General features: G+C 41.5%; 2 long non-coding RNA genes across 2 annotated transcripts; one reads left to right on the forward strand and one right to left on the reverse strand.

Moving 5' to 3' along the window:
- Positions 1 to 21,704: 21,704 nt before the first annotated feature.
- On the reverse strand, positions 21,705 to 23,263 carry LOC120930547. The gene is made up of 3 exons (XR_005747724.1): positions 23,157 to 23,263; positions 22,119 to 22,315; positions 21,705 to 21,888 (listed from the first exon to the last, which is right to left on the reverse strand). It is a non-coding gene; the product is annotated as an uncharacterized LOC120930547 (long non-coding RNA).
- A 525-nt stretch (positions 23,264 to 23,788) lies between these two features.
- On the forward strand, positions 23,789 to 24,764 carry LOC120930548. The gene is made up of 3 exons (XR_005747725.1): positions 23,789 to 23,898; positions 24,114 to 24,187; positions 24,740 to 24,764. It is a non-coding gene; the product is annotated as an uncharacterized LOC120930548 (long non-coding RNA).
- Positions 24,765 to 72,089: the final 47,325 nt, after the last annotated feature.

The following is a 72,089-nucleotide window of genomic DNA, read 5'->3' on the forward strand; positions in this document are numbered from 1 at the left end:
AATCTGGCCCTTTCTTACTGAAGACATCCAGAAATCCATGGTAGGGTTTGGGGATGGATTGAATCAAACTTGGGTCAGTGTTTAAGCACAGCAGGGCAGAAGATGGTTTAGGACGTTCGGGAAAACAGTGTTCCTGACAGTAATGAGATGGGAACGAAAGATTTTTAGATGTCCAGTCAATTTGAGGATTGTGTACCTGAAGCCAGGGTATACCCAGGATTACTGGAAACAAAGGAGATGAAATGACGTCCAAAATTAAAAGTTCCTTATGATTGGATGAAGTAATAGCAGGTAAAGGAAGGGTCTCATGGGTCACTTGCCCAGACTTGATGTGTGAGCCATCAGCCAAAAAAACGGAAAGTCTAAAGTCCTTTGTGCGGACGGGAATGTTATGCAGATCGGCAAATGAGGAATCGATGAAACAACTGCATGCCCCTGAATCAACGATAGCGTTGACCGACACCGTCTTTCCCGGAAGCTGTAAGGAAAGGAAGAGAGCAAGATGGTTGGGGTTGGTAGTAATAGCAGAGATGTTACCAGGAACTGAAGAACGGAACTTACGTATTTTGACGGGACAATTGTGTACGTAGTGACCCGCCTCACCGCAATATAGACACAGGTTTAGCCGACGGCGGCGTGTGCGTTCTTCAGGTGGCAAGGTGGGTCGCATCACGCCTATTTGCATGGGTTCTGAAGTATCCATGGGTGGACCAGCAGAATTGGAAGAAACAGGTGGTGGAAAACGAGAAGGAGGCAAGGGAGCCCGGGTGGTGACCCAGACTGGGCGACTCTGTTGAGAGGATCGTTCCGCTCGGCGTTCCCTTAGTCGTCGGTCGATCTGAACGGCTTTGTCAATCAGATCATCCAGGGTGTCAGGTACCCCAATGCGGGCCAAATTATCCTTTAAGGCTTCAGACAGACCTAAGCGAAATTGGTGGCGCAAGGCTGCGCTATTCCACTGGGTGTCCGCACTCCAGCGGCGGAAATCAGTAACATAGTCCTCCACTGCTCTACGCCCCTGTTGGAGAGCGAGTAAAGCAGCTTCAGCAGTAGCAGTCCTCTGCGGGTCGTCGTAGAGCTGTGCCATAGTCTGGAAGAAGTTTAGCAAAGTCTCTGTCTGGACACCGTTCTCCTCTAACAAGCAATGTGCCCAATTTTGGGGTTCCCCTTGGAGTAGGGAAACGACAAATCCCACTTTAGTGGCTTCCAAAGAAAAGGTTCGGGGTTGCAAAGCAAAGTATAACTGACATGCGTTTCGGAAGACCCGGAACTTGGTTCGATCCCCGGAGAATCGTTCGGGCATGGGAACCCTGGGTTCAGGTGGCAACATCAAAACTGACGGACCCGCAGATGACGATGATCTAGCGGTGGATGCTGAAGTTGCGTCCCCAGAAGCTGATAAGTTCTGAACCTGCCCCTCCAATCTCAGGTAGCCATCTTGTAGGTTTTTAACGGCCTGGGTAAGTGATGCTAAGTGTTTACACACCTCTTCCATAGCCGGAACTACGCCTGCAGACTCTGTCATGGCTGCCTGATACTGTTGCGTACCTGGTTTCCAGAGTCTGATGCAGGGTAGCCTCTCTTACGACTCTGGTTCGCGAGCCACTGAATATGGGACAGCGGGCTCGGAGCACAGAGGGGTAGGAGTGCCGGGTGGTGATGTGTAGAAGCAGGTGGACGAATACCTCTGGCAAGTAGATGCTGAACGTACAGCGGAGGATGGGTCAGCGACCCGCACAGAAGCTGCGACTACAGCGGCACAAGTTAGTAATAGTTCAGGTATACTGGGAAAGCAGGGTCAAACAAGCCGGGTCATAACAGGTGATCGTGCAGAAAGATGACTGAAGAATGAAGCAGGTGGATCTGGCAGCAGTGAAGTCAAGCAGGCGGATGGTCAAACGGAGCCGGGTCAGGATAGGAGAGATGAGAGGAGTCAGACAAGCCGGGTTCGGTGTTCAAATCAGGTTTCTGGTAGAGTAGTCAAAACAAGCCAAGTTCAGTGTTCAAATCAGGTTTCAGATAGCAAACAGGTCTCAGATAGGATCCACGTCAGAACTGCAGATCAGGCAGCAAAGACACTGTGCTGCTGAGGTGTTTAAATAGGGCAGCCTGCTGTTAATCACTGAAATCAGTCTGCACCATTAACCCTTAAGTGGCAGATCCATGACAGGAAGACTAGTCATAAACATCCCTGGGCTTCATAAGACCGCTGCAAATCCGGTCTTTCCTTTTGGTAAGGAGAATATATTCTCACTTATCCGGTGTTCTTTTTGGTGGAGGATTTCATACTTTTTTGTTACATATGACATTCACTTATGAAGAATCACTTCTGAACTGTTTCACACACTTGGATGTGTCTTTATTTTTGTGTTTTGGACTATATATATACAATTTTCTACTCAACAACTTTTCAAGTTTTTTTGTTGCCACCTAGTATTTCATCTCATTAGTTTGCAATTGAACTTTTTTTGGTGGTCATTTATTTTATAGCGCTGTACTATCTTGTGTTTTTAGATTTTTATTTACTGTGGTATTTAGTAATTAGTACTGGCTGCTTATTCACACTTTCATGTGTTCACTCAAATCTTTACATTCACGCTAGCGCAGTGTTTTTTCGGTCTAGGCGGAAGATTTTTTTCACAGTTAAACCTTTGATTGCCCCTTATGTTAACACCTTCCCTGCCAGTGTCATTAGTACAGTGACAGTGCATATTTTAGAACTGATCAGTGCATCGGTTTCACTGGTCCCCAATAATGTGTCAGATTTTTACACCTCAATGTCATAGTCTGACTAAAAATTGCTGATTGCCGCCATTACTAGTAAAAATAAATAAATAAAAAGTCCATAAATCTATCCCATAGTTTGTAGATGCTATAACTTTTGCCCAAACACATCAATACATACTTATTGGGATTTATTTTACAATACCATGTAGCAGAATACATATTGGTTAAATTGATGAAGAAACTATATTTTTTTTATTTTTTTTATTGGATGTGTTTTACAGCAGAAAGTAAAAAATATAGGGCCAGATTCTCAAAGAAGTTACGCTGGCGTATATGGAGATGCGCGGCGTAAGTGTAAAAATGCGCCGTCGTATCTATGCGCCGTAGTCACAGAACTAGATACGCCAGAAACCAAGCTTCTCCCGTCCGTCTTAACTTTTATACGCTTACGCAGCGCAGGCGCATATTTACACTGATGGCATCCTGCGCTCCCATTGAATTAGTATTCAAATATGCAAATTATGTAGATGCGCTGATTCCCGAACCTACGCGCGATCGGCGCGGTGCGCGTAAGACGAATGGCTGGCCTAAAGTTACCCCTCATAAAGCAGGGGTAACTTTGCACCAAACGTGTGCAAGTCAGTTTGAGAGCAAATACAGCAGCACCATTCCGGACGAGCAGAGTAAACACACTTATAGGACAACACATTCGTATGCCAACATGCCAGGGGCAGGCATGGTCTTAGCACTAATAGTGTGTGCAGAGGCAGAGGCGCGTAGAAGGAGGAGGAGGGCACGTGAGAGGGCACGGGAGAGGATATACCCACTGTGCATTAGCCTCTTTGCCATGGGTGATTTGGAGGTGTATCGCCGCTTCAGATTCAGCCCTGCTGCTATCCTGGAAATTACCAGAGCCCTGCAGGATGACATCACCAGCCAGACACACCGCTCACATGCAGTGCAGCCACTGGAGAAGGTCCTGGCAACACTGCATTTCCTTTCCACTGGTTCTTTTCAGCGCACAAGTGGAGCCGTGGCTGGGATGTCACAAACCAGCATGAGCAGATGTGTGCACCAGGTTGTCCCCGCAATCCTGAGACGCATGTCCAATCAAATCATCAGACCCACCCAGGAGGACCTGCGGCAGAAGGCAATGCGTGATTTCTGCCTAATTGACGGATTCCCACGCACCGTGGGGGCCATTGATTGCATCCATGTGGCACTACAGCCCCCCCCGTGACACAGAGCACATTTATCGCAATCGGAAGCATTGGCATTCTATAAACGTACAGGTGATAGCCGATGCCAAACACCTCATATGGCACGTCAGTGTCAAACACCCAGGGTCCAGCCATGACAGCTACATATACCGTCAGAGCCCCATCCCAAGAGAATTTGAACAGAACGTGTATGGGGACAGCTGGCTGGTTGGTGAGTGACATGGGTGTCAGGCATGACTGTCCCCCCCATGATGCAGACATCACGAGGGGCACATGCATGACTAACATTCTTCTGTCTTTTCCCTTCCAGGTGACGCGGCATATGCACTTGGACCCCATCTCATGACTCCATTCCGGAATCCCCAAACCAGAGGAGAGAGAAGATACAATGAAGCACACGCACGTACCCGTGGAGTGGTGGAACGCACCTTTGGCCTCCTGAAGTCCCGTTTCCGATGCCTGGATAAGTCTGGGGGGTTCCCTGTTTTATTCCCTAAACTTTGTGTGCCAGATCATGGCTGCATGTTGCATGCTGCACAACTTCACAGTGAGAAAGGGCCTGGGGGTACCCTGTTTTATTCCCTAAACTTTGTGTGCCAGATCATGGCTGCATGTTGCATGCTGCACAACTTCACAGTGAGAAAGGGCCTGGAGATTGACCTACGTGATGACCTGACCAGCCAACCACCCAGTCCTTTCACCAAACCCCGCAGGTCATTCATTTTTTTTTAGATGTCCTGGGGGGTCCTGACCTCATGATCTACGGCATTTACTTGGGCAGCTATCCTCATGAGGATCTCATCCTTCTTAGATTTACTGGTGCTGCCACTATCTGCACCATGGAGGCGAGCATCATACCTCTCCATGGCAGATACGATGATTGCCCTCTCATCTGGGGAGAAGTTTTTCTTCTGTCTCTCCTTCCTGGGACCAGGCATAGCAAGGCAGCAATGTCAATAGCACATACAACACCAAACCAAAAACTGGAGTAACTTTGCGCTCGATGGGCGCATGTGGCGACGCTCTTATGCACTGGGCCGGCCCATCTCAGGGGGAGTTACACCCAATGTTGCTTTGCACATGCGCAGAGGGGCGGGCCACATCCGGCGCATGCTCCGTTCGGTCCGGACTTCATTTGCATGGGGTCACGCTTCATTAGAATGGATCACGCCCACTTCCCTCCTACCTTCACTTGCGCCGGCTTACGCCGACACATTTAAGTTGCACTAGCGCATCGTAGGACGCATGTGTTCCGGGAAAATGGGACTTCTCTCTCCAAGTTAGCTTATCGTAACGCTTCTCAGATGCGCTACGCCTGACTAAATATGCGCCTATCAACGAGAATCTGGCCCATAGTTTTTTTTTTCAAAATTGACAGCTTTTTTTGTTTATAGCTCAAAAAATAAAAACCACAGAAGTGATCAAATACCTCCAAAAGAAAGCTCTATTTGTGGGAAAAAAGGTCATAAATTGTATTTGGGTACAGAGTTGCACAACCATGCAATTGTTAGTTAAAATGACTCGCATGTTGACGTTCAGATGGTGCTGACTGTGTCTCTTCATGTGACTTCTGACACATCAGCATTTTTGCTGAATGTTACTTTACTGGTGTCTGGATGCAGACTTCTATAAAAAATGTGAAGAAAGCAATCCTTCCAAATCACCTCCTTTAGTATACCCAACATGGTTACGTATACCCAGAAAAGTTTGTTTTTTCCCACGTAAAAAGCTTGGCACGTGCCATGTAATTAAAAAGACACATCCCATGGTCTAAGAAACTCGGAAGCGACAAGTATTTTGTCACTTAAGGTTTCAGTGAGCGATCCACTTATCGGCCACTAAAGTAGACTGATCTGTGACTGATCGCCTGCTTTGGAGGCCACGGGAGAGATCTGGGGTTTAATATTTTGTTTTTAGACATTAAAACGCATTACAATGTATTTTTTCCCCCCAAAAATAGCATTTGAAAAACTGCTGAGCAAATATTGTGTGAAATAAAGATATGCAATATCCACTATTTTATTCTCTAGGGCCTCTCATTAAAAAAAATATATATAATGTTTGTCAGGTTCTTAATAGTTTTCTAGCAAAAAAAAGAGAAGATTTTTTACAAGAGAAGTGTCAGAATAGGCTTGAGAAGCAAGTGGTTAAAGCGAAACATTAAAAATGCTAAATTCCTGTCCCCTCAAAATAATTCAACACACAGCTATTAATGTCAAAGATGCTGGCAACAAAAGTGAGTACACCTCTAAGTGAAAATGTCCAAATTTGGCACAATTAGCCAGTTTCTCTCCCCAGTCACGAGACTCGTTAGTGTTACAAGGTCTCAGGTGAGAATGGGAAGCAGGTATGTTAAATTTGGTGTTATCGCTGTCTCACTCTCTCATACTAGACACTGTAAGTTCAACATGGCACCTCGTGGCAAAGAACACTCTGAGGATCTAAAAAATAATTGTTGCTCTATATAAAGGTGGCTTAGGCTATAAGTAGATTGCGAAGACCCTGAATCTGAGCTGCAGAACAGTGGCCAAGACCATACAGCGTTTTAACAGGAAAGGTTCCACTCAGAACATGCCTCGTTAGGATCGACCAAAGTGGTTGAGTGCACTTGCTCAGCATCATATCCAGAGGTTGTCTTTGGGAAATAGATGTATGAGTGCTGTCAGCATTGCTGCAGAGGTTAAAGGGGTGGGGGGGTCAGCCTGTCAGTGCTCAGACTATGCTCCGCACACTGCATAAAATTGGTCTGCATGGCTGTCATCCCAGAAAGCCTCTTCTGAAGTTGATGCACAAGAAAGCCTGCAAACAGTTTTCTGAAGACAAGCAGACTAAGGACATGGGTTACTGGAACCATGTCCTGGGGTCTATTGAGACCAAGATAAACTTATTTGGTTTAGATGGTGTCAAGCATGTGTAGCGGCAACCAGGTGAGGAGTACAAAGACAAGTGTCTTGCCTACAGTCAAGCATGGTGGTGGAAGTGTCATGGTCTGGGGCTGCATGAGTGTTTCAAGCACTGGGGAGCTACAGTTCATTGAGGGAACCATGAATGCCAACATGTACTGTGACATACTGAAGCAGAGCATGATTCCCTCCCCTCAGAGACTGGGCCGCAGGGCAGTATTCTAACATAACGACCCCAAACACACCTCCAAGATGACCACTGCATTGCTAAAGAAGCATGTCTCTAGACCTAAACCCTATTGAGCATCTGTGGAGCATCCTCAAACAGAAGGTGGAGGAACGTAAGGTCTCTAACATCCACCAGCTCTGTGATGTCATCATGGAGGAGTGGAAGAGGCTTTGGCAAACTCCATGCCCAAAAGGGTTAAGGCAATGTTGGAAAATAATGGTGGCCACACAAAATTTTCACACTTTGGGCCCAATTTGGACATTTTAACTTAGGGGTGTTCTCACTTTTTTGCCAGCGGTTTAGACATTAATGGCTGTGTGTTGGTGTTATTTTGAGGGAACAGCAAATTTACACTGTTATACAAGCTGTGCACTCACTACTTTACATTCTAGCAAAGTGTAATTTCTTCAGTATTGTCACATGAAAAGATATAATAAAATATTTACAAAAATGTGATGGGGTGTACACACTTTTGTTAATTTTGTCTGTGGCACCTAGTACAGTATCTATCTACCTTTGTTGGATTGTTTGTAAGGAACTAGCTGATGCTGTTGTATCTGAGGCAAGAAATAATGTAAAAGTAAAAACATCTATTACACATGCAAAAAAAATGTGATGCCAGAATACTTGTTCCATAACATCAAATACTATGTGTTTGCGAAATTAAAGTATGTATGAACCCTCAGTTTAAAATAGAACTAAAATGATGAAAACAGCTTGACACCACCTCCAAACTTCAGTTGGTATGGTATTTTTGGGGTGATGTGCAGTGCCATTTGACTTCCAAATATGGTGTATATTATGGCATCCAAAGTGTTCAATTTTGGTCTCATCGGACCAGACTATATTCTCCTAGTATTTCATAGGCTTGTCTAAATGTTGTGCAGAAAACTTTAAACAAGCTTCAACATGTTTTTTCTACAGCAATAGAGTCTTGAATGGTAAGCAGGCATACAGGCAATGAGGGTTGAGTGCATTATTTCTTATTTTCTTTGAAACAATTGTACTTGCTAATTCAAAGTCTTTCTGAAGCTCACCACAAGTAGTCCTTGGCTCTTGGACAACTCTTCTGATAATTATTTTCACTCCTCTGTAAGAAATTTTGCGAGGAGTCTGGTCACGGCCGATTTATGGTGAAATGATGTTCTTTCCAATTCCGGATTATGGCTCTGGCAGTTCTCACTGTAACATTCAGAAGTTTCGAAATACTTCTGTAACCAATCCCATCATTATGTTTTGCAAACAATAAGGTTGCAAAGGACTTGAGAGAGCTGTTTGCTTCTACCCATTGTGAGATGTTTCTTGTGTCACACCTTGGTAATGAGACACCTTTTATAGGTCATCAGTTGAGATTGAACCAGCTGGTTTTTAATTTGCACTGATAATCGGCTGGATTGCTTTCTAATTACTGATAGATGTCAGTTGGTGTCTTGGCTTTCCATGCCTTTTTGTACCTCCCTTTCTTCATGCATTTAATATTTTTTCCCTGTGTCATTAATTTCTGAACTTATTTATTTTGGTTTCTTTGTATGTATGGATTACATTGGTTGTTAATCAAATTTTTAGTCAATAGCACCTTTAGAAATATATATACCTAGAAAAATTATGCCATGTTCAATACTTATTTTACCCATTGCATATATATATATATTAATATATATTAAATTATCACATAATCTCTGTTCTCAGCCTCATAAGGGGTTTGATGAGTTGGGGGTGGAGAAACAGCAATACACTGTTCTTTCCAGGGAATACCTGTCCGGGGGGGCGGAGTCTTGGCTTGGACAAGCAGGCTGTTCTTCCAGCATAGCCAGAAAACTGACCATGCTGGGAAGGGCATGCCCTCATGACTAGCGTGGTCAGTATCTGCCAGATTACCAGGTATTTCATACCGGTGAAGCAATGTAAAAAAGAAAACCTTTTACCATAAGTGCATGGTACAACATTCACAAATTTTGGAAATATTAAATATTTGGGTAATATATTCTTTAAAGGTATCGCCCAAACATGCAAGTTAAAACCTCTAATGCCGCGTACACACGATCGGTCCATCCGATGAGAACGGTCTGATGGATTTTTCCATCGGTTAACCGATGAAGCTGACTGATGGTCAGTTGTGCCTACACACCATCGGTTAAAAAACCGATCATGTCAGAACGCGGTGACGTAAAACACAATGACGTGCTGACGTCGACTTGATTCTGAGCATGCGTGGATTTTTAACCAATGGTCGTGCCTACTAACGATCGTTTTTTTTTCTATCGGTTAGGTATCCATCGGTTAAATTTAAATCAAGATTGTTTTTTTTTTTAACCTATGGATAAATAACTGATGGGGCCCACACACGATCGGTTTGGTCCGATGAAAACGGTCCATCAGACCGTACTCATCGGTTTGACCGATCGTGTGTACGCGGCATAAGTTGCATTATGAGAAGAACCCTCCCCCCCACTGACTTTAAGTTCAGATTTAGGCTCAACGTTTTTGGAGTTTACCATGATTTAATGTACATCTCCTGAACCAAATCCAGACACATTTGCTTATCCTGACAACAACATCCGACTGGGAGAAAGATTGAAGTGAATATGAATATGTGTTAGCCAATTCCCTTAAAAAATGAGAAATAGGTCCTTTATCATCAGGAGGTCAACTTTGTTTATTATGGTCAAAGATATGTTTTTATCAATCTCAGCACTCAGTACTTCAAATTTTAAAATTTCTGAGAGTATTTTTAGAGTAAGTATGTCAGCATGATTTATTGAAATGAAATGGAATTTTAAACTACACATGGTTTGTGATCATGACAAAAGTGTCCTTATTTTTACTGAAAGTATAACTATATATATATAGTAAAAAAAGACCCATAATGAAAGCTATATATCACAGTGACATAAGCTGATATAGAAATAACCCATGGGACAATGTCTCCTGCTCCTGAAATATATAGACCAAAAAAGGTTAATCTGGCAAGGTGAAGAATTACAATTTTAAACATAGTAATGTTAAAGTTGTTCAAAATAATTCCTCTTTTAACAGAAGAGGTGTTTAGATCTCTAATATAATCTATTAATGTTGTTCAGTATGTGAACAAGAGTCGTTAAATTGAAAGCGTAGCTAAAGAGAAAAAAAGCTAATCGCAAGCAGATTTTTGCACAACTTATATCAAAGTTTATTTCCAAAATTCTCAGAAATAAAAATTCTTAAAAACCAGCCCATTTAAAAATCATAATGAAATACACACAGTAGAATAATAAACTGTCTACGAAGGACCTTCGTACTTAGCACAGGACAATATTACAAATAATAATAATAAGCCACATGCTCGCTCCATGACCTAATAATGTATAATATATACACAGAGGAAGTCAAAAGATGACAATTTTAGACTACGTGAGAATTTATGGAAGTAATGCTAAAGATAAATGTGAATTTAAACCCTGGGGGGAGAAAAAATTACAGAACCCGGAAACTAGATATACTTTTAGATCCTGAATAGACAAGGTGACTTTTTAAATATATTCAGAGTTAAAAGGACAGTGTGTAATGTGGATGACATCTTTAGAGGTCCAGTTCAATGCAGAGAAATGTGCACTAGGAGAAAGCAGCATCAAATATTCAAAGTATTAAATATTAACTGGAAACTATTCTACAAATTGTCAATTACCTTACAACATTCACTCTATCTCTTATTGATGTTATATCACTTCTAAAGATACTTTTTTAAAGAAAACTTTTGACATTCTGTAGAAATCTTTAACAAGTAATACATTTCACAAAATATAATAGCCATTGCTAAAGATGGACCATTAGCATACCTCGACAAAAAAAAAGACAACTCAGGTGAATGCCTCACTATATGGACTTATGATGTATTGCTGAAAGATGGAAAAACAGTCCATTATGCTTCTTAGTTGTTGAAAAAAATAAAGATCAGCTATGCCCAAATAAAACATTGATGTGTATAATTGGGTTTGGTTGTGAATGTTTCCATTAATAGATACAGTATATGAGTAGGAGGAATCAGATCACAAACCCCTGAAGAAAAATAATACATTTGAATTCTAGACACCTAACTAATCTTAAAAATGCTCCCTTCCCCTTCTAACCTATTTGGCACCAAATTACCCAAGCTCCCGCCCCACTTCTTCTTGGATAGGACAACAGCCTATTGCTGGTAGTTAGTAGCCTTTGCCAACTTTGCCAAACTCTTTGCCAGAGACCTACCCATGACATCCCTGGCCATTAGCTCTTATATTAATAAGAAAGACACATCCACACAAGACATATATTTTCCACACTTTACTGATGTTCTTCAAAGATGACATTGACACATCAGATAGACATACTGACATGTGTCTTTGGCAAACAATTGCCATATACAATAGTGGACAATCTGTCATTGTGAAAGCAGCACATTGCACATCATACATAATCCATCTTCCCTTAGTATCTCCTTCCCCCTCTCATTGGAAGCACCACAGTGTTGGGACCCACCTCCCCGTATGCTAAATCTGTAGCATTCTGCTCTATTCACACTGAGATTCAGAAGGTGCAGCTCTGTCAGCTGAGATTACCAAGGCGCCTTCTGTAGTATACCAGTTTTTCTTTCTATGTTTCACTCCATAGCTCTACCCAGTTTCTCACTTTTTCTCTTAGGATTATTAGTACTCACTCAGAGGGCTCTGACTTGCCCATTATGCCCTGTACACACAATCGGTTTTCCCATTGGAAAAAGTCAGATGTGAGCTTTTGGTCGGGAATCCCGACCATGTGTATGCTCCATCAGACTTTTTCCAATGGAAAAACTGCTGGAAAAAGATAGAGAGCAGGTTCTCTATTTTCCCGTAAGGAAAAAATCAGATCGGAATTTCCTATCGTCTGTACAACTTCTGACGTGCAAAATTCCGACGCATGCTCGGAAACAAATCGACGCATGCTCAGAAGCATAAAACGTAACTTTCTTGGTTCGTCATAGTCTTTTATGTCACCACGTTCTTGGCAGTAAAAAGTTCACCGAACTTTTGTGTGACCGTGTGTATGCAAGGCAGGCTTGAGCGGAATTCTGTCTGAAAACCCAACTTTTTTTCTTTAGAAATGTAATTTTGTGCAGGGTTATAAACATGGGAAACATGTTCTACTTTACAGGCATACTATAGACACCCCCCAAGTACGAAATTTAAAGGAATATTTCACTTTTATTGTTTCACTTTAAGCATTATTAAAATCACTGCTCTCGGAAAAACTGACATTTTTAAAACTTTTTTTTTTTTGCATTGATACATGTCCCCTGGGGCAGGACCCGGGTCCCCAAACACTTTTTATGACAATAACTTGAATATTAACCTTTAAAAATAAGCACTTATGATTCCACCCATAGACTTTTAAAGGGTGCTCTGTGGCTTTCAAATTTGCCGCGAACACCCCAAATTTTTCGGTCTTCTGAAAAACGGGCGAACAGCCAATGTTCGAGTCGAACTCATGTTCATTCCGAACATAAAGTTCATCCCTACTTTTCACGATAACATTGCATAAGTTACTTCTTCTGCCGTTCCACTTTAGAGAACCCTTCAACATTTGGGTCCATACTCTCTAATTGTAATAAAGCTGCATTCACTTTTGCGAACACACCAGCTAACCCCCTGACTGTGAACTTCTTTTGTACTTCTTCCATTGTTTTCTCCTTTTCTTCCTCTTTCTGTTCTAAGTGCTGCTGTGCTTCCAACTCTATTAAAATCTTCATTACTTAGCTCTCCCTCAACAAATTCCACTAATTATTTAACCACTTGCCCACCAGCTGCCACAGTTTTACTGCAGCAGATTGGAACTGCTGGGTGAAATGTTACCTTAGATTGCTTCACCTTTTGGCCACTAGGGTCGATGACCACCGGGCACCCGCAATCGCTCGTGACAGAGCGAGAACCGGGATTTGTGTGAGTAAACACACAAATACCGGTTCTCTCAGGGGAGAGAAGAGGAATTGTGTGTTCATACTAAGTATGAACACCAATCTCTCTCTTCCCCTAATCAGTCCCATCCCTCCTACAGTTAGAACACACCTAGGGAACACAGTTAACCCCTTGATCGCCCCCTAGTGTTAACCCCTTCCCTGCCAGTGACATTTATACAGTAATCAGTGCATTTTTACAGCACTGATCGCTTTATAATTGTCAATGGTCCCAAAAATGTCTCAAAAGTGTCCGATCTGTCCGCCGCAATATTGCAATCTCGATAAAAATCGCAGATCACGGCAATTACTAGTAAAAAAAAAAATAATAATAAAAATTACAGAAATCTATCCCTTATTTTGTAAACACTATGGCCCAGATTCTGAAAGGGCTTACGAGGGCGCAACGCCATGTGCGCCGTCGTAAGTCCTAATCTGGGCTGTCGTATCTTTGCGACTGATTCTTAGAATCAGTTACACATAGATAACCATTAGATCCGACAGGCGTAAGGCTCTTACGCTGTCGGATCTTAAATGCAAATTTTTTGTTCGCCGCTAGGTGTCGCCGACGTAGTTTTCCAGATTGAGTATGCAAATTAGCAAAATACGCGAATTCCCAAACGTACGCCCGACCGACGCAGTGAAGTTATGATGTTTACATAAGATTTGCAACGTGTAAAGTTGCACCTGGGTCTATGAGGCGCAGTCAATGTAAGGTGGCCATACAGTATACAGATTGATGGTACAATCTCTGTGCAATCTTCTTTGGTAAACCTAAAGAAGATTGTACAGAGATTGTACAATCTTCTCTTGGTAAACCTAAAGAAGATTGTACAATCTCTGTACAATCTTCTTTAGGTTTACCAAAACTATAATAGAAGGACACAATCAAGCAGGTTCTTGCATTACATAGTTAATGGTAGATCTAACAAGTGAAAATAGTAAGCTGGGCAAGTAGTCAAATACATCAAAATCAATATAGTGAAAACATGTGCAAACACACTAAGTGATATCAAACTAGTTCAATGCAATTTAAAACAGCTCAGCACAGTTTATTTTAAATTTAACTGATGGTAGATCTAAGGCTGTATAGTCAGAAAAAATTTTGTTCCTTGACATTGATTGTATGTGTGCACAGAGGTAGGGAGCAATCTCCTGGAGGGGAAGGGCAGGTGCAGGGTATATTTTAACCTCTTCACATCGGCTGCACACATACAGTACTCTATATGTGGCCTGTCGGCATGTGGGCCTTCACACAGAGTGGTCACATATATGCAGCCCAGTGTAAACCACTTATTGTGCTAAGAGCGCACTCCCTGCATGGTAGCTGGTGGTTACTGGAAAGCTCCTGATGCATACTAGTGTGATCATGTGATCGCTGTGACAGCCAATCACAGCGATCAAATGACTCAAATGCCCGTCTCTGCTTTTAGAACCTTAAGGGGCCAGGAGGCAGTCAGCAGGAAGGGGTTAATGATGTCAGCTTGTGAACTCCCATACAACAATCTGGAGGCTAAGGTAAAGGCTGGCCTAGGATATTATACAATATATAAAGGCACATTAATGGTATATTGGTACACAGGGAAGCTGAAGTTTAGGAAAAAAGGTAAACTTAGCTTTTAATGTAATATTCTGTTGAAATGTGCGTTTCTGGAAAAGGACACAGGAAGCATACTACTGCATTATATTTTAAATTTAGCAACTACAGATACTCCTTGTTTAATGACTTACCTGTTTAACAACTGCTTTGACTTACGACCAGCTCTCCTCGACCCATGCAGAATGACTGCTGGGGCTTACGACCAGCTCTCCCTGTTTTACAGGTATGTACTGTACTGAACTCTGTTCTCCTAAATGCTCCTTCCAGCATTCTTTATACTGTACTGTTTTATGTCTTTATGAACAGTACTGTACTGTAATGTAATGCATGCTTGTACTATACAGGTGTTGCCCACATCATGTCAGCAAAAATAAAAAGTGTGCTTGCACCTGCAGAAAGTGCTCAGAAAAAAGAAAATCTACTGATCTTGATATAAAAAATAAGATCATTAAAGACTATGAGGCTGGCAAGAATGTTAAAGAAATGAATTTGGACTTGCACATTCTACCAATTTTAACAGTCCTAAAGGATAAGGATAGAGTGAAAGAGGCAGTAAAAGCATTGACAGGATATCAAGCCATAATAACTAGGCAGAAATGGATGAAACTGGACTTTTTTGGAGCAAAATGCCCAAAAGGTCCTACATACACAAAGAAGATAAAACAATTCCAGGTTTTAAGGATTTTATAGATAGGGTCACCTTATTTTTGGAGGAAATGTTGCTGCGTTCAAGTTAAAGCCTCTCCTCATTTATAGTTCACAGAACCTATGTGTATTGAAGCAGTTTAGTGAGCAAATAGCAAATAATAAAGCATGGATGGCACAATGTTGGTTACATTACAAACCAATTTTACAGTTTTTTAATGAACGTTACTAGGGCTTATTTTTGGGGTAGGGCTTATATTGCAGCCCTCCCTGATAATCAGGCTAGGTCTTATTTATAGGGTAGGGCTTATTTTCGGGGAAACACGGTAGTAATGAGGGAGGTGTGGTCCAGAGTGGTGAACATGTCCTATCACACCCTCTTCTGTGACACAGCAAGGAAATACATGCTGGGATATGATCTACAGGAAGCAATGGAATCAATAAGAATTTTTAAAAATCCATATAGACAGATTACATTTCAAAGCTTCTATAGATGAGGTAATAGAGAGATAAGCACATTGGGATGACTTGGCCAGAAATTACATTACAAACCATTTCTATTTTTTATGAAAAGTGAAATTCTGCCCAAAAAGGTGAACTTAGCCTTTACATATACTAGGGATCTACGTAATCCTCATATCAACTGTCAAATCAAGATTTACAGTGGTTGTCATGGGCTGCATAAATAAGCAATTACTCACATAGTATAACCTTTCCCCACCAGTCCAAACATTTACCTTAGTTCACTGTACTGTAGTATGTCATCCCATGTGATTTATCTATTTCAGTACTTGCTTTCAAATTTTCAAACCTGGTTCTGCTTTTTTTTTTAAATTAATATTATTATCTATCTGTAGGGCACCAGGAACCTTATAATTTGACAGTACTGTAAAGCATACTTTTCTGTAAATACTACATAAAGAAATCACCAAGCAGTGAATTTTATGTGAAGTGTTAATTTTGGACAAGACATACAGTAAATAGACTGCAAACAGAAGTAATGAATATTTTTATACTTATAGACTGGCCCTAAGCCTTTTTTGTACTCTTAAATTGCAACGCATCAGCAAGAGAGTGGCAGACTGTCAAAGAGATTAGCATCTCTTCCTATGGCTAATCCCTATTTTTTTAATTGGAACATCTGGGGGAGAGGAAAATAGTTCAAATTGTTATTATATCAGTATTAAAAAAAGTGACAAAAACACATATTATTTAAAAAAAATTGTAATAGGGATTTTACAACTTAATAGATCATTGCTATTGTACGTATTGTAAATTATTAGTTAACTGTACTCAAAAGAGATATATTTGCTCAAAAAGTGATGTTTAAAAAATATGTAGTTGTTGATTAGCAGTTTTTCACAATTCTAACAAAAACATGCATTATATTGCATGTCAGAGGAACATGTATGTCTTGCAGTGACATAATAGTAAAACTCAGTGAGGCGTATTTACTAAAAGGGTAGATGTAAGTACATTGTGAAGATGTGTCCTCAACAACCATCCAATCATGAGCAAGAATTTATTTTTTATTTTTTCGCTTCACAGTTTCACTTCATTTACTAAGATAAGTGAGCATTCACTTTGCAAACTGAACAATATATATATATATATATATATATATATATATATATATATATATATATATATATATATATATATATATATATATATATATATATATATATTTTTTTTTGTAAAACAATTCTAGTGTTTTAGTCAGGTTCTCAAGCATTCACACATGCTATCAACTATAGTAAAGAATATTGAATTGAAACATCTTTTAATTTACCAGTGACCAAAAATCAAACATGTTGTTTATTTTTTTCCAAATGTTCTAACAATGTTCAATGCAACACGTGTTTTAATTTTTAAGCAGTGACTAAATAGTATATATATATATATTATGTCGTTTTTCCAAAATACACAATATCTCATGTGTATCAACACAGGGGCAACACGACTTCTAGCACGACTTTGGGAGGCAACTTGGACACGACTTGAGTATGAATCATCAGACAACTTACAAGGCAACTTCAAGTTGCCTCCAGGACAGCACAAGGCAACTTCAAGTCGCCTCCAGGACAGGAGGCTTTCCAGTGGCCAATCAAACAACAATCAGCTCTGGGGGAGGGAGGGGTTTGCCTGAGAAATGTATGTTATCTTCCTGTATTGTTGCTTCAGTTAAGACAGTGATCCGACTTCTGAGGCGACTTCCATTGAAATCAATGGGTACAAGTTGCCTAGAAGTCGGATTGAAGTAGTACAGGAACCTTTTCTGAAGTCGGAGCGACTGCAGTAGTGTGTGTTAAGATGGCTCCATTCACTTCCATTGATTTTCTCAACCACACAACTTGGGACGACTTGGGGCAACTTCAAGTCGGATCCCAGGTCGCCCCTGTGTGAACCGGCTCTGAGGTGCAATTATATTTAAAGGATCACTAAAGGAATTTTTTTTTAGCTAAATAGCTTCCTTTACCTTACTGCAGTACTGGTTTCATGTCCTTATTGTTAGTTTTTGCTTTAAAGTGGCTGTAATACTGCTGTGATCTCCACACTTCCTGGTTGTCTTTTTTCCTTATAATCATCGTACTGGGAGCTTTTCACTGTAGGTCATTACTGTGTGTCTAAAATTTAACAGAACCAATCAAATTCATTTTAAAAACAAAACACTGCCCTGGATTTGTTTGTTTTTGTTCTGTGTCTCTCTAGTTCACAGGAACATGAAAACAGTTTAAAAGTGAAACTAACCTACAGGCACATTATATGATTGATTTTTGTATCTATTTGTAATAATTTTTAAAAGGAATCAGTTAACTTTTATGTCTCTATACCCTGTAAACAGTCATTTCAGCAAAAAAAATCCTTTAGTGACCCTTTAATATAAGAATGTATTGTTTGTATATGTATAAGTGCTTGTTCACACCACACAGTGAGCATTTTTTGGACCATTGCTGTGCATTGCAAGCCCATTCATAATGAGTAACCTGAATTAGCATAACACGTACAATGCGTGTGGCATGAAATTTAAGGATACAGATATGGCACTGCAACAACCCACTAAAACCTTTTTTTTTTTTTTTTCTTCATCACATGCCCTCTTGCTCAGTCAAATACTATATAATAACTATCTATTTAAATAAAAAATACCAAATTTTTAAAGGGGAACTCTCAGCAGATATAAAATACACACATTAATTCAGCTCTCCATTCATTAATACATCATGTAATGTACTTTTATGTCTAAGTATTTGGTTTTGATCTAGAATCATCTTCTTTTTTTTTTGCAGTCAGCTTTACAGCTGAGCTCAGACTGTGAGAGTTAGAAGCAACAAAATACGCCAGCAGGTTGTGTTGTAGTACTCATGTACTAACAAGGAACATGATGATACAAGGAGAAAGCAGAGTAATAGAGATATGAGGTGATCAGTGTGATGCTTCTCCTTTCACTGTCCACTCACAGGCTTGGAAAATGTTAAAGCGGAGTTCCAACCACAATTAGCATTTTTTAAATGTATGTCCTTTCATCCTGCGTTTTTATAATATAAATCTGGTCACTTACTATTTTACAATCCGCCGCAGATCCGCATAGATATTCAAAAAAGATAGTTTATAAAACTATATCTACACCGTTGTCATTTTGCTTGTGGGCAATGTGAAGCCTACAGGCACTTACTTCCTGTAAGTCTTGGATGGGGAGTGATATTGGACAGCGCACTGCATCCTGGGAAATGATGACACACATTTCCCAGGAGCATTAGAGGGAGATGATGTCAGAATCCTAGGTGGTTTCAAAGGCAGATTTCGTGGGACCGCATAGCAACAGGCATTTCCAGATGAGTAAAAAAAAAAAAAATTATTGGTGTTATGACAACAATTCCACCGCTTTACTGCACTTGATTGACTCCTTTGACCATTTATCCTGGAAGACTTTGTGTCAGTATCTGGATCACCTGCTGGTTACATAGTTACATAGTAAGTGGAAAATTTCCCCAGTGGGGCTTTGGACAGCAATGTAACAAGATCAGAAATTCGAATAATAAAAGGTAGTTACATAGTTGATAAGGTTGAATAAAGACACCAGCCCATCCAGCTCAACCAGTGTGGGTGTGCATGTTTATAATCATTTTCTGTATCCCTGTATACTGTGTTTACTAAGATACACGTCCAAGAGTTTTTAAAACTATTAATACTTCTTGCTGACACCAGTGATTGTGGAAGTGAATTCCACATCCTTACTGCCCTGACATTCCTTGTAGTGTTGGAATGCTGACAATGACCCCTCAGCCTTATATTTTTTGAGACCGCGTTTTTCTCTTAAAGCGGAGGTTCACCCTAATTGACAACTTTTCCTGTTTAAAACCAGCTGCCATAGTACGGTCTGTATCTGTTTTTTTTTTTTTTAATCGGCCTCCTTACCTTTGAACGAGGGCCTTTAGTGAGCTGTCACTCACTTTTCCCTGCGGGAGTGGTTTTCAAAATCCCCCATCAGCGCTATGTCTCCTGGGAGTTAGTCCTGAGAATCCCAGGAGACGCGCTGTGTTCGAAATCCCGCGATATCTCGTGGGTCATGTGACTAGTAACTTGTCTGCTAGTCACAGCAGGGAGTGTCCTTTTCAGGACGCTGCCGGCCGTTGTCCTAGCAACTATGCAGTGTTGACGGCGCTGCTCGCTGTCACACTGCGCATGCGTGGGATAGAGCGGTGAATGCTGGGACAGCATTCACTGCATCCCGGAAGATAATACAGGAGGGCTTCAGAGTGCCCGCATTTAAGATGGCAATGTCCATCATCAATTTTTATAAAATATACTTTTGGGGGAAATCGTCCTGGTAGCGGCTGCAACTAGGAGACTGGTGAGTACAATTTCCGTTGTACCATCAGCGTTACAAAAACGTCTTTTAAAAAAAAAAATGTTTTCCCGCGGAACTCCCGCTTTAAATACTGTATGTCTTTTACATTAAAGGTTAGCTACCCAGGTTTAACCTTCGCTCTTTTATATTTATTACCCATTGGAATTCACTGGGTGATGCCTTTATTTAACATGTTTCTAAAGCACTCCAATTTTTCCTCAGTGTTCAATGTTTCCAGGATTTGGTCCCATTTAATATCTTGTAGTATTGAGAGCAGTTTAGTGCTGGTTGTTATATATTTTATATATATTTTATATATATATATATATATATATATATATCCATATATATATATACATACGGTATATATCTACCCATACAACAATTTATATGGGCTATATAATACCTATTTTGATTGGAGGTCTGTTTTTTTTCCTTATAGGTTTTGTACGCAATCTACCATTTTATTGTGTTTTTTTTCTGTTCATTTAAAGTTTTTTTACCCCCATATATTTCTTTGTGCGGTTTCAATCAGCCGTTGCGGGGAGATGTAGTTGGGCTCATTAATGGGTTAAGTAGAGGGAGATCCTTGTGCCGAGGGTCCCTCCCCTTTGCTTGTGTTTATCACTCAATGAGGACTATTTGGTTTCACCGCCATTTCCCATTGGGCGTCATGTAATGAAAACGAGGCTTGGTTTAGCCTCTCAGTGTATTTCTGAGGTGATGTCGATACGTCGCCCGTGCCCTTTGATAAAGTCATTTGTGACTAAACTGGTCAGGGCGGTGCTACGTACCGACGACACCACGTCCCCACGTGACCCCGGAAGCATGGAAATTTTTAGCAGTGCCGGCTGTTTTTATGCTGCTGTTTGTTTTGCCTGTATCGTCTTTTTCTCTGTAGTCATACAGCAATAAACAACCTGTTTTTAAAAAGAAAAAGCACTACCGCGAATCCTATCTTCTTTTAATCCTTATACTACTCACAGAGTGGTTTATTCAGGAGAGAGTGCCCCTTCTATGCTTTGTTTGACATCTGTGATGGTCCAACGGATCTGGTAAGGGTTCTCCCTCCCCCCCCTTTTTTCACCTGTGGAACACGAGGAAGAATCCATTGCAGTGGTGGCGGATGCCTGTTTGATCCCGTACACCCTTCTCTCCTTTTTCCCATTATTTTTTCCTGTGGGATTGGACTTTATACATTTATTCTGTTTGCAGACACTGTTTTCCTTGATATGCTGCGCTGCATATGCAATGATACCATAGAGGTTAAATCTTTATCCATCTCTGGTTGCATTTAGAGGATATGAGATATTTATATCACGTATAAGTGGATTGACAGAGCATAAACATTAATTACAAAAAAGAGATTGACTGTCAGCTTTCAAGTCCCTCTAAGAAAGAAGATTTATAGGGGTTTCCTTATACAGGAAAAATATGGGGACTCTTGTTAAAGCATGAACAGTAGTATGGTATGAATATATGTGGGCCTGGTCAAACCTCAATCATGAGAGCCACAACACCAATATAGATATCAAAAAGATTTATTTTATAAAAAGATTTTCTTTGTAAAAAGACATAGAAAAAAGAAAAAAGAAAAAAGATATACATTGAATACTATAGAGTGCATACTAGACAAATTCCAGACTAACAAATAAAATGATACTTCAAGTGCATAAAGATGCAGGTGATCTTCATTTCATCCCGCATGTAACGGTTCTACTAGTTTCGCCCAAGGGGGCTTCGTCAGGAACCAATGGGGGGCAGTAGTCTGAGCAAACAAAAAGTATATCAATGAACGGAAAAAGATATGTAATAATATATACAAATAGTCACATAGATTTATTGTATCAGTGCATACAAACGTGTCTGATTGACCATAGATGTTAATATAATCATAATTTATTATACGACATAAAAACAATGTATTTTGTTTAAGTAGGCGAAAGTCGAGTTAATGGAGTGTCTGTGATAGCTGTGGACTTTGACAGAAATATTTACCTGAAAAAATGGACTGAAAAACCTGAATAATTAGCCGTAACTGGCTCAGAATCCCAGATGGAAAATCCCAGATGGAAGGAAGGAGGGATGGGAAAAAGAGGAAATGATCCTCTTATGCATGCGGGTAGGATCACCATGCACCGCACAGAGCCTGGATGCAAGCCTATAGAGGAAGAGGAGCCGAAGGCAAGCAGGTACTGTGGGTACAGAATAAAGATATTAAAAAATTAACAAATAAAAAGAGAAGAAAGAGATATGATCAAGAAAAGACAAAAATTGTAATGAACAGACATCTATAGAAAAGATATGTATAAAAAAATTAATAATTATTACCTGGTTCAAATAATGATAAGAATAATGGGAAGATTGATGATGAAGTAGTCTCAAAAGAGATTAATAAGGATCATCCCAAGAAATTTCTGTCAGTACTGTACAGCACAAAATAGGAAGTCATTCACTCTGAAACTATATACAATATGTCATAAGATTGTATAATGACAGATTAGTTTGAAAGTTAATTATTAAGACCGCAAATAACAGCGGTAATAAAGATAATGTTAATATAAGTGTAAGCGCCTATATAGGCTGCAGAGTATTAAGAGAATCTAGATTACTAAAGGAATGTAGCATTTTTTGTGTACTAATTAAACATTATAATTGTTACACCTATCAGAATAGTAAAGGTAAAACAAGGAGAAAGTGAAAATAAACACTTGTCTAACTTAAACGAATAATGGTAATGGTATTACCTGATTAAAGTTGCAATAGTAACTGCCGGAAATTAGGCAGATAAATTGCCCAAGAAATCTGTTTAGTCCAAATGCTGAATAGTAAAAAATCAAAGAAAAAAGTCAATCAAGGAGAAAGTATTTCCTCAGTGTTAACAAATAAATGAATGAAATATAATATATTTTCACAAAGTCTGCAAGTGGCAACAAAGTATCACACCCAGACTATTGTGGATACTAAATTAAACTTGAAGAAAAAAAATATATATAACATGAAATAAAGATAAGAAAATGGTAGGTGAGAGCATACCTATGACCTGCTGTTGCCTCAGTATACCGAGGAATGATTCCTCTGGCAGAGCTCACGCTGATTGATCAGCTGTGCGGCTCACTAATATGCTGCCCTCAATCAGAGTAAGATGATATACAGCTGAATAGGGGGCAGCTCCTCACTCTCAAATGGGCGTGGTTGTCACGGCAGATGTCATGGGGATTACCCATGGGAGCCACAGGGACCGCGTCTGCGCAGAAGAAGGGCATCCCTCTAGGAGATGCTGAATCAGACGCGCCGGCGCGGAGAGGAGGAAACCCCTGGGGAAATACACCGGCGTCAGATATGACGCATCAGTGCCTACCCAATGGGTGCCGTGAAGAAGCGGACACGCACTGACACTCAAGCCTCCGCTTGAGTGTCAGTGCATGTCCGCTTCTTCATGGCACCCATTGGGTAGGCACTGATGCGTCATATCTGACGCCGGTGTATTTCCCCAGGGGTTTCCTCCTCTCCGCGCCGGCGCGTCTGATTCAGCATCTCCTAGAGGGATGCCCTTCTTCTGCGCAGACGCGGTCCCTGTGGCTCCCATGGGTAATCCCCATGACATCTGCCGTGACAACCACGCCCATTTGAGAGTGAGGAGCTGCCCCCTATTCAGCTGTATATCATCTTACTCTGATTGAGGGCAGCATATTAGTGAGCCGCACAGCTGATCAATCAGCGTGAGCTCTGCCAGAGGAATCATTCCTCGGTATACTGAGGCAACAGCAGGTCATAGGTATGCTCTCATCTACCATTTTCTTATCTTTATTTCATGTTATATATATTTTTTTTCTTCAAGTTTAATTTAGTATCCACAATAGTCTGGGTGTGATACTTTGTTGCCACTTGCAGACTTTGTGAAAATATATTATATTTCATTCATTTATTTGTCAACACTGAGGAAATACTTTCTCCTTGATTGACTTTTTTCTTTGATTTTTTACTATTCAGCATTTGGACTAAACAGATTTCTTGGGCAATTTATCTGCCTAATTTCCGGCAGTTACTATTGCAACTTTAATCAGGTAATACCATTACCATTATTCGTTTAAGTTAGACAAGTGTTTATTTTCACTTTCTCCTTGTTTTACCTTTACTATTCTGATAGGTGTAACAATTATAATGTTTAATTAGTACACAAAAAATGCTACATTCCTTTAGTAATTTAGATTCTCTTAATACTCTGCAGCCTATATAGGCGCTTACACTTATATTAACATTATCTTTATTACCGCTGTTATTTGCGGTCTTAATAATTAACTTTCAAACTAATCTGTCATTATACAATCTTATGACATATTGTATATAGTTTCAGAGTGAATGACTTCCTATTTTGTGCTGTACAGTACTGACAGAAATTTCTTGGGATGATCCTTATTAATCTCTTTTGAGACTACTTCATCATCAATCTTCCCATTATTCTTATCATTATTTGAACCAGGTAATAATTATTAATTTTTTTATACATATCTTTTCTATAGATGTCTGTTCATTACAATTTTTGTCTTTTCTTGATCATATCTCTTTCTTCTCTTTTTATTTGTTAATTTTTTAATATCTTTATTCTGTACCCACAGTACCTGCTTGCCTTCGGCTCCTCTTCCTCTATAGGCTTGCATCCAGGCTCTGTGCGGTGCATGGTGATCCTACCCGCATGCATAAGAGGATCATTTCCTCTTTTTCCCATCCCTCCTTCCTTCCATCTGGGACTTTCCATCTGGGATTCTGAGCCAGTTACGGCTAATTATTCAGGTTTTTCAGTCCATTTTTTCAGGTAAATATTTCTGTCAAAGTCCACAGCTATCACAGACACTCCATTAACTCGACTTTCGCCTACTTAAACAAAATACATTGTTTTTATGTCGTATAATAAATTATGATTATATTAACATCTATGGTCAATCAGACACGTTTGTATGCACTGATACAATAAATCTATGTGACTATTTGTATATATTATTACATATCTTTTTCCGTTCATTGATATACTTTTTGTTTGCTCAGACTACTGCCCCCCATTGGTTCCTGACGAAGCCCCCTTGGGCGAAACTAGTAGAACCGTTACATGCGGGATGAAATGAAGATCACCTGCATCTTTATGCACTTGAAGTATCATTTTATTTGTTAGTCTGGAATTTGTCTAGTATGCACTCTATAGTATTCAATGTATATCTTTTTTCTTTTTCTATGTCTTTTTACAAAGAAAATCTTTTTATAAAATAAATCTTTTTGATATCTATATTGGTGTTGTGGCTCTCATGATTGAGGTTTGACCAGGCCCACATATATTCATACCATACTACTGTTCATGCTTTAACAAGAGTCCCCATATTTTTCCTGTATAAGGAAACCCCTATAAATATTTATATCACTGTTTATAACACCTTACATCACTAATACTGGTGCACTTATTTTGTATATTTAGTAAGGTAAACTTTAAATTCATATTATTTAGTTCACATTTAAATTTACCATTTTAGCGCGACTATAATATTATTACCCCATCAGTCATCAACGTCACCAGGAAAATGGCCAAACAAAGGAAGGAGAGAGGAGCTCCTAGAAATATTACCAAATCCCCCCCCCCTGCCCAAAATGGTGCTGGGCATGGCCCTATGCTCAGAGGCAGCATGACAGGGGAGGAAGGAGACAGTACCAGCTCTAACAGAGGACACTACCTCAGATTAACAATTATGCCTGCTCTTCAGCGTCATCCACATCCAGCAGTCCGGTGAAATCAAAACCCAGATTGACTGAAGAAGACAAACAGCAAAACTAGGTGAGCTTGTCACAGACTCCCCCCATCAGCACACAGCTCTCAACAGCTATCTCCATAGCTACTTTCCCTACCCAAACCAGCCGATACTTGATACTATTTTAAAACATATGATTCTTTCCATGCAGAGTTCTATTCATGCTGCCTGGCGATGAGCTTTATGAGCTTTATGTTTCCCAGGAGACATGTATCAATGCAAAAAAAAAGTTTTAAAAATGGCAGTTTTTTTTGAAGCAGTGATTTTAACCAGTTCCCGACCCCCGCATGTACATATACGTCCACAATATGGCACGTACAGGCACATGGGCGTACACGTACGTCCTCGCCTATTAGCGGGTGGGGGGTCCGATCGGGACCCCCCCGCTACATGCGGAGGTCGGGTCCGCTCGGGGGGGGGGTTCCGGGACCACGGCGCGGCTATTTGTTTATAGCCGCTCCGTCGCGATCGCTCCCCGGAGCTGAAGAACGGGGAGAGCCGTATGTAAACACGGCTTCCCCGTCCTTCACTATGGCGGCGCATCGATCGCGTCATTCCCTTTATAGGGAAGACACGATCGATGACGTCATTCCTACAGCCACACCCCCCTACAGTTGTAAACACATACTAGGTGCACCCTAACTCCTACAGCGCCCCCTGTGGTTAACTCCCAAACTGCAACTGTCATTTTCACAATAAAGAATGCAATTTAAATGCATTTTTTGCTGTGAAAATGACAATGGTCCCAAAAATGTGTCAAAATTGTCCGAAGTGTCCGCCATAATGTCGCAGTCACGAAAAAAATTGCTGATCGCCGCCATTAGTAGTAAAAATTTTTTTTTTTATAAAAATGCAATAAAACTATCCCCTATTTTGTAAACACTATAAATTTTGCGCAAACCAATCGATAAACGCTTATTGCGATTTTTTTTACTAAAAATAGGTAGAAGAATACGTATCGGCCTAAACTGAGGAAAAAAAATGTTTTTATATATGTTTTTGGGGGATATTTATTACAGCAAAAAGTAAAAAATATTGAATTTTTTTCAAAATTGTCGCTCTATTTTTGTTTATAGCGCAAAAACTAAAAACCGCAGATGTGATCAAATACCACCAAAAGAAAGCTCTATTTGTGTGGAAAAAAGGACGCCAATTTTGTTTGGGAGCCACGTCGCACGACCGCGCAATTGTCTGTTAAAGCGACGCAGTCCCGAACTGTAAAAACACCTTGGGTCTTTAGGCTGCATATTGGTCCGGGGCTTAAGTGGTTAATAATGCTTAAAGTGAAACAATAAAAGTGAAATATTCCTTTAAATTTCGTACATAGGGGGTGTCTAAAGTATGCCTGTAAAGTAGCGCATGTTTCCTGTGTTTATAACATTCTCTTCACAAATTGAAATTTTTAAAGGAAAAAAAGTCACTTAACCACTTAAGACCCGGACGAATATGCAGGTTAAGGACCTTGCCCCTTTTTGGTATTCCGCACTGCGTCGCTTTAACTGACAATTGCAATTGTAACTGACAATTGTTTCGTGCGACGTGGCTCCCAAACAAAATTGACATCCTTTTTTTCCCACAAATAGAGCTTTCTTTTGGTGGTATTTGATCACCTCTGCGTTTTTTATTTTTTGCGCTATAAACAAAAATAAAGCGACAATTTGGGAAAAAATTCAATATTTTTTACTTTTTGCTATAATAAATATCCCCAAAAAACATATATATATATTAAAAAAAATGTTCCTCAGTTTAGGCCGATACGTATTCTTCTACCTATTTTTGGTAAAAAAAATCACAATAAGCGTTTATCGATTGGTTTGCGCAAAATTTATAGGCCCAGATTCTCAAAGACTTACGACCGCGTATCTCCAGATACGCCGTCGTAAGTCCGAATGGGCGCCGTCGTATCTATGCGCCTGATTCATAGAATCAGTTACACATAAATTCTACCAAGATACGAGCGGCGTATGTCTCCTACGCCGTTGTAACTTGGGTGCATATTTACGCTGGCCGCTAGGTGGCGCTTCCAGTGATTTCCGCGTCAAATATGTAAATGAGCAAGATACGCCGATTAACAAACGTATGTACGCCTGTCGCAATTAGTTACGCCGTTTACGTAAGGTGTAAAGATAAAGCTGGTCTCTAGGTGGCGCAGTCCATGCAAGGTATGGACGTCGGAACAAGCGTATCTTTTTATGTCATTTACGTAAGTCATACGTGAATGAGGCTGTGCGTAGGTTACGTTCACGTCACAGGCATTGAGCCGGCGTATCTTTGGGCGTAAATACGACATGATACTGAGCATGCGCGCGCATGCGCCGTTCGTTCTGCCATGCATCTACATGGGGTCACGCTTAATTTAAATACAACACGCCCACGACCTGCCTACTTTGAAATACGCGCGCTTACGCCGGCCCATTTACGCTACGTTGCCGTAACTTAGGACACAAGTACTTTGTGAATACAGCACTTGCCTCTCTAAGTTGCGGAGGCATAGCGTAAAAAAGATACTCTACGCCCGCACATAGTTACGCCGCCCTACGTGAATCTAGGCCATAGCGTTTACAAAATAGGGGATAGTTTTATGGCATTTTTATTAACAATTTTTTTTTACTACTAATGGCAGCGATCAGCGATTTTTTTCTTGACTGCGAGATTATGGCGGACACATCGGACACTTTTGACACATTTTTGGAACCATTGTCATTTTCACAGCAAAAAGTGCTATAAAAATGCACTGATTACTGTGAAAATGGCAATTGCAGAGAAGGGGTTAACCACTAGGGGCGCTGTAGGGGTTAAGTGTGACCTCATGTGTGTTTCTAACTGTAGGGGGCGGGGCTGTGACGTCAGTGATCGTCGTTCCTATATCAGGGAAGAGACGATCACTGACATTGCCAAACAGAAGAACGGGGAAGGTTTGTTTACACTCACCTCTCCCCGTTTTTCAGCTCCTGTGACCCGATCGCAGGACACACGCGGCGATCAGGTCCATGTGTCCCGTGGTCACGGAGCTTCGGACCGTGACGTGAGCGCACCGCCGGCGGCTGGGCTCTTAAAGGGGACATATATACAGTACGTCCATTTGCCCAGCCGTGCCATTCTGCCGACGTATATCGTTGTGCGGCGGTCCTTAAGTGGTTAAAAAAAGAAAAAAAAAGTAAGATAAATAAGAAAAAAAATGAAAAAATAAAGTGCCCCATCTCGTGCGTGGACGCTTACATAAGTCGTGACCGCATATGAAAAATGTGTTCAAACCTCATATGTGAGGTATCACCACGATTGTTTGAGCAAGAGCAATAATTCTAGAATTAGACCTCCTCTGTAACTCAAAACTGGTATCCTGTACACATTTTTAAACGTCGCCTATGAAGATTTTTAAGGGTCAATGTTTGTCGCCATTCTATGAGCTGGCACAATTTAATATAATGTTTGGGGGTTCTAAATAATTTTCTAGCAAAAAAATAAAAAATTTATCTGGATCCCTACGGGAGTTGCAAAGGCAGAAGTTTTTGTTTTTATCTTAATGCATTCTATGACTGTCTATGACTATGCATTGCTTTGCTTTGCTAAGTGCATTACCTGCACCTGAGTTGGGTTCCCACCTGGAGCGGCTATTCCCTTTCCCCAATCACCAGTGCCCGGCGGACATAGCGGCCGCAGGGCACGCGCACCGGCTCCCTATCGAAGGGCATGTGCACGCACTCCCAGATGGCCAGGAAGCCCAGGATGTCATATGACACCCGCCCACAATGGGAGATCCCTCCTGCGGACGTCATATGTATATGGGCAGGATGTGAAGTGGTTAAAAAGCTATTTTTCAGTATGGCATTCATAAGAATTTGCAAATGCTAATAACTATCACTTCTGTTTTTAATCAACTTTTCTAAGTGTTTCTTTTCCTGGCTAGCGTGTAAGTATGCTAGGGAAATTTTTGAAATTTTTTCTTTTGTGAAAAATACTTTCCATGTGCATATTTCTTTAAAAGGCTATTTTTCAATTGATGGTGGTTTCTATTTTTGTTTTACAGTTACTCTGTCTGACCTTTCAGTGTTTTACCCATTCTGTTAAAATGCCACAACACGTGAATAGCTAAGCATGTTTATTTGGAACTGATGCCTTCACAGTCTTCTACCTTCTCCTGATCCCTTAGATCCACAATGAGCTAATGGTCCCAAGCTTGCTATGGAGTGCTACTTTCTTCTCTTTAGTTATTGTGTAATGACATACATTGCACTAGCAAGATGCACTGCTGGGAAAAGAAAGCCAAGACATAAATATATCTTAGAAAGAGCTTGACAAACTTTTCAAAATGTAAGCAGCTACTTGTAATTGTAATATAGACTATTCTAGCAAGGGACAAGCAACCACATCATGTTAAACGACCTCTATTAACTATGAACCTAATTGGAAGTCACTCTGCATATACTTTATAATACCTGTATGCTTTACTGATGCTCTTGTGTTGGAATTGACAAACACAATTATTCTTTATTGTTTTTTGAGCAATGAGACTAAGTGAACTCCAATAAACCCTTTAGGTGTCATAGAAGTAATTAACATTGACCATTTACATGATTTCTGCATCTTGAAGGAAAGAGCGAGCTAGATGGTATCTGGAGCAATTATGTAAAGCAGGACAACTGGTGTGTTTTCTTGGCAGCTAATTATTTTTTTTTTTGACTAGTGTTACCAAAAATACATCCTGACAAATGAACAGTAAACATTCACCTGATACAATGTTAATAGGAAATTTACCCTGTGACTGCTAAATCTGTTTTATGTCACAACACATGTAGATCATTAAAAAAGAAAAAGTAAACCTTGTTTTAGCCTAATCTAAACTCTGAAATATAACAAGTCTTCTTAAGGCCCATACACACGATTGGATATTCCGACAACAATTGTCAGACGGACGTGTTTTGTCTGTATGCTCTATCGGACAATTGTCAGAATTTCCGACAACAAATGTTGGCTATGCATGCTCTGGAATTGTCCTACAACAAATGTGTTACGTCGTATCATCCGATCGTGTGTACAGAAATCCGTCGGACTAAAATCCAAAGTACAAACACACATTCTCCGAACCAATGCTAAACATCAGATAACAAGAGCAGAAGTTACCGAAAGGGTGACGGTAAAGAGCTGAAAAACCATGTGGTTTGGTGTATTTTGGCTGAAAATGTTTTGCCGTGTGTATGCATACCAAGTTCATGGCCAACGCCCTTCGGACAAAATTCCACGGATTTGTCAGACGGAAGTCCGATCATGTGTACGAGGCTTTAGAGGGGCGAGCCATGGCACTATGCGTCTTATGGACACGGCGATGCCCCCAGGACAATTGGCTTTCTCTGGGGGTACTGCTCAAGGGGGAGGACCCACAAATGGGAAGAAGAGGATCGGAGTTGCTCTTTGCCAAACCACTGCACAGAGCAGGTAAGTATAACATATTTGTTATTTAACCACTTCAGCCCCGAACCATATTGCTGGTCAATGACCGGGCCACTTTTTGCGATTCGGCACTGCCGTAAATAAATGTATAATAAAAATGCCATAAATATACAGTGGGGATCGAAAGTTTGGGCACCCCAGGTAAAAATTTGTATTAATGTGCGTAATGAAGCCAAGGAAAGATGGAAAAATCTCCAAAAGGCATCAAATTACAGATTATATGTCAAAAAAAGTTAGATTTTATTTCCATTATTTACACTTTCAAAATTACAGAAAACAAAAAAATGGTGTCTGCAAAAGTTTGGGCACCCTACAGAGTTAATATTTTGTACTGCCCCCTTTGGCAAGTATCACAGCTTGTAAACGCTTTTTGTAGCCAGCCAAGAGTCTTTCAATTCTTGTTTGAGGTATCTTTGCCCATTTTTCCTTACAAAAGTCTTCCAGTTCTTTGAGATCTCTGGGCTGTCTGTCACGCACTGCTCTTTTAAGGTCTATCCATAGATTTTCAATTGTGTTGAGGTCAGGAGATTGTGAAGGCCATGGCAAAACCTTCAGTTTACGCCTCTTGATGTAATCCTCCATGGATTTTGAGGTATGTTTAGGATCATTATCCATTTGTAGAAGCCATCCTCTCTTTACCTTCAGCTTTTTCACAGATGGCATCAAGTTACCATCCAAAATTTGCTGAAATTTTATTGAATCCATTTTTCCTTCTACTCGTGAAATGTTCCCTGTGCCACTGGCTGCAATACAACCCCAAAGCATGATTGATCCACCCCCATGCTTAACACTTGGACAGAGGTTATTTTCATTAAATTCTGTGCCTTTTGTTCTCCAAACGTACCTTTGCTCATTCCGGCCAAAAAGTTCTATTTTAACCTCATCGGTCCACAGAACATGTTTCCAAAATGCATCAGGCTTGTCTATATGTTCATTTGCTGATTTTTGTGGTGAGGACGTAGAAGAGGTTTTCTTCTGATGACTCTTCCATGAAGACCATATTTGTACAAGTATCTCTTTATAGTGGAATAGTGTACCACAACTCCTGTGTTTGCCAGATCTTTCTGGAGGGATCGTGCAGTCAAACGTGGGTTTTGAATTGCTTTTCTCACAATCCTGCGAGCTGTTCTGTCTGATATTTTTCTTACTCTTCCAGATCTTGCTTTAACTTCCACTGTTCTTGATGACTGCCATTTCTTTTTTTCTTTTTTTTTTCTTTTTTCCTTGTCAAAATATCTTTATTTTGTATTAGTTGTAAGAATTATACAAACATTGTAGAACAAATGTGTCATATACAAAGATAAACTCCTTCACATGTTGGAAGTCTTGTGAAATTACCAATATGGAGATCATTATAACATTACTAGATAAATTTACTGCATACAAATGAAATTAATTCAATAATTCAGAGATCTTTAAACGTATTTCCTTAGTGACTTGAGATCTTGTATCTGTAGCAAAGTGTCTCCATTCGGTAAGACTATGTATTATCATGACTCTAGTATTAAAGTCTCTGTGCTTCCTAAGCGGAGTAGAGGCTGCAATTCCAAAACAAAAATCAAGAGGGAGGGAAAGGGAGGGAGGTTAGGGTTGGGGAGTCTGCAGGACTGGGTCGGGGATCTTCTGACTTTGTACAAAAAGTTAGGCCACCAGTAAGATGGCTGGGCTACCACAGCATCATAACATCATTAACAAATGCATTAAGTATTGTATGTGTAATCCAAGGCTTCCATATTCGTTCAAATCTGATGATCGTATCCGATTCTATTGCCGACATTTTGGCATAGGTCATAGCAATGTTCGTTCTACTGACTACTTCGCTTACTAACAAATTTGGAGTTTTCCAAGCCTTCACTATGGTCTGCTTCGCAGTCGTAAGAAGCTGTCTAGTCAAGTTAAATTGTGCATGCGACAAATTGTCTGGTTTTAAATTGAGTAGAGCCATTTTGGGGTCTAGAGGGATTGTATTGTTTGTTAGTGTGTTTACCAATTGGAAGATTTCCGAACAAAATGTCTGCGCCTTTGGACACGACCACCAGATATGAAGATATGTTCCTATGTTAGAGCATCCCCTAAAGCATAGCTCTGAATAATTTTGTGAGAATTTAGCCACTCTAGCCGGCACTAAGTACCACCTAGATAGCACCTTGTAATTTGTCTCTGCTGCTAACACATTGGAGGATGCTGTTTTGGTATTATACCATATTTGGTTCCAATCTTCTGTGCTCAGTTCCATTCCAAAGTCCTCTTCCCATTTGCGAACATATGATAATTTCCCATTATTTGGTTGCGATAGTAGTTGAGAGTAGAGGGTTGATATCACATTTCTGGCGTGCGGGTTCTTATCGCAAATGTTTTCAAAGATAGATAGTTAAGTCGGCAAGGCTGTTGAGTTAGCAGGTGGTTGGAAAACGTTTTTTATTTGCAAGTATCTGAATATTTATTTTTGTGGGATTCCGTATGTTTCGCTCAGTGACGGGAAAGGGGTAAAGGTTGTTGAGTCTAAAAAATTTTATTTTTGCGTACAGTCCCTTTTCACCCATTCTTTGAAAGAGCTGGGAGAGACCCAAGCTGGGTAGAATGCAGGGTTTTTGTTAAACGATAGCAACGGAGTCTGTGGAGATTGTAAATGGCTTTTAGATTTGACTTTGTCCCATAAGGATAACGAGTGTTTAGTAATGGGGTTGCTTACATGCTTACGCAATTTTGGGGTGATCCACAATATGTTAGATATTGGAATGGGGTCGCATTCTATCGCTTCAATCAATACCCAGAGCGGCGCTTCTTGTTTAGCATGGTACTTCGTTAAAGTTGCTAATTGTGCTGCTTGGTAATAGCGTGTAAAGTTAGGATAACCGAGTCCTCCGGCAACTTTGGGGAGGTGCAAGATTTGTGGTTTAATTCTTGGTCTGGAGGAACCCCAGATAAAGGAGGAAACCCTCTTTTGGACTATTCTTAAGTAGTAGGCCGGTATTGGGATAGGGAGTACTCTAAAGAGATATAGAAGTTTAGGTAGTATTGTCATTTTTATAGCGTTGATTTTCCCGAACCAAAACAGAGGGAGTTGGGCCCATGATTTTAATAAGTTTGTTAATTGCTTTAGGAGGCTGGGGTAATTGTGCGAGAATAGGTCTGATACTTCTGCTGTTAGGTGTATTCCTAAATAAGGGATGCTTTTCACTGGCCATTCAAAGGGAAGACCCGATTTGGCTGCTTTTAATTCTGTGTCGGAGAGTGAAATATTAAGGGCCAGACATTTTTTGGGATTAATTGCTAGACCTGAAAAGGATGCGAATTGGTGCAGGATTGGGGTAAGATTAGGACCTGAAAATTGGGGAGATGAGAGGAATAATAAGATGTCGTCTGCATATAGACATAGCTTATGTTTGAAACCACCCAATTCAATGCCTAATATCGTAGGGTCGGATCTGATCTTTTGGGCCAGAGGTTCTATAAGGAGGGCAAACAATAATGGGGATAACGGACAACCTTGTCTCGTTCCTCTTTGTATAGTGAACATATCTGATTTGTAACCTGCGTATTTGACATACGCTTTCCGGTTTTTGTATAATTGCAGGACCCATTTTGTGAAATTGGGACCAAAGCCCCATTTCTGCAAGGTGTATTCCAGGTACGACCATGATACAAAATCAAAGGCCTGCTTAATATCCAAGGATATGAAACATGCTGGAATTCTTCTCTTCTTTGCGATACACGTTAATAAGCTTGCCCTCCGTATATTATCTCCTGCCTGTCTGTTGGGCATGAAACCCACTTGATCCCGATGAATCAATGATCCAATAATCTTGTTTAGACGGTTAGCCAGTATTTTACCAAGTAATTTAATATCTGTGTTCAACATAGATATTGGGCGGTAGTTTTCGCTGAGGGTAGAGTCAGAATGTGATTTAGGAATCATACAAATCGTGGCCGTTAGTGATTCTTGTCTGAATGATTTCTGATTTAATAGATCATTGAAGGCTTCTGCCATCGTGGGGGAAATTAAATCTTTGAATGTTCTGTAATATCGGGCTGAGAACCCGTCCGGACCCAGTCTTTTATTTATTTTAAGTTCCTTGATGGCTGCCATAACGTCCTCTTGTGTTATTGGCTTGTCTAATTGTGTCCTCTGGGTTTCTTTCATTTGTGGCAATTGTAACTGTGAGAAAAAGGAGTCGGCTTCCAGGTTATTAAATGTGTTTGTTTCCGAATACAGTTTTTTAAGGTGAGTGCTGAATTTCTGCACTATTTTGATAGGATTACTAGAAATGTTGTTATTCGCTATTTTTATTTTTATAGGTTTATATATCTTATTGATTGAGTTAAGTGACCTTGCTAAGTAAGGGCCAGATTCACAGAGCCGATATGACGGCGTATCTCCTGATAAGCCGTCGTATCTGTTGTTCTATCTATGCGACTGATTCGTAGAATCAGTTACGCATAGATAGCCATAAGATCCGACAGGTGTAATTGTTTTACACTGTCGGATCTTAAGATGCAATACCGTGGCAGCCACTGGGGGGAGTTTGAGTCGTAAACCAGCGTCGGGTATGTAAATTAGGAGTTACAGCAATCCACGACGGTTTTTCGCGTTCGCTACGTCGCCGCTAGTCTAGTTTCCCGTCGCAAAGTTAGTCGTTTTTTTTGATGCCTTAACTTTACACAGCAATCGTATTGCTGTATAAAGTATGGCCGTCGTTCCCGCATCGAAATTTAAAAAATAACGTCGTTTGCGTAAGCCGTCCGGGAATACGGAATTACGCTACGCGCGTCGCCATTCGAAAAAATGACGTCACTTCGCGCAAAGCACGGTGGGAGTTCGGAAACGGAGCAAGCGCGGTAGGTCCAGCGGGGGAGCGCGCCTAATTTAAATGGCACACGCCCATTTGAATTGGCCCGCCTTGCGCCAGAGGCCGCCGGCGTAGGTTTTCATCGCAAGTGCTTGGTGAATCAGGCACTTGCGATGAAAAATTGTGGCGGTGTAATGTATCTACGATACGTTACGCCGCCGCTCTTCTATGTGAATCTGGCCCCAAGTCCCTGGTTTGTTAGCGTTTTTATAGAAGGAGTGTTTGGACCTAAGTAATATTTTGTTTGCAGAGTCTGTGAGGAATAAATCATATTCTAAGCGTGCTTTATCGAGACAGGCTTTAGTTTTAGGCGAGTGGTTCTGTTGAAAGGCCAGGAAAGCTAGATTATGTTCTGTTTCTAGTTTAGTTGCTTGCGTTCCCTTTTAAGGTTCCCAAATTGTCTTTGTAATGTTCCTCTCAGCACCGGCTTGTGGGCTTCCCAGAGTGTAAGTGGGGAGATTTCTGGAGTGGTATTTAATTCCAGGTATTCTTTTAAGTTCTGTTCAATTGCTGCACAATAGGATGGGTGTTTGAGAAGTATGTCGGGTAAGTACCAGGTTGGGTCGTGGTTCTTAGGGATTGCAGATGCTATAGTGGTGTAAACTGCGTTGTGGTCTGACCAAGGAATGGGAATGATGCTAGAATCAAGCACTTCCGGCAACATTCCGATTGTTAAGAATATATGGTCTATGCGACTAGATGATTGATGGGGACTGGAGAAATATGTGTAGTTGCGCTTTGTAGGGTTAGATTCTCTCCATGAGTCCACTAGACTATATTTGGATAATAGATTAGGAAGGGACCATTTAACATGATGTTTCGGAGGGGTGTATGGGGTTTTGTCCAAGAAAGGGAGGAGGACCTGATTGGAATCCCCGCAAATGAAGAGAGATCCAATTTTGTGCATATTGACAACTTGAAAGAGATGTGACATGAACGGTAGTGGGTTAAGATTAGGCGCATAATAGGACACAACTGTCACTGCCGTGTCCATAATGTAACCTGTTAAAATAATATAACGGCCTTCTGGGTCTTTAATTTCCGACTTCAAAGTAAATGGTGCGGATCTGTGGAAGGCTATAAGGGTACCTCTTTTTTTGGTCGATGCAGATGCTGTGTACACCTGCGGGTATGATGCGCTAAAATATTTAGGGGTAGCATTGGGAGTGAAATGGGTTTCTTGTAGGCAGATTATGTGCGCTTTCTTGGCCTGGAAATATCTAAATGCCTTTGTACGCTTTTGTGGTATATTTAAGCCTTGTACATTTAATGACAATAAATTCAACGGAGCCATGGTAGCCAAACCATCATGTACCTCTTACCGTGATTCCCTGTGCAGCGATTTCCCGGTCCAATCCGTGCAGACAAGGGGGGAGGAGGAGAAGTGGAGTTTTCGAAAAAAATAACCTTAAAAAGAGAATATGAAACATTACTGAAAAAAGAACAAATAAGCATCAGAGTTCTCATTAAGTGTTCAAATCTGGCCCGTGACCGGGGAGTAGAACCCGGTCAGGGGAAAAAGGGCCCTCGTCTAACCCCCGCATTTTGCTGCGAGGGCTAGAGGGGAGCCTAATGCGGCGCATGTATTTTCCGTGCATTGGAGGCCCGCATACTGAAAAGTGCTCTATGTATCCCTTATGGATACTAAATGCACATTGTCGCTAATAACCTTTAAGATGAACAGGGTGAACTGGTTTCGCATAAAAATCTGTAACTATGAGAGGAGAGAGAACGGTGGAAAATTCCTAACAAGGGGAGGTGAGGTAGTGAAAACTTTAACTCAAAGAGCAAAGGTGATTAGTGTTAGGATGGGATTCTAAAGCTAAGGCGCTGGAGGAGAGTGGATCAGGATGAAATATCCCAGCATAGGGTTAGTATGCTTAATAACTGTCCCGATATCTGGACTAGCTGGTCCAAAGTTGGGGAGGAGAAAATATCTAATTACATGCTAAAGAAATGATGTGGTATTGAGAGAAATTGGAGGTGCATTTGTGACCTCTGTTTTGAGGACATAGAGCAAAAGTAAAAAAAAAAAAAAAGGTAGAAAAACCAAAGTATTTCTATATTAAGGTGTAAAGTCAACTCCGGTTAAATTCGTGGCTGTTGGCAGAAAGAAAGTTAGGAGAAATGTGCGCATAAGCGTCAGTCCATTGTGTCTTCTTGATCCTGCGATTGATCCACAAATCTGCCTCGTTTGTGCGTCTGTTGTAAGCCATTGTTGTGCTCCTGATGGGGTGGTTTGTTGTGAGAGGAGGTAGATGCTGATCTCCTGCAAGCGGCATTCGCTGTGGGTGGTCTTTCTATTATCTTGAAATCTAATAGAGCTTGGTGAAGCTGATCTGGTGTTCTGCAGACAATTTTAGTTCCCTGGTATGTGAACCGCAAGGAGAAGGGGAAGCCCCATTGATATTTTATTTGGCGGTGCTGCAGTTCCAGCAGGAGAGGTTTCATGGCCCTTCTCTTGTTTATTGTCAGCTGGGATATGTCAGCAAAGATCTGATAGTCATACCCTTGAAAGGATAAGTTTTTCTTATCTCTGGCAGCCTCCAATATTTGTTCTTTTGTTTTATAGAAGTGGAACTTGGCTATAATGTCCCTGGGAGGACCATCAGCTTTCCTAGGGGTTAAAGCTCTGTGGACTCTGTCCAATTCTAATCTATCTGCCGCTATGCCGGGCAACAGTTCTTGGCATAATGCCAATGTAGTGACATGCAAATCTATGACTGATTCTGGTATGCCTCGGAACCTTAGATTAGACCTCCTGGCTCTGTTTTCAAACTCTTCCAATCTATTCTGCAGTGTTAAATTTTACTCTGTAAGAGTGTCAATTTCTGTCAGACATTCTTGTGTAAATATCTCAATTTCCTCCACCTTAGTTTCAAGGGCTTCTGTGCGGCTTCCTAGCTCCCTAATCTCTTTAGTGAGATTAGCTGTAATTTGATCTGAGGTGGTTTGCAGTGCCCTGTGAAGCATTTTTTCAAATTGCTTTAGCAGACCTGAGGGGACCGCAGTGTCCTGACAAATTATTGGAGCTTCCTCAATAATATCTTCATCCTCACTGTCTGTATTAAGGTTCCTGAGAGAAGCCATCTGTTTTGCTGGCTTAGCTGAAAGTTTTTTAGCCTTCTCTGAGGGGAGTCCCTCTGAGGGGACAGGCGCCTTTTTAGCAGCACTCTTGGTCTGTTGAGTGCCGCTGCCATAGTTCATTTTATTCTTGTTTCTGGCGCCTCCCAGCACCATTTCTTATTCAAATGTGTCCCTCACCTCTCAGGGAGCTATGCCTGTGTCCCTGTTCGTTTCTGACATGGTAGTTGCTCCGTTATCGGCGGGGTTTTCTCCCTCACGGAGCGGAGCTCTAGCCCAGCATTACCGTCCCGCTAGGCTCCGCCTACACACCTCTCATGACTGCCATTTCTTAATTACATTCCGAACAGAGGATATTGACATCTGAAAATGCTTTGCTATCTTCTTATAGCCTTCTGCAGCTTTGTGAGCGTCAACTATTTTCAGTTTCAGTTTTCTAGACAACTGCTTAGAACAGGGATATGCAATTAGCGGACCTCCAGCTGTTGCAGAACTACAAGACCCATGAGGCATAGCAAGTCACAAGCATGACACCCAGAGGCAGAGGCATGATGGGACTTGTAGTTTTTCAACAGCTGGATGTCCGCTAATTGCATATCACTGGCTTAGAAGAACCCATGGTGCTGATTGTTGGGGCAAGGTCAGATGAGTCTGGGCATTTAAAACCTTTGAGATTGACATCACCTGGTCTTCCCAGACGATGATTGAGAACAATCCATGACACTGGCAGGTCTCAGCTTTGCAAAGGGGGCAGTGCATGCTATAAATTCTGCAGGGTGCCCAAACTTTTGCAGACACCATTTTTTTGTTTTCGCCAATTTTAAAAGTGTAAATGATGGAAAAAAAAAAAAAACAGAGGTAATAAAATACACAATTGTCAGTTTAATCGATGCAGTGCATTATCACAAAAAATGGCATGGTCATTAAGGAGGTACATCCATCCAGGGCTGAAGTGGTTAATATCACTTTCATTCTTAAAGAATATGTGAAATCATCAGTGTGTTTGCTAGTCCCTCTGCATTCCTATTAAAAACTGAACACACTAGGCATGAGAGCACAGCATGGTCAGTTTTATGGATGTGATGGAAACTTATCTTGAAGAAGTTCTAGCAGTGGGCAAGATGAAGGGTGTTGATATGTGCAATGCCTCTCCTGCACCCCATGGCCAACTTAACAACTTGTAAGATGGAGCTACATGTCCCGGTGTCACCACAGTACTCCTGTAAATCGCTAATACAGTGAGTAGTTAGCTGTCGACTGGATACAGTTTTCCTTTGGCATACACTTTGGCAGTAGATATTGATGTGCTGGGAACGCAGTCTGCTCTCCTCCAATATTTACTGGGAAGACAAGTGTCCTGCTGTTTCTCCTCCCCTAGTTCTGTGAGCTCCTTATGCAGATGAGAACAGAGGGTATGTGATCATTTATAAAACAGGAAAAACACATATTTATAATGTTTTACATATTTATACACACATTTTTTTCATTTAATTTCTATTTTAAACTGAATGGGTTGTTTTACAAGGTAACTGTTCCCATATATAGGGTGGGCCATTTATATGGATACACCTTAATAAAATGGGAATGGTTGGTGATATTAACTTCCTGTTTGTGGCACATTAGTATATGTGAGGGGGGAAACTTTTCAAGATGAGTGGTGACCATGGCGGCCATTTTGAAGTCGGCCATTTTGAATACAACTTTTGTTTTTTCAATAGGAAGAGGGTCATGTGACACATCAAACTCATTGGGAATTTCACAGTTATTTATTAGTTATTTACAAGTTTCTGACCACTTATAAAATGTGTTCAATTTGCTCTCCAGTGACATGCGGCGAGTGCTACGCTGTGGGCTCTTGCTGAATGAAGCTACTGATGTTTCTTCATTAGTGACAGATTTCATGCGTCCACATTTTGGCAAATCCAACACTGAACCAGTTTGATGAAACTTAACAAGCAGTTTGCTAAATGTAGCATGGGAGATGGGTGGTCTCGTAGGCTCTCTTGCATTGAAATCTGCTGCAATGACCCGGTTACTGCGTTCACCAGACATCAAAACAATTTCTATCCGCTCCGCACGTGTTAACCTCGGCGACATGTCAATGGCTGTAAACAAAGAGAAACTTGTAAATAACACATGAAAGAATAAAGTTACATTAAAACCAAGCACACCATTGTTTTTCTTGTGAAATTCCCAATAAGTTTGATGTGTCACATGACCCTCTTCCTATTGAAAAAACAAACGTTGGATTCAAAATGTCCGACTTCAAAATGGCCGCCATGGTCACCACCCATATTGAAAAGTTTCCCCCCTCATATATACTAATGTGCCACAAACAGGAAGTTAATATCACCAACCATTCCCACCCTGTACTTTAATTACACATACACATAGTTAAATGATATTTTATTTAACTTACTTTAGTTTAGTAATTGCAGTTGTGCTTGTAAAGATTGACCCATTAGTTGCTTTATTTACGACTTTGTGTTTCCATGAATGAAAAAAAATCACGCATACATGCAATGATCACAGAGGCCATTTGTATTACAATGTTGCAATAGCTCCCCATCTCCCCAGTTGGTTCAACTGTCTATTTTCAGATTATACAGAGTGAGACAGAGGGATCAAATAAAAACACCACATCCCAATAAACAAAAAAAGCAAAGAGGGGAGGGGAGGTAAAAGACCTCGGGACTTTTAAGATGTTGAGTATAGAAAATGTAATGTACAGTTACAAATGGATAAAATTACATTTTTATTACAATAATAAAAAACATGTTCCATCCGTATAAAAAATTGATTGTTCTATAGAAAGGCATATATACAGACACTACCACTCAACATGTTTTGCTTTACAGAGCTTCTTCATAAGATTTAGGTGTGATGTATTAAATGTTATAGACAACAAAAAGATAAGAATGAATGCTCATGTTGATTGTTTAACCGCTTGCCGACCGCCGCACAAGTTTTTATGTCGACAGAATGGCACGGCTGCGCAAATGGGCGTATATATAAGTCCCTTTTAATTTGTCACCGTGTGGTCGCGCGCCCAAGACAAATAAAAAAAAAATGCGTGGGAGTCCCCCCAAATTCCATACCAGGCCCTTCAGGTCTGGTATGGATATTGAGGGGAACCCTGTGCCAAAAAAATGGTGTTGGGGCCCCCCTCAAAATCCATACCAGACCCTTATCTGAGCACGCAATCTGGCAGGCTGCAGGAAAAGGGGGGAAGAGAGAGCGTCCCCCTCCTGAACCATACCAGGCCACATGCCCTCAACATGGGGAGGATGTCCCCATGTTGATGGGGTTAAAGGCCTCATCCCAACTATCCTTGCCTGGTGGTTGTGGGGGTCTGCGGGCGGGGGGTTTATCGGAATCTGGAAGCCCCCTTTAACAAAGGGGACCCCTAGATCCCATCCCCCCCTTGTGAATTGGTAAAAAAAAAAAATGGTAAAAAAAAGACACAGCTTCGGACAAGTCCTATTATTAAAAAAAAAATCCAGCAATGTAATACATTCTCGACCCAGGATAAGGAAAAACATGCCACCACGAAACGATCCACCTTCATGGAAGGACAATCCGCCTCCATTGGTGACCCCGCCCCCTCTGACGCAACGGGTCAGTGCTTTTTAACCACTACTGGGGTTTTTATTTTTTGCTAAACAAAAAAAAAAAACTAAAAAAAAAACAGTTTTCATAGTTTGTTAGAATATTTTGAAAACAGGTAATTTTTCATCTTCATTGATGTGAGCTGATGAGGCTGTACTGATGGGCACTGATAGGCTGCACTGAGCACACTGACAAGATGGCACTGATGGGCACTGATGAGGTGGCACTGGTGGGCACTGATGAGGCGGCACTGATAGATGACACTGAAGGGCACTGATAGGCGGCACTGAAGGACACTGTGAGGTGGCACTGAAGGGCATTGAGAGGTGGCACTGATAGACAGTGCTGATAGGTGGCAATAATGGGCACTAATAGGCACTGGTAGGTGACACTGAATGGCAGCACTGATAGGTGGCACTGATGATGAGGCACTGATGGGCACTGATTGGCAGCACTGGTGGGCACTGCTTAGCAGCAGTGGTTCTCTGTGTATGGGATCGATGTCCCGTTTACACAAGCCAGTAATTAGCTTATTTTTTTCCCCTTCACGCTGACAGTGATTACCGTCTTCTATTTATATCACATGATCAGCTGTCATTGGCTGACAGCTGATCACATAGTAATGGGCCAGGATTTTCCCCTTACTCCGATCTGTGATCAGCCGAGTCTCATGGGGGCACAGGCAGCACGAGAGGACTACAAGGCCACCCTCCTGACAATTTAGGCCTGCGCTGTAGCCATCTTTCTGCTATAGCCAGACTAGTTATGCTAAAAAAGGGGGGAATGTATATCTACATATACTATACTACATATAAGGCAGCAAAATTCACAAAGTTATAACATGATGAATCACAGCATGATAGATACGATCTGTTAAAAGGTCACAGGCTCCAAAATAGTTTTTAGTATGTTACAAACTAGTTACGTCAGTCAGTTGGCAGCTGTTCCTTTGAATGGCATTTGTTATTTGCAATTAAATATCCAGAGTACAGAAGAATAATAAAATAGAAGGTCAAAGTTGATGATATCCGATATGCTTAACATATTGTTAAGACACAGCAATGTCCTTGCAAAAAAATCAAAATAAAAACTGACCAAGGGCAAGTTTATATGCAAGCCTGTATACTGTATAGCTACTTGCTTATCAGGGCAGAAAGATAACCAGTGGTGGCTCTGAGCTACTGCTGACTGATTAAATCATGATCTGGAGCATTACTGGAGTGGAACATGACAAATCAAACCTCGAAACTCTCTGAGTCTGCTATGTAAATTAGCCACATTACTGGAATTGTTAATGTGTCATGATTTCCCTTATTCGGTGTATTGACATTCTGCTCTTTTTGATACACATTTAAGATCTAATTTAGCTGTAATATGGAAACTAAATGTAATTCAGCCTCAGTGTCATCTTAACCGATGGCTAAAAAGTGGCTATAAAGTGTGAGTAGCTATCTATAAGTCCTTTTTTTTAGTTGAGTAAAGTCTAGCAAACTTAGGAACCTTTTAATTAGACCTCAAAATACATTTTATAGGACATATCGGGGGATATTTACTAAAACTAGCGCAGTTAGAATCTGGTGCAGCTGTGCATGGTAGCCAATCAGCCTCTAACTTCAGCTTATTCAATTAGGCTTTGACAATAAGCCCACATTCACATCAGGCCAATATTACATGTGGTTTGACATGTCAAATTGCATGCCAAATAGAAGCCTGTTGCCTAATCGGTGCAACGCTGACTTTGTGGCGCCGCACCGCTTCCCAAAAGTAGTTCCTGCACTACTTTTGGCAACTTTGGGGGCGATTTCAATAGAAATCTGTGCATGAATCCGCACAGATGTCTGTCAAATCACCCCCGAACTGGCAAAGAAAAGGGAGTTTGAAATCAAACCGGCCTCCAATGTGAGCGCAGGCTACAACCTAGAAGATGATAGGTTTCTATGCAGAGCTGCACCAGATTTTGCATGCTCTGGATTTAGTAAATGGTCCCAAAAAAGTGTCAAATGTGTCCGATCTGTCCGCCACAATGTCACAGTCCCTCTAAAAATCATCATTATGACAAAAAATTTACATACATTGTGGTTGTGTACAGCATCGCATGACCACACAATTGTCAGTTAAAGCAATGCAGTGCCGTATCACAAAAAATGGCATTGCACATATCGACACATTTCATCCTGCCCACTGCTAGAACTTCTTGAGGATGAGTTCTCATCACAGCCATAAAACTGACCCTGCTGTGCTGTCATGCCTAGTGTATTCAGTTTTGGATATGAAAACAGAGGGACTGGCAACAACACTGATGATTTCACATATTCTTTAAGAATTAAAGTGGTGATAACCACTTCAGCCCCGGATGGATTTACCCCTTAAAGACCAAAGGGGGTAAATCCATCCAAAGCCAGCACTAACAATCCCCCACCCCACACACACACAGATGGTAGTAGAGAGAGGGCTCAATCTGCACCTCTTCCTCCTGCCCCTACCCCGCTATGTCAGCCCACACTCCAATCCCCAGGGCTGTGCCTCAGAAAAGGAAAGTGGGGGGCCAAAAATTTGAATTCCAGCAGCCTCAGATACATCTGGATTAGTGGTGCTGACTGCCAAGAGGAGAGTGGGCTCACCATCCATCCCTGTCTGTGACTGAAGTCTCCCCCTTCTCTCTCCTGCCTCTGAGTGAGTACACAAAGGTAAATCAGGGTTCTCAGAGCACCCCTTACATCTGAGTTCCCCTTTACACCAGAGGCCACAGTATTCCCCCTTACATCAGAGTTCTTTCCGTACATCAGAGATCTCAGTGTTCCCCCTTAAATCAGGGTTCCCAGAGCATCCCTTATGTTAGAGTCCCCTGAGGTCTCCCTTACATCAGAGTCTGCAAAGTCCCCCTCACAGTGAAAGGGAACTCTGTAAATTCAGATGTAAAAGGGGAACTCTGTGGACTCTTATGTAAAGTAGGACTCTTGTTATTAACTTCATATGATTAGAAATGTTATTTATTAGCAAAATATATGTATAAAAAAAATTGCTGTGCACCGCTAAGGTGTTCAGGTTTGACTTGAAGAAAAGGTGGCAACCCTATCTGGTGTTGATAGTGAAACACCTCCATCCCCATCCAATTAAATACAGCAACAAAGAATAGCGCCTGTGGAACTTTAAATGAGATGAGCACAAACTAGTCAATAAGAGTATACACCTCCTGTCCTGTTTCTCCTGAAGGTGATGACAGGATATAACAGGGCATAGAGTGACATGGGTGCCTGGTTGGAGATCCTGGAGAGAAGATACTTGCAGCACGTGCCAAGTAGTGGGCATGTTGGTGAACTGACCAATGCGGGTACACGCCAACGGGTGCAGGACTGCAGGACTGTAGAACTGCAGGAAGACTGGTGGATAGGCAGATGCAGGTACACAGCAGCAGGTGCAGGACAGCAGACAGCAACCAAGCTGGTGAGCAGTCGAATGCTGGGTCTCAGGCGGTCAGGCAGGCAGAAGTTGGTAAAGACCAAGCAGCAGAGGTTCAGAATCAGACCGGAGAGGAGTCAGCGCTAAGCCAGGGACATTATCAGACAAGCAGAGAAGGTACCCGAACAGCAGGCAAAAGGCAGAGTCGGGCTACAAGCTGGGTCAGCAATCGGGTATCTTTGTCACTCTTTGTTTGTTATTAGCGCAAAAAAATTAAAACCAGAGGTTAAAGCGACACAGTCCCATATTGCAAAAAATGGCCTGGTCATTAAGGGAGCTGAAGTGGTTAAATAGGCAAGAGGGTACCAAGTACTTACGCTAATGCGCACATGCATGGGCACATTAGTAAGTCAGGAATGTCTTATGCGCATGCATGCGAATTACGGAACTTCTATTTGTCACTTGAGAATTCCTATTAGCAAGTGCACATCTTCTGGCACATCTTTGTACACAATTATGCGTACGATTTCCCTGACAACCGCTTTCACACTGAGGCAGTTTTAGACATTTTAGCACTAAAAATAGTGCTTGTAAAGCCTTCAATGCCTCCCCATTTAAAAAATTGATTGCGTTTGCCCTTGGATGGCAATCAAACATCCTTAAATAACATAGTGCCGCATCCTAATTGTATTGAAGAGAGGGGGGAATGAAGAAATGGACTTTGTAGGCACTTATTTGTAAAAATACAAAAAATAATTTAATAGTACATAGAAAATAGATACAAATCCAAAAAATAAATTAATATTGAACACAGTATAGGGTATTGAAATACAAAAGGAGTGGGCCGTGCTGAGTGGTTCTGTTGGTATGAAACTCTGAAGGCCTTCAATTGGCACGTTGGTCCACTCTTTGTTCAATCCTTAAACCGTGTATAATTGTTCCAGATAGTGCTCTACTAGTTTCACGGATAAATTCCGCTTCATCGGGAGCTTATCGGATTGACCGATCGTGTGTACGCAGCATGAGACGAAAAGGGAGAAAGAAGGAAGTGAAAGATAAAAAAAAGGGTGGGGGGAATATGTGTTTACATGGGGGAAATAGGAGTTGGGCGATAGAGGGAGCGAGGAGAAGGGTGTAAAACAAATTGGGGGTAGGGGTAGAAATGGGTGTGAGATACCAGATGTGAAGGTAAATGTTTACACAAGCTGATGCATGTAAGTTCGTAATTCCGAAGTCTCCTTATAGTTAAACCAGAAATACCAGGTCTTTGTGAATTTAGACATTTTGTCTTGGGAAATATGGATTAGCTCTTCCATCTCTTCCATGTGAGTGAGCCTTCAGAACCCTTCACGAATTGATGGGGCAATTACCAACCGCCAATGTCGTAGAATACGTTTATCAGAATTCACCATGCACATCGCCAGCGTTTCGATAGGGAGGTGTGATGCAAGAGAAATTGTACCAGAGTGTAATCCAGACTGTATAAGGTTACTTTGCAAATTATGTTGTGTACCTGTTTCCAAAAGGGCTGTAGAATGGGGCAAGACCACCACACATGGAGCATGGTGCCAACTTCCACTCCTCATCTCCAGCAGAGATTGGAAATGGTGGGGTAAAATTTATGAAGTCTAGATGGAGTTCGGTACCACTGGGACAGGATTTTATATCTGTTTTCTTGTGTTGCCACACTGAGTGAATCTTTATGAATACGGGTGAAAACAGTCTCCCACTCTGTCTCTGACAGCGTCAGATTCAGCTCCCAGGACCAGGCCTGGAAGAATGGGATGACAGAGATAGGAATCAAGTCCAAAAGTGCCTTATAAAAAAAGGAAATCATATGTTGTTGTGGTTGAGAACAATTACATGTTGACTCCATCTGGTTTAAGTGTCTCACCCAATGTGAGGCATCGACTCGTGAAGTGAGAATATTTCAAATTTGGAGGTATGACCAGAAAGGTTTTGTATGTGGGCTCATCAACTCATTAACCACTTAAGACTCGGACCAATATGCAGGTAAAGGACCAGGCCCCTTTTTGCGATTCGCCACTGCGTCGCTTTAACTGACAATTGGCGTCCTTTTTTTCCCCACAAATAGAGCTTTCTTTTGGTGGTATTTTATCACCTCTGCAGTTTTTATTTTTTGCGCTATAAACAAAAATAGAGCGACATTTAAAAAAAAATGCAATATTTTTTACTTTTTGCTACAATAAATATCCCCCAAAAATATATAAAAAACGCTTTTCTTCCTCAGTTTATGCCGATACGTATTCTTCTACATATTTTTGGTAAAAAAAACGCAATAAGCGTTTATCAACCGTTAGTCCAACAGGTACCTTCATATCTTAAAGCGGGGGTTCACCCTAAAAAAAAAATATCTTTATCTACCATACAAACGAGCATACTAGCGTCAGCTACAGTATGCCTTTTTTTCCCCTGTGGCGCGTCATTGCCTTCCGAAAAAAGCCGAAATAGGACGCGGACATATACGGCGCCTGCGCAGTCAGCTCCTAGTCTGTGCGCAGGCGCCGTATAGTGCAGTGAAGAGCCGAGTCCTATTTTGGCTTTTTTCGGAAGGCATGACGCGCAATAGCCTGCCGTCAATCATGTTCCACTCTTCATAGGAACGCCTACTCCCCGTGGGTGTCTGAAACGAAAGTTACAGATTAAACCGTAAGTACAGCGCCAAAAAAAAAAAAAAGGCATACTGTAGCTGATGCTAGTATGCTAGTTTGGATGGTACAAAGTTGTGTTTTTGGGTGAACCTCCACTTTAAGGACACAAAACATGTTTTGAATCTAATATCTCAACAAGCATGCAATGATCAAATGTGGTTGGTAACAGCGGACGTCACATCCCTATATACCATCATTCCACATGAACTGGGTCTATCTGCGGTAAAGTACTATCTGAATCTTTTTTCCACCATACCAGAGAAGCAACAATCATTCATCATGGATCTTTTGGAATACGCAGCGAACCATAATTATTTTTGGTTTAGTTCAAACTTCTATAGGTAACAGTGTGGTGTAGCAATGGGAGCTAAGTACGCTTCCAGCCTGGCCAATTTATTTATGGCCAAATGGGAGGAGGATGTCATCTACAAGGACCGCAATCCTTGTCTGGCCCTGTGGGCAAGATACATTGATGATATCCTCCTCCTTTGGGAAGGCACCGCTCCACAGCTTAACAAATTGTTCCTTTCTATCAACAACAACAACGATAGGGGTATTCGGTTTACACATGAAGCCAGCCAGGAAAGAGTACATTTTTTGGATCTCACAATTATCAAAAATGAGACAGGCTTCAAAACCACATCCTTTTTTAAGCAAACCGACCGGAATGCTTATATTCCTTTAGGGAGCTGTCACAAGGAATCTTGGCTTCAATCAGTACCAAAGAGCCAATTTGTAAGAATGAGACGCAATTGCTCAGAAATTACAGATTATCATATACAGGCCGACATTCTAAAAACAAGAATGGTTGAAAAGGGTTATGATAGGGGTTCTCTTGACACTACCCAGATGGAAGTAGCTGGGATTGACAGAACCTCATTACTGGAGGATGGTCCCAAACGAAAAAGGGATAGACCAGTGATTCCTTTTATTACCACCTATTCCTCTCAGCATTTTATGGTCAATAAAATTATCCGTAAACACTGGCACCTTCTGGAAAACGATCGGATCATCAGCACATTTCTGCCAGCAAAACCAGAGGTGATTTTCAAAGGTGTTCCCTCTCTCAGAGATAGGGTGGCACCCAATGTAGTAGATCCACCACCCAAGAAAGTTTCCTTTTTCCAAAAAGAGATTACTGGCTACCATCAATGCCGGAATTGCCAGCTTTGCATTCTCAATAAAATTAAGAATAAAAAAACAGAATCGTTTCGATCAACCAGTACATCAAGGGAACACCGGATTGAGTCTTTTGTTACCTGCAGCTCCACAGGCATAGTGTACCTGTTGGAATGCCCATGCGGGCTCCAGTATATAGGTAGAACAAAAAGAGCAATGCAGGTACGCTTAGGGGAGCATATAACAAACATTAAAAGTGGGTATAAAGAGCAATTGGTCTCAAGACATTATGATCTATATCACCAACGTAACCCTGCCAACACTATATTTTTGGGTATAGATTGTTACAGCCCACATTGGAGGGGTGGCTCTTTGGTTAGGGAAATATCAAGAATGGAAATGGCATAGATCCACCGGGTACGGTGCTATACACCCTATGGGTTGAATATTGATATAGATGTTAACACATTCATAGACAATAGCTGATAATGTGATTGTGAACCTTATCTGAGCTCCCGGTGAACTTCCACACATCCATATACTTATCAAATCACCAAAACCCAAATGCTATCCTTCATTTATTCCAAAAAAATAAAATAAAATTTCAATTCTAATTTTAACCTTTACAATTCAACTTATAATTCCTATGGAATTCAGGTTGCTCGATTTTTCTATTTGTATAGGTAGCACCTTCCAACCCTATTACATAACATCATATATGTAATCTTAAGATCATATTTTAATTATCAAATAGTCACTGATCACCAAATTATAGTCCGGCTGGTGTCGGGAGAGTATGGACACATGGGTTTGAAATCAATTCAGGACCATGTGAAAATTTCTCTTACATGCTCCACCTGCTATATTTTAATGGTAGCCTGTGAATTGACTTTGTCCCACACATGCTATGGTCTCTTGGTGTAATACCAGGAGTGACCATAGGGGGCACTAGCATCCTTCTTCCTCTTTGAGTACTCATGTTATATTAACATGGTACTTATAAATGTCCAAATTAAAGCTAAATATTTTTAATTACCATAATTTTAATTGTAATTTAACAGATATAATTTATTTCTTACTAATTTTATTGTGATAAGGTTACTCTCTTAAACCAGAAATATAAGATACACCTTCCAGTGAGAGATGGTATTTTTCCACTCACATTAACCCATATATCGTGTGTTGACGGATTAATGTAACATTAAACCCACATAGACACAGGATAAGAATAGAGCCATATCACTTTTTGACTCTCCCATACTCAAGGTTATTTATATGTCCAAGTAGTTCAGCTCCTCGCCCCTTTTGATGTGCATCACGCTACACATAAGATGCACTTGAAAGGGCAGTTTTGCCCACTCTTGAAATGGGGACATCTGTGGTGGGAGGATGAACATCTCCGGGCGGGACGTCAGCGTCATGTGACGTGTAGACGTTCGGGAGGACGTTATGACGAGGTTAGGGTGGCACTACAGTGGGACTCGCGTGTCATTCATATGGTGCCCCCTCCGTAGCTTGCCCAAAACTGATATGGGAGTGCCAATTATGGTGCTGCCGGGTGGCATGGGAGGAGTGTCATAGTCAGGTGACTGGCCGACCTGTGACGGGACGCTGGATGTTCTGGACAGGCTGGTAATGTCATCTACTCAGCATAGTGCAGCTCCTCCTTAGTAATGGCAAACACGCTCACCTTAAACATGGTGATGATGGCCATGGAAATGCGGATCACGGTGATTGAGAGGTCCTGTCACAAGATGAGATGACTTCCGGACTTCATGGTGAACGCGCCCATTAGATGAATTGACTCTGACTAGCAGAAAGTAAAATTTCACAGTCACATGTGAGTGACATTTTTTCCATTTTTTTTTTTCATTTTTTCATTTTTATGTTATATCTATGTATGATTGATGCCTTAGCCATAAGGGCGGTATAGGAGGATATGTTAAATCATTTTCACCCATAGCAGTATAAGGCCTTTTCCCTCATCCAATATGGCTACTATAGCTTCGGGGATGATGGGGGCGGTCCCATCTATGTATTGGAGATTTAAATAGCGGTGAGTCAGCATGCCGCTTGTACCCCAGGACAAAGTCAATTGTGACGAAACAAAGTGGGGTGAAGCGGCGTGCTGACGTCATCACTACATACAGAGTCCCGGAGTGAACGGGCTGTGTTAGCCAGCCGGCTACAAACTTTCACATGCGATTTTTTATCTTCTTATTGTAAGTGCGATTTTATCTATATTTTTAACATTAAAATGTTTACTGGATTACGCTATGTCAGCTTTCTTTCCCTCCTCACCTGGTTGTAATCGCATCTGACCATTAGTGATGTCGTGAACCTAAAATTTTCGGTTTGCGAAACGGCAAACGCGAAATTCCGCAAATGTTCGCGAACGGGCGAACCGGGCAAACCGCCATAGACTTCAATGGGCAGGCGAATTTTAAAACCCACAGGGACTCTTTCTGGCCACAATAGTGATGGAAAAGTTGTTTCAAGGGGATTAACACCTGGACTGTGGCATGCCGGAGGGGGATCCATGGCAAAACTCCCATGGAAAATTACGTAGTTGTCGCAGAGTCCGTTTTTAATCCATAAAGGGCATAAATCACCTAACATTCATAAATTGTTTGGAATAACGTGCTTTAAAACTTCAGGTATGATGTTGTATCGATCAGGTAGTGTAAGGGTTAGGGTTAGGGTTACAGACAGGGTTAGGGTTAGGATAACAGATAGGGTTAGGGTTACAGATAGGGTTAGGGTTAGGTTTAGGGTTACAGGCAGGGTTAGGGTTAGGGTTACAGACAGGGTTAGGGTAACATATAGGGTTAGGGTTAGGATTACAGATAGGGTTAGGGTTAGGGTTACAGTCAGTATTCCTAACCCTGTCTGTAACCCTAACCCTAACTCTATCTGTAACCCTAACCCTAACCCTGTCTGTAACCCTAACCCTAACCCTGTCTATAACCCTAACCCTATCTGTAAACCTAACCCTAACCCTAACCCTATCTGTAACCCTATCTGTAACACTAACCCTGTCTGTAATAGGGTTAGGGTTCACAGTGAAAGACCAAACTCTGACTATATCCTCAGAACTTTTCGAGTTCAGGGTACGTGGCCTCTCAACACTGGGCATTTTTCTAGGGCCAAAGGGAATCACAGCACCATGACCACGACGGCCCCTGCGGGGTGGCTTGCCTCTGCCTGTCATTTTTTTTAGATTAGTTTAATTGTACTATGCGTGCAAGCTACTATGCCACCAGATATGAGATGTGGCACTGGCAGGCAGGTGGGCACAGTTTACCCTGTGAGGCAAAGACACCCTGGCAGACAAAAGACTACTATTTAGTATTGCAGTGAATTTTGTTTTTATATCTTATCAACTGTGCCAACACAATATAGATGAGATGTGACACTGGCAGGCAGGTGGGCACAGTTTACACTGTGAGGCAAAGACACCCTGGCAGACAAAAGACTACTATTTAGTATTGCAGTGAATTTTGTTTTTATATCTTATCAACTGTGCCCACACAATATAGATGACATGTGGCACTGGCAGGAAGGTGAGCACAGTTTACACTGTGAGGCAAAGACACCCTGGCAGACAAAAGACTACTATTTAGTATTGGATAAAGTGTGATTAAAAAATGGAGCCCTATTGAATCACACCTCTGCGCTCAAGACATGTGTATCTATCACGCTTTTTTAATTTTGGCACTGTATGAGTGCACTCTTTGAAGATTTTGTTTGTGGTTTGTGATTAAAATTGCTTTTATGGTATCACACTATGTTACACTCTTTTTTCATTTTTGAGGATTTTATCTGTCCACCTGTCTGGGAATGGAAGCTCGCCTGCTGATTTAAACTAACTATAACAAAGCTTCTGTGCCAAAACACGAGAGTGCTAGGCATATTGTTCTGGTGAGTGGCCATTTCTATTGGTGGAGGATTCACTATTGTTTCACATCGGGTGTGGTGGAAGATTATTTTGAATATAATTTGAAGATTTTACACCTTGAAAGAAGCAAAGAAGCGTTTTTTCCTTTTTGCTCCTCCATGAACTTTATGTTTTCCTATGAACACTTTTATCACGGGTTTTTGATTCATTTGCATTTATATTGAAGATTATTATTACTTATCACCTTATCACAGTGTGATTCACACACACTTGAGCGCTGTTTGTATATAATTTTGTGGTTTATTTGTTTAAAACACGTTATATATTTTTTTCATACTATTTAGTATTGCAGTGAATTTTGTTTGTATATCTTATCAACTGTGCCAACACAATATAGATGAGATGTGGCACTGGCAGGCAGGTGGGCAGAGTTTACCCTGTGAGGCAAAAACACCCTTGCAGACAAAAGACTACTATTTAGTATTGCAGTAAATTTTGTTTTTATATCTTATCAACTGTGCCAACACAATATAGATGACATGTGGCACTGGACAGGTGGGCACAGTTTACGCTGCGAGCCTGGGCCCCTTACATTACACAGCACCCCACAGCTCTGGACCCCTTTACATAGCACCCTGCATCACTGGACCCCTTTACATTACACAGCACTCTGCACCTCTGGACCCCTTTACATTACACAGCCCCCTGCACCACTGGGACCCTTACATTAGACAGCCCCTTGCACCTCTGGACCCCTTTAAATTACACAGCACTGCACCTCTGGACCCCTTTACATTACACAGCACTGCACCTCTGGACCCCTTTAAATTACACAGCACTGCACCTCTGGACCCCTTTACATTACACAGCACTGCACCACTGGACCCCTTTACATTACACAGCACTGCACCCCTTTACATTACACATCACTGCACCACTGGACCCCTTTAAATTGCACAGCACCCTGCACATCTGGGCCCCTTACATTACACAGCACTGCACCTCTGGATCCCTTTACATTACATAGCACTGCACCACTGGACCCCTTTATATTACACAGCACCCCACAGCTCTGGGCCCCTTTACATAGCACCCTGCACCACTGGACCCCTTTATATTACACAGCACCCTGCACCTCTAATCTAACTAAACTATACAGTGTATAAATATACTCCTGGTGATGTGTATATATATCCTCTACACACTGTAACATTAACTGACTGCCTGCCTGCCTGTCTGCTCTATCTAACTCCAAAAAATTACTCTCTCTCTCTCTCTCTGTCTCTCTCTGTAAACCATGCAGCACAGATTACAGAGAAAAAAAAGTAGACTAATTGATTAGCCCTAACAAGGGCTGTTTGGGGTGCTGTTCTAACAGCAGAGATCAGATGAGTCTTTCAGGACTGGAGTACACTGGCCTAAGCTATCGCTTTCCCTATAAAATCTGCAGCATCAACACTGTCCCTCCTCTCACTAAGAATGCAAGTTCAGAATGAATCTAAAATGGATGCTGCCCTAGAGGTGGGAGGGTCAGGGAGGGAGGGTATGCTGCTGATTGGCTGGAATGTGTCTGCTGACTGTGAGGTAGAGGGTCAAAGTTTGCTCAATGTTAATTAATAGGAGGCGGATCGAACATCGCATATGTTCGCCCGCGGCGGCGAACAAGCGAAAATCGCTGCAAACTATTCGCCGGCGAATAGTTCAGTACATCTCTACTGACCATCTGTGAGCAGTGGGAGATCTATCGGATACCGGAGAAACGATATCCTGCTACATAGACCCTTAGGCTGGGTTAGAAAGCCACACGGCAACAGAAGATCTCTGGTTGGGATCTTCCCTTTTGGTAAGAGGCAGTCATTTTAGAAGGTGGAGGATTTCCTTTCTATCACATCACTGTTCTGTGGTTCCTTTTGGTTTGATGTCACCATTTTACCTGTAGGAGCGCAGCACATTTCCAGTTTTCAAACCACTATCTGATGCGTCCTCTCTTTTAAAAATAGGAAATTGATTTGTTTACTTTTTTTCACTGGGACTCATTAGAATGTGATACAAATAGGGCAACACTTCTCACATATACCTATTATGGTTTAATACGTGTATAATTTGTCACAGATTTAATTTTACATTTATTTATGATTGTTCAAAATATTTTTTGCACATAGCGCTACTATTTTGTTCATTCAGAATCTTTCACAATGTTTCCACTTAGCTGGGTGCCTGTGTCCCGTTGGGTCTGATTTGCGGAGGTACTGTGGCCTAAGCTCAGCATTTTGGCAAATTTTATGGGTGCCCAAAGAAGGAGTAGGTGTCTTGCTGCACGGAGCTTCTTCTTCAAGCGGCCATCTTGGATCAGCGCTAGACCACGCCCCATACATTTTTAATACATTTATGAACTAGGTTTGCTTTATATACTCTTATTGACCTTTTTGTGCTCACCTCATTTAAAGTCCCACAGGCGCTATTCTTTGTTGTTCAAATGTATACATTTTGGACAACTGTGTGCTTTCAATCTTGGGAAAACAGGGAAGACTTGTTTCTGTTCCAGTATGACTCCACCCCTATGCTCAAAGCCAGGTTCCAAACAATATAGGGATTGATTTATTAAAGGTGCATTGGTTGTTCACTTTGCAAAAGACATTGCACTTTGCAAGGACATTTTTCCCAGAGCTTAAGGAATGTGGTGAAGCTCCATCATCTAATCATGTGCAAGTAAAAAATACTTTTTTTTCCTAGCATGTGATTCAGTATTCTTCATGAAGTAAAATGTTAGCACATTCTCTAAGCTCTGGGGAAAATTTCCTTGCAAAGTACAACTTCCCTTGCAACGTGAAAAGCTTATTTGCTTTTTGTAAATCAACCCAAGGGCTTGATGTGTCTGATTTGGAAAAACTCTAGTGACCTCCACAGACTTATGACCTCAACCTAGTAAAAAACCTTTGGAATGAATTGGAATGATGATTGTGAGCTAAATTGTTTTGTCTAACATCAAAACCTGATTTCACAAATATTCTTTCAGCTGAGTAGACTCACACTCCCAGAAGAGTGGGGGCTATTATTGCAGCAATGAAGTGGGGGGGGGGCATCCTCAAAATAATGGGCCATTGGCTTTGGAATAGAATGTATAACAAGCTCGTATAACTATATTTATTAACAATTTTTGTTATGTACATATATGTATATTTAGAATTATTTTGTTATCCCTTTATTCTCTGTATCATGACTTGTGTTTTAAATCAGTTTTGCCTTGGCTAGATATTTGTTTTTATATACACTTTGTAACTAAAAAGCATATTGATGGGGTTACTGCTGACTTTTTATTGTACACAGTAAGTCCATGGCAGGAAAAATGCTCAATCACCTTAATAAAACATACCGTCTTACATACGAAAGCAAATTATGTGGCACACTGTCTTTCTTCCTATTGGGAGTATGTAGCCTAAATTCCATCTATCAATAAAAGTCAGTCCTTTCACCAAGGCTGAGTGGCAATGAAACATCTTTTCTAATTTATTATCTTACAAGATGTAATGGCTTCCAAGTACTGTTTGTTTACTTCTGGATAGTGTTTGCATCTTTTGAAGAGGGGAAAAGCAAAAGGAATAAAACTAAATAATTAAATGGTGCTATGTCTTCAGAGACTTTCCTTCAAATACAAGCACTGAAAATAGATTGAGACAAATGAGGGCATAGTTGTACTTCTCTTGCTAAAGCACACAAGAAAAGAACAAGCCCTTAAAATAGACTAATACTTAGTCAATGTGGAAACTGTGTTCAGTTCATGGGGGTTCATTTGAACAGGGCAAGAGGAGAATAACTAACTAATTGAGAAGCTTATTCTATGGTGCATGCAGTTGGCTAGGAGTTGCTACATTGCTACATTGTTACATTGCTACATATTTGGTAAGGTGGAAAATAAACATTAGACGCCTGATTAGATGTGCATGCCCAAAATTTTTGTTTTGTTTTTTTTTTTATTTCGTTTGCATTCATTAATTGAAGAATTTTGTTTCAAATGCATTCGTTATTGAACCAATACATTTTTGGAATTAATTTCATATCTTAATCATTTATTTTGTTTCATTCCGAATAGCTGGTTACTAGGGAGTGGGCAGCCGTCGCATTCTAAACAACCATGACTCATCTACTGCCAGTTGGATCCCTGCTAACAGCAGAATGTAAACAAACAAGTATCGGCATTTAAAAATAAAGAAAAAAACATGCCCCCCAATCCATACAAAGAAACTCTATACACGGCAATTTTTTTTTTGCCCCCCCATAATCCATACCAGACCCTTAGGTCTGGTATACATGTAAAGGGAAAACCCCACGCCAACATTTTTAAAAATGATGTGGGTCCCCCAAAATTCATACCAGACCCTTGTTCAATCATGCAGCCCAGCAGGAAAGGAAAGGGTGGGGGACGAGTGAGCGCCCCCCAATCCATACCAGGTCATGCCCTTAAAGTGGGGGAGTGCTTTGGGCTCACCCCAAGCACCATGTCCTCATGTTGATGGGGTAGAAAGTATAAGAGTATTTCTACTTGTTTACTCAAAAAAAGGTCAAAAGTAAATAAAACGTACCCCATGTTTACCTGTCATTCAACTAGTGTCCTGTCGAGAGGCATTCGTCAAATAACAGGTTAACATGGGGACAGGGTCACCTGGTGACGTCACCGTGATTGACACTGGATTTACATAGAGGGACATGTTTTTATTATATTTTTTAAATAAGGCCTCGTACAGACGACCGAACATGTCTGCTGAAACTGGTCCACTGACCAGTTTCAGCAGACATGTTCGGTCGTGTGTACGGCCAACTGTACAGGTTTCCAGCGGACATTTGTCCAGCCGACCGTTTTGCAACAGACAAATGTTTCTTAGCATGCTAAGAAACATGTCCGCTGGAATCCTGTCCATCGGACATGTTCGGTCGTCTGTACAGACTCACCGTACATGTCCGAGCGGCCGCCATCCCTCACATGCGTCAAATCATTTTGACGCATGCGTGGAAGCATTGACCTTCCAGCGTCGCGCACGTTGCCGCGTCATTATCACGGTGATGGCGCAGACACGTCACCGCGCTGTCTGTCCGCGCGGATTTCTGTCTGATGGTGTGTACAACCATTAGACAGAAATCTCCGAGGGGACATGTCCGCTGAAAATGGTCCGGTGGACCGTTTTCAGCGGACTGTCCCCTCGTCTGTACGAGGCCTAAAGGACTTGTCAAAAAGTGTTTGCGTTTGTATTTTTTGTTGGTGAATGAGTAGCGGTAATATGTACTGCATACTCATTCACATGGGGTGGGTAGGATCTGAGGTGCCCCTTGTTAAAGGGGGTTTCCATATCTTAATAAGTCAACTTTTGGACTCCCACAACTATCGGGACAAGGAAAATGGGCCTTGTCCTCATCAACATGGGGACAAGGTTTCTTTCGGGGGAGCTTAGATGCCCATCTAAAAATTTTAGGAAATTATGAACACTGCCTGCTGATACCACCAATTGTGGAAGGGAGTTTTACATCCTTACCTCTCTAACAGTAAAGGAACACCCCCCCTCCACGTAGCTTAAGGTTAAAGAGTTCCCATCAAGCTTCATTGAGACTGAAACGTTACTAAACGTTTCTTCCCTATGCTAGAGCCTATGACTATTTCTTGTCATTGAATTATGACCTGTTTATTCCCTAATTATGAGCGTTTTCTCTTCCATGACAGCAATTCATGTAGCACTTTGGATGTCATTGATATCCCTGACTAAAGACCTTTACCACATTGTCTTTAGTAAAACAGTGAGATGATGCAGATAATAGATCTCCAAAGAGTTCATGAATTAATCCAGAAATTACTCCAACGGGGAACTCCAGAAGAGAAGGAGCCACGAGCACTGCTGAGGGACCCCAGAAGAGGAGGATCAGGACCACTCTGTGCAAAATCAAATGCACAGAGGTGGTAAGTATGACATGTTTGTTACTTAAAAAAAACTGTCCGGAATAAGGTCAAGGGGGATCACCTTCCCTGGAAAAAACAGTAGTCCAAACGACAGCCAGTTTTATTTAAAAGGTTGCATGAAACTAACACAAAACAAAAACTGAAAATAAATACTATTACTTACCATCCAGGCACTAACTGAACATTGCAGGTTCATAACTCAACAGGTGAAGGGCTTCTAGTCACCCACAAAACAAAGATAAAGCTAACCAAAGTTCACATAAGTAGCTCTCTCAGGTTTTTGGTGTCCTGAGCCCTAGGCCAAGAGCAATCCTTTGCTCTAGTCCTGCTTAATTTATACCACCTGTTGGTGGATACAAGTGGTCCACAAAATCTGGCCCGGAACCAACCCTGTCAAGGTGACTGGTAAAACCCAGACCAAATTCCACCTTAGTTCTCGGCAAATTAATGCATGCGAGGTGAAACATAATGTCCATCAATCACCTCACTTTTCCTAATGTCACATACCCCCCCCCCCCCCCGCTCAAGCCCATACAGCTAAGCAACTGTCCCAACTAGTTAATGAATTTGGGAAAGGGCATCTGCAGTATTCTGACGTTTACCCAGGTCTATGCTCCACTGTAAATTTAAAAACTTGAAGGGCAAGGAACCACCTTATCACACATCCATTTGAGAGGGGCATGATCAGCAACTAGTTAAAAGGTCTCCCCCAGGGGTGCTGCTAGGTCTACAAAAGATCTAGGGCTAGAGCCTATGGCAGCAAATTAAAGAAAGTCATATGTTTGGGTGGGCATACACATGTATATAATATACGCTTGTGTATTTGTGTGTATAATATATATATATATATATATATATATATATATATATATATATATATATATATATATATATATATATCTATCATTACATAAGGGTCCCCAAATCCTCCCTCATTACATCAGGGTCCCCAGAGAGCCCCCCTTACATCAGAGTCACCAGAGAGCTTATTGCATTACCTGCCACAAGATGCAGCTTGTCACGTCACTTGCCACCAGATTTGGATTGTTACATACAGAGAGGCTAGGGTATATAGAAAAAGAAGCTAGTGTATACAGAGAGGATAGTGTATACAGAGAGGCTAGGGTATACAGAGAGGCTAGGGTATACAAAAGACAGGGTAGGGTATACAGAGAGGTGAGTGTACAGACAGGAGGTGGTGTACAAATCCTTGATGTACCTCAGCCACTGTTTACTGTGGCTGAGGTACATCGACAATGTCCTCATGGTCTGGAGTGGTAGTGTGGACCAACTAATGGAATTTATGTTACAACTAAACCAGAATGAGAGGAATATTGTGTTCACGTACTCCAGCCATGAGGTTACACTGTCCTTCCTTGATCTACAACTTACTATTAAGGGTAATAAAATGACTACCCAAACTTACCGTAAAGAAATCGCTGCAAATACATTGCTACTGGCACAAAGTCACCACTCTGTGCCAGCATGTATGCCTGTGGACATTGCAGTTTTTGAAAATATGTTCACCATACTGATGTGTTCACCAATTATGAAGGAACTAAAACATATAAAATAAAACAATGTATTAATTGTGCCACTACAAGAGTAATCTATATGCTTAGCTGTCCATGTAACAAAATCTACATAGGGAAAACTTAGGCCGAGTACTCACGACCAAACATGTTCGCTCGAAATGTCCGACGGGCTGTTTCCAGCGTACAAGGCTGTTTTTTCATTTGGCCCGCTGGCTTGTACACACCAGCGGACGATATTTCCCTGCGGACCTGAACGCGTGCACGTAATCCACGTTTGACGTCACTATAAAGGGAAAGGCCAAAGTCAATGGCGACGCCCTCTGTTCCGCTTTTGCTAGTTACGGCTTTCCTCGTGTTAGTGAAGGTTTGGTTAGAGCTGATTCGCGCTTCTCGGTCTCCAGGCTTTAGTAGGTAGTATTTTCTCGTTCAGTGCGTGTGCTTGTGGGTACGTAGTTGGCATTCGGGTACAGGCGTGCAGTTCGTTCTGCTTAGCAGATTCGTACTGTGCGTTCGTATCTGTGTGTCGTGCGTTCTTTGCAGGTACCGCTGGATTTGATTGTGCTTTCTGTTGGAGTGTGTTCTTGACTGACCAGCCGGCCGGTTTGAAGCCATGATGGAGCAGCAGCGTCAATTTTCGCGAGTTGGTGCTGTTTATGGGATGGCTGCTGGATATGTTCATTATTCCAGTACTTTGGCCAGAAACAGGGGGCGGAGGCGTTTCTGGACCAAGAATTGGTTGCGCCAGCGTGACCAGTTCTCTCATATGCCTCTGCTTAGGGAACTCCAGGAGAATAATCCTAATGACTATAGGAATTTTCTCCGCATGACGGACCCCGTATTCAACAGTCTGCTGGAACTTCTGTCCCCCTATATCACGAGGCAGGACACTGTGATGCGCCAAGCCATCACGGCCGAGCAGAGGCTTATTGCCACGTTGCGGTACCTGGCGACTGGGAGGAGCCTGCAGGACCTCAAGTTCTCGACAGGCATCTCTCCGCAGGCGCTTGGGGTCATCATACCGGACACGTGTGCTGCCATCATTAAAGTTATGCACGAGGAGTATATGAAGGTAAGTTTCCTCATTTTAACCTCACAATGTGTCTTTAATAATGTGGCAAACTAACTTTTTATTTTAGTTCCCAGATATGCTGTGTGTTTAACTAACGTTCCCTTTTCTCACTATGCATGTTGATATCAGCTTTTACATGTTCTTTTTATTTTGGCCTACCTGCATATTTTGATCTTACCCAATATTAACCTGTCCAGCATGCTATCTTCGGGCCAACCCCCACCATGCCACTTTTTTTTGTTTTTTTTGTTTTCTAAAAACAGTTTAAACACCCCCCACCCCCCCCCTTCAAAGTGTTTTTGTCCCCATCAGAGGGCTGTGGAGTCTCTTATTAATTAAGTGGGCCTATCTATTTGTGCCCCGAAATTCTCCCTTCATAATTTGCAAATGCTATTTTAAAAATGTAAAGTTGCACAAGGATGCTTGTAGGATTATGTTTGCAATGTTTATGTGCCAAAGTACTAAATCTCTTTTTTTGTTTGTCCCCACAGCTACCCTCCACACCACAGGAATGGCAGTCTGTGGCTTCCCAATTTGCCGAGCGGTGGGATTTTCCTAACTGCGGTGGAGCAATAGATGGGAAACACGTCCGCATTGTGCCCCCACCCCACTCGGGGTCCTTCTATTATAACTACAAGGGTTATCATAGTATAGTGTTGATGGCGGTGGTGTCGGCACAGTATGAGTTTCTATATGTGGACGTGGGGAAGAACGGCCGGATGTCAGATGGGGGAGTGTTCGCACGGACTGATTTCTATGATCGTCTCCAAACTGGTGGTCTGGCATTGCCACCAGATGAAGATAATGTGGAAGGACTTCCGTTTGTGTTCCTAGCGGACGAGGCTTTCGGCCTTGGACCTCACCTAATGCGGCCTTTTCCCCAGAGGACCCTCACCTCAGAGAGGAGTGTGTTCAATTTTCGGTTGTCCAGGGCTCGGAGGGTAGTCGAGAATGCCTTTGGGATCCTCAGCAACCGGTTCCGCCTGTTCCTGACATCGATACATTTGGCGGAATATAAATTGAACACCATTATATTTGCCTGCTGCATTTTGCACAATTTTCTACGCAGGCACTCCCAGACGTACCTAGCCTCCATGGGCTCTGAGGCAGGACTACCCTCAGAGAACATTCCTGGCCTGGACACTGGTCGCGCTGGCTTGGCCCCCAATCTGCTCGTGAGGTACGCGACAAATATGTTGAGTACTTCATGGGTCGGGGGGCCATTGCTATGCCAGATCATATTTCTTTCTAATTCGGCCCCCAAAGAAAGGAATATTCTCACAACTAATAAATAATTAGACCATTGGACTTTATACAGTTGTTTGTCATTACTGCTTTTTCTCTATTTTTCTGTCTTCCAGGTTATCGCCAAAAATAGTGCACTTCTAGTGCCAGATTTACTTACTCAGATGTATTAACTAACCACATTTGCACATTATTCACTCATCTACAAACTGGGTATTCAGTCTAGAAATAAGAAGCCACTCATTTTTCTGCTTTTGATGTCACATTTTTTTTTTTTTATTTTAGTCATTTTTTAACAATAAATGTGTATTTTTAGGCAGAAAACATTTCCTGCAAATTTTTGCAACAAAATATTGGCTTTTAATTTTTTATTTTTTTGTCTTTATTGACAGTGATTAGCAATAATAATGATCGAAACACAATGTAAGAATAATTTCACTGAAACTATACGCAAGAATTTTTGGGCTTGTCTCCTATATATCTATCTCTAGAGATATATATATAGATATATATATATATATATATATATATATATATATATATATATATATATATATATATATATATATATATATATATATATATATATATATATATATATATATATACACACTTCTAAACAGAATTTTTTTAGACTTTGGTTAAAAATTTAAGCTCTTATTTAGTTTGGTTTCCAATAACCCAGACTAATTTATGTAGCAATTTTTTGGGTTATTTTTTATTTTCTAATTTTTTTGGGGGTATTTGTTTCGAAGACATTTATTTACATTTAGAAATGTTTGTGTATTGTTTTTATACAAAACATTTTTTGGCTTTGTATTTGTTTGTGTCTAATTTTTTCAACAAGATTTTAACACAACACAAATTTTTTTATTTTTTTTACAAAAATTAGTTAACTTCTTTCTTTAGGTGAGATTTCTTGTTCGTTTTGTGATATGAAACTGGAAACATTTACAAACCAAAAAAGATCAACACCAAACAAAAATTTAAAAAAAGAACAGCAGTCAGTCATATGGATGGTGTGCTTTCACACTGGAACACGCCAAAATTTCTAAATGCACACATTCAGTGAAAACTCGCCAAATGTCATTGGTTAAACAGACAAATGGCCACATGTGCTATCTGACATCATGGGTGATCAATGTCTGTGTTTTGTGGGAGCAAACCCTTCCTCTCAACTACTTGAGGATCGAGGAGGGGTTTGTACCCACAAAGCACAGACAATAGATAGTCTGTGATGGCAGATAGCACATATTGGCACACTGTGTGTGCATTTAGAAATGTTGGCGTATTATAAAGTACAAAAATTAAAAAGGGTTTTGTGGGCGGGGGATGGGCGGGGGATGGGCTTCTGTGGTTCAGTCTTTGACACGGCCCATCATGTCAATGATATTTTTGTAATTTTGTTCGATGACTAGCATCCTTTGTCGCATGTTCTCCATTTCCGTGCTACACTCTGAAATGACATTTCGCACATTCTGCTCCATGACTAGCATCCTTTCCCGCATAATGTCCATTTCCGTGCTGCACTCCATTAGTTGCTGTACAATTATAGAAGCACTTGCACGTGAAAAATGTGCTACACCATCTTCATCCCCTAAAAAGAAACAAATTGGCATTCAAAATATGTAAATAATTTCCAGCCTATGCATATGTTTGGCCCTATTAATATAGGGGTGACACTGACCTGATGGCCTGATAATTTCCACATCCCCAATTTCTTCATCTTCTATCACTCCTCCTTCTTCCACCACCTCCCCATCATCTTCTATCACTCCTCCTTCTTCCACCACCTCCCCATCATCTTCGACTCCTCCTTCATCCATCAATCCACCTTCTTGCAATTCGCCAAATTGTTCTTCCGCCACTTGCCCTTCATCTGCTATAAATTCTAAGTCCAAAATAACTTCTTCCTCCTCTCTTCCTTCCTCCTTTCTTCCTTCCTCTTCTCCTTCCACATCCTCTTCTCCTTCCACATCCTCTTCTCCTTCCACATCCTCTTCTCCTTCCACATCCTCCTCTCTTCCTTCCCCAGCCTCCTCCTGCTCAACATGTGGAGGTGTTTGATTTTGCGGGTGTCTGGCCCTCTCTGCCTCCTCCAATTGCTGGCGTCTTCTTTCCCCTATAAGAAATAATAAAAAACAAAAGGTATACTCATCAGCACACAGATATTGGATATCATAAATCGCACACATTGCATAGACGATACATTTATGATGATTTTTGGTTGTTTATTCTTTCAGCAATCCTCCATTTTTGGCGTAGTTCTAGGCCAAGCTCTGATCCTGCCCCTTTTTTGCAAAGAAGTGACACACATGGATGTCCCCCCAAAACATTAATTCTCGTCGACCCTCCAAATAAATATACTTTGATTTTTGAGACACAGGTGCTTTGCATTTCAAGATGTTAAAACATCATCTTTATTTGCATTTTGGAGAATGAATCTTGTTTGCCTGTCACATTCACTCAATTTAATTTCTGTGATTTTGCTATTCAACAATGTTGGAAAACCAAGTTTGGGACCAGTCAGCCATGTCCAGGTGTGTTGTTCCTGGAGTAACGTCACATTTTTGCTAAACAATGTCATATTACGCGTGTTTACTATTTCACAAAATTTGGTAAGGGTTGTTATTTGACATAAACACAATACAGTATCTACACGTATTCAAAAGTACAAGCAGGCCAAGGAGGCAGATGTGAAAAAATACATGTCAACACATTATTGCAGACATTCCCACCCCCCTTAAATAATATGGACTTACTTTTACGCAGAATTTTGAGGATCTTCTTCATGTGATGTGGCTCCCTCAATTTTAAATCGGACCAACGCTTCCGTAGTTGCTCCTTTGACCTGGTGACACCAAACATTCTACTCATTCTCCTTGCCACCTTGTCCATTATGTGTGACTTTCTACGGTTCGGTGTTTTGTAGGGCCCACATTCACCATCATAATCCTTCCTCCTCATGATGTAAACCAACTCCACCATTTCTTCGAACGCCATATTAGTGGCTTTATATCTTTTAGGCCTGGATCGGGACGGTCCTGCCTCTGTCCCTTCACTTGCGCCATGAGAGCTCCGTGCCCGCTCGTGTGACATCGCCATCTTTCCTTCCCACAGAGATTAGGGGCGTGGAAACGAGGAAATGTCCCGTCAGGGGCGGAGATGAGGGCGGGGATTCTTGCATATGCGGAGTGTCGCGAATGCCAACAACGTATTGACGTAGGTTACGCGGAGAATATTCGCGCGATTCCAGAACCTACACAGTTAACGCCATATTTACTTTTTCAATTGATTAGGGGCATGGCAAAGGTGACGAGGGCGGCGTTTCATACATACGCGGAGTGGATAAAAGGCGCTTGACGTGATTACGTAGGTTACGTGTTAATTCAGCGAGCGTAAGAAACGAGGATTTTGAGAGAGGCAGGTAAGAAATTTAAACATGGGATCAGCAGCGGGCTCTAAAATGTAGAGCCATGGGATGGGGGTTTGGTCTGTTGGTTGCACAGTTTTATTAAGCTATTATGTCTCTTGGATACCAGAATGTGATTTTCGTACCCAAATGCTTTTGTAGACATCACAAAATAGAGAGGTCAAAAATGCTGTGACTCATTATCAATTATGTAGGGTGTATTCAGATCAGGCCAAGTATTGTTCTGTGTTGGTTGGACAGAGGTCATTAGGAAGTTTCTTTCATGTAATCAATGCTGAGGGGCAGGATATCTACACATGCAATAGTGCCTTGATGAATGCTGTCATTTGTAATAATTGTGTATGGTTGTACATTTCTATTATTTCCTGCAATGTAACCAAAGGGGCGGCATGTATAAAAAAAATGTTAGCTAAAACCAACCAATGGGGCAGAGCTGGCCAGCATTTTCTAAACAAGAGACACTGTGTTTGTATTTCTATATAGGTACTACTTTTTAAACAACATATTCTATCAATGTAAATGCTGAGGCTTTTTTTAATTGTGTTTTTGGTTTCTTTTTATTTTTTCAATCTAGAATAAAAAAGAGTAAATCATAATTTCACAATGGATCTCCTGCAGACCCAAGAGATTATCCAGCATTTGCTGGATAAATTTAGGGAAATGCCCATCCTGTGGGATTCAAAGCAGCCCACCTACCACAATAAGGACGTACGAGCGGCAGCACTTGAACAGCTAGCAGCATACATGAGGACATGGGTGCCAGAATGCAGTGCCAACATGGTGAAGGATAAACTTGCCAACCTCAGGGGCACATATAGGAGAGCGTACAAAGCTCACCAAAAGCAGCTAAGATCTGGAGCAGCAGCAAGACCACCAAAGGAACCCAAGCTGTGGTATTACAGCCAGATGTCATTTTTGCGGGATCAACTGGAAGGCAGGCCATCAATGTCAAGTCTGAATCCCAACCTTTCCTCCACGCTACCTCCCAGCGGGACTTCCCCAGATCACCACAGCCCTGCAGAGTCAGATGAAGAGGGCCTGGCTGACAGAGAGGCAGATCTGCGCCTCTACGATGATGAGGTATAGTAGTTTCATAACTAGTTATGTAATAATATTAATTATTGTTTGATTCTTGACTTGATATTGGTTAATAAAATACAAGCTGGGAAGTAAAAATATAAAATCGTGGGCAAACAAATAGGTGTCAGGGATGACAACTGCAGGGGTCAGAGGGTGAGTCTGTTTTCAAGTTTAAATTCAAGGCAAAAAATAAGATTCAAGCATGAAAATGTGAGTGAGTATATTCCTAAATATATTACAACATGTCCCTTTTTTTTACACAGGAAGAAGAGACCAGCCAGGAGGTGGCAGATCCTATCCTCACTGTCAGCCAGGACGAAGGGGTCAGTGGCAGCCAGGAGGAGGCCGGGCCCAGTGGCGTTCAGCAGCTCCCCAGGACAAGCACCACCAGCCAGGCTCCTCCCCTTTATATTAGGCCACCAGGCCGTAAGAAGAAATTGGGGGCAGTGGAGGAAGCCAGCCTCAAAATGATTCAGGAGGCGAGTGCCATCATGAGGTCCCCCCTCAACCCCACTGAGGCCTACAGTGCCTCCGTGGCACATGATCTCAATAAAGGCACGGAGGAGCAGAGGCAATTGGCCAAGGGCATCATCAACCAGGTCCTTTGGTGGATGCAGAGGGAGATGCTGACCCCAGACACTGGGCTATGTGACCCGGCCCGGCTTGCTGAACATCATACTCCTGCTGCCACATCATCCCCACCTGCAAGGGCCCAGGGAAGACCCGCTGGAAGGCAGCCTGGAAGGAAGGTTGCAAGGAAGAGGAGACGTTGATGCCCTGCCTTCCATTTGATCCCCCACAAATGGCATCTTGTTTGGACTACCACAGCTTGGGTTCCTTTGGTTATGTGCTGCTGCTTCAGATTTTATTTTGTGTGCTTCCTGAGGTTGGCTAGTTTATCCTTCACCATGTTTCAAATGCAAGTTTGCATTTATTTTGCTAGCTGTTCAAGTGCTGCCATTCTGTTTTTGATCCTTTTTATAATTTGCTCAAATAAAAGCCTTTTTGTTGATTTGAAAAACGTGCCTATTGTTTGTAATACTGTTTGTATTATTTTAGGCATCAAACATTACAAACAAATAAAATGTTTAATCTAAAATATTCACTAACTCATGGGGGGGGGGGCATTTGGTGTGCCAACATGGTAGACAATTTAAACAACCTTCAAAATAATCCAGTTAAATATACAAACAAAAGCAAAATCAAAACTATTTCCTATTAAAATATTCTAAATGGTGACATAACTATAAACACCTAAATAAAGTGGGAAAGATAACCATTAAACATTAAAAGCAAAAAATTTGAAATGTGGAGGACCACTAAAAATATGATACGTCGGGCCAATAAAAGTTAGCAAAAATCTTACTACATCACAGCTAACAAATGTCACTTTTCAGTATGGAACAACTCAGTTGAAATAACATGAGCTAAATAACTGATTAGTTATAGCAAGAGAAGAATGAATAAAACGACGGCATCAAGCGTTGTTTATTGTGTGGTTTGCTTCAGTGTTCTATTGCTAGAATTAATCTTTCTATTGACGAATGTGCCATATCCCAAACAAACGTGAGTTTTACCTGAACGAGCGCTCCCGTGGCCTCATTTAGTCTGAGCATGCGCGGGGTTTTTGTACGTTGGTTTTGTGTACTCACCACCAAACATGTCCGTTCGGACAGGATTTGAGCGGACGGTTTTAAAACAAGTTTGGAAATAAATGTCTGCTGAAAAACGGCCCGGCGGGCAAATGTACGGTGAAATTCTGTACGCTCGTAACTACACACGACCAAACATGTCTGCTGAAACTGGTCCGCGGGCCAGTTTCAGCAAACATGTTTGGTCGTGAGTATGGGGCCTAAGAGACAGCTCCAGATAAGAATTTAAGTGGTTAAAGTGCAGTGTTAGGGGATGCTCATCATCATTATTTTTGTTCTTATCTGGAGCTGTCTCCTAGTTTTCCCTATAAAAAACGGGGCTATTTATTACAGAAAAAAGTGCACAGAAATTATCAAATACCACCAAAAGAAAGCTCTACTAGTGGGAAAAAAGTGAATATATTTGCAAATATTGCAATGTCCACAGACATAGGTGCCTTTTAATGGCACAAGGTTTGTTAACCAGTTTGGTATTTGGATTCTCTGATATTTGGAGTGGACAGGGAAATCATTTAGGTTTTGTGCTCTTCTGGCTGTCAGGAGAGGTTTTAGGCCTACTATGTCTGAAATAAGGGGTGTTGAGCTTAGAACATGACAATGTTTTTCAATGACCTCTCTAATTTGGCCATATTGGGAAACATATTTTGTTATTATTCTTGGATAGTCTTGGGGTGTCACTTTTTTGGCTTACCAGTAGATCCTCACACTTACATTTAGTCACCCTACTTCTAGCTTTCTTCAGTGCCCTCTCTCCCTAAACATTTTGTAAATTGCATTGGCCCCCTCCTCAAAATGAATATCCTCAAAGCAGTTTCTTTGAATTCTTAAGAACTGTCCCGTGGGTGTCCCATCAATCAATGATTTAGAGTGGTGACTCTGTGCCAGTAGCAATGTATTTGCAGGGTTTTTGTTACGGTAAGTTTGGGTAGAAATTGTATTACCCTTAATAGTAAGTTGTAGATCAAGGAAGGACAGTGTAACCTCATGGCTGGAGTACGTGAGCACAATATTCCAATATTCCAATATTTCACTCATTCTGGTTTAAAACAGAAATTCCATTAGTTGGTCCACACTCAGGGATGGACTGGCCATTGGGACTACAGGGAGTTTCCCGGTGGGCCGATGGCTCAGTGGGCCGGCTTCAGTGACAGCAGACCGCCGCCCCCCTCTGCTCCTCTGTCTCTCCCTTCCCGCAGCGCTCACCTCCTCTCCCTTCCCACAGTGCTCAACTGGGGGGAACAGAGAAGAAGGGGGAGGGCCAGAGGAGCAGGGGGGACGACAGAGTACCAGTACCAGCCGTTCTACTCTAATAAAGTAGAACGGCTAGTGGCTAGTGAAGGGGGAGAGGGGGCTTGGGTGGCCGGGAGTGCGGGAGTTGTCCGGTCACCATGGGAAAGACCTGTCAAAGTGAGCCAGTCTGGATGAAGTCCAGGGCCAAATTTTTGTCCCAGTCCAGCCCTGTCCACACTACCACCCAAGACCATGAGGACATTGTCGATGTACCTCAGCTACAGTAAACAGAACCAATGCAGATTGGATTGGTACAGAATGCTTTATCTCCAGGTAAAAAGATGCAAAGGCGACAGGCTAACCTCTGCCTCTACTGCAGAGGTACTGGACACTTCCTATGTAACTGTCCAGTGAGACACTGTAAGTTCCTCCCTCAACGTCCTGTCTTCTTCCAAGTTTCCGGATCTTCTCCAGCTCACCTTGTTTTACCCATCTCATTGAAGGTGGTGGAAGGAATAATCCAGTTTCAAGCAATCGTTGACTCCGGGGCATGCAGTTGCTTCCTGGACATTACCTTGGCAAGAAAACGACTTAAAGACAAGAAACAGAGACTTGAAGTCCATCTGGCTGATGGGACCATCTCCAGATCTGGACCTATGACATAAGAGACTATCCCCATTCTTACTCTCACAAACTCTGGTCACCAAGAATTCCTTTGTTTTGACATACTATGTTCCCCCATGTTCCACATTATTCTTGAGATTCGGTGGCTTCGGGCGCATAACCCTCAGATTGATTGGCCCTTGGGGAGGATCTCCTTCCAATCTGAATATTGCTTGCAGCACTGTTTTGCCCCAGAATCCAGTAACTCTTTAAGCTGTCTGACAATCCAGCCCGTAACCAGTAC

Source organism: Rana temporaria, chromosome 3 (genome assembly GCF_905171775.1).
Source record: "Rana temporaria chromosome 3, aRanTem1.1, whole genome shotgun sequence".
Taxonomy (NCBI): Eukaryota; Metazoa; Chordata; class Amphibia; order Anura; family Ranidae; genus Rana; species Rana temporaria.